Source organism: Nelumbo nucifera, chromosome 1 (assembly GCF_055504915.1).
Source record: "Nelumbo nucifera cultivar China Antique chromosome 1, China Antique-T2T, whole genome shotgun sequence".
Lineage (NCBI taxonomy): Eukaryota > Viridiplantae > Streptophyta > Magnoliopsida > Proteales > Nelumbonaceae > Nelumbo > Nelumbo nucifera.
The window spans coordinates 94,011,463-94,083,551 of record NC_142649.1 but is presented as its reverse complement, the minus strand read 5'-3'; the positions used below and the strand labels follow the sequence as shown (position 1 = coordinate 94,083,551).

The 72,089-nt window shown below is 36.8% G+C and overlaps 2 protein-coding genes, 1 long non-coding RNA gene, 1 other non-coding gene and 1 pseudogene across 6 annotated transcripts; 2 read left to right on the top strand and 3 right to left on the bottom strand.

Moving 5' to 3' along the window:
* The first annotated feature begins 7,132 nt into the window (after window positions 1-7,132).
* LOC104605522 (chromatin remodeling protein SHL-like) lies at window positions 7,133-21,506 on the top strand. The gene is made up of 5 exons (XM_010270322.3): window positions 7,133-7,292; window positions 7,418-7,760; window positions 8,294-8,362; window positions 12,959-13,094; window positions 21,075-21,506. Exons 1-5 carry the CDS (start codon window positions 7,220-7,222, stop codon window positions 21,099-21,101), a joined length of 648 nt encoding a protein of 215 aa, XP_010268624.1. The 5' UTR covers window positions 7,133-7,219; the 3' UTR covers window positions 21,102-21,506.
* Window positions 21,507-32,501: 10,995 nt separating this feature from the next.
* TRNAE-CUC (transfer RNA glutamic acid (anticodon CUC)) lies at window positions 32,502-32,574 on the bottom strand. The gene has a single exon. It is a non-coding gene; the product is annotated as a tRNA-Glu (tRNA).
* Window positions 32,575-43,256: 10,682 nt separating this feature from the next.
* Window positions 43,257-47,881, bottom strand: LOC104605520 (purple acid phosphatase-like; annotated as a pseudogene). Its single transcript, XR_016076778.1, has 3 exons — window positions 47,493-47,881; window positions 46,081-46,326; window positions 43,257-45,167 (listed from the first exon to the last, which is right to left on the bottom strand). The product of XR_016076778.1 is annotated as a purple acid phosphatase-like (transcript).
* A 6,520-nt stretch (window positions 47,882-54,401) lies between these two features.
* LOC104605519 (uncharacterized) lies at window positions 54,402-60,893 on the top strand. Of its 2 annotated transcripts, none has more exons than XR_016076791.1 (5): window positions 54,402-54,862; window positions 55,007-55,193; window positions 56,731-56,841; window positions 59,509-59,619; window positions 60,296-60,893. It is a non-coding gene; the product is annotated as an uncharacterized LOC104605519 (long non-coding RNA). The 2 variants fall into 2 exon arrangements; XR_736625.3 differs by having other exon boundaries at window positions 54,411-54,862; window positions 60,330-60,893.
* A 7,394-nt stretch (window positions 60,894-68,287) lies between these two features.
* Window positions 68,288-70,942, bottom strand: LOC104605518 (protein WALLS ARE THIN 1-like). The gene is made up of 6 exons (XM_010270319.3): window positions 70,593-70,942; window positions 70,418-70,480; window positions 70,179-70,295; window positions 69,617-70,019; window positions 69,221-69,372; window positions 68,288-68,900 (listed from the first exon to the last, which is right to left on the bottom strand). Exons 1-6 carry the CDS (start codon window positions 70,808-70,810, stop codon window positions 68,708-68,710), a joined length of 1,146 nt encoding a protein of 381 aa, XP_010268621.1. The 5' UTR covers window positions 70,811-70,942; the 3' UTR covers window positions 68,288-68,707.
* Between the last annotated feature and the right edge of the window lie 1,147 nt (window positions 70,943-72,089).

Sequence of the window (72,089 nt, the reverse complement as noted above, 5' to 3'; positions counted from 1 at the left end):
TGGGTGAATTAGGATGTGAAATGTGTGGTTGAAGGGTTTTCTGGGTCTTTGAACATGGTGGTGGGGTCTGATTGGTCAAATAAGGCTTGGATAATGAAAATTCATGATATATGAGCTTTTGATCAATAAGATTCGTCAAAACAGAATCAAGGCTTGATGTTGGGTTAAATAAGGGAATTTGGGATAAAATTTGGTGGGTAGGTATGGATTGGACTTATGAGGTTGTTGAAAGTATTTGGGGTTTGATCGTGTTAGGTATGCGCAAATTATGGATTTTAGGTTCAAGGAGCATCATAGTGTTATACGCGTTGAAATGGAATATCTAATGGATGATTGGCTAAATCTAGGAATTTAGGGTTGAAATTTTGTGTGATTGGTTATTTAAGGATTTTGTTTCACATGATGGAGTTTTATCGAGGATCAGGTATGGTGATATGGTCCAATCGGGCATCCAAAATGTAGGAGATGGGTCAAAGAAGGGACCAAGCAAAAATCAAGTGCTAACACTGAGTACCAACTAAATGGGTTTTTAATTTTGTCCCAACTATCCTATGTTTCTTTGTGTGTAATTGATAATGATGAGCAATCTCTAGGAAGACATATTGAAATAAGGTTCTAGATTTGGAATGAGAGTCAAATAATCAATAAATTTAAGATTCTATTTATATGAAGTTATATTAAATGCATTTTGTTGTTTTATAAAAGGGTAAATTTCTTAAACTACCCTTATGGTTTAGTTAATTGACTAAGGCCCTGTTAGATGATTAAGCACAAGTACTTCTTAGAAGTACTTGGTTTAACAACCCTTTAGGCTGTTTGGTAACACACTTTTTCAAATCACTTATTATGTTTTTAAGTACTTATTGGGGTGGGAATGTTTGGTAAGCTACTTTCCCTATAAGTGCTTATATTTATACAAATGACAATTTTAGCCCTCACTTCTCTCATACATATATATGTTATACATTTTAACTAAGAGTCCACGTGGACCCCACTTCATAACAACTGAAAGCTCGCATCGACTCATACGTGCACAAGTGAGAGTCTACATGGACCCCACATGGACTCCACTGAAGGGGATGAGAGATCCATCATATGGATGGCTGAACCCAATAGGAAGGTTGGGCGAAATTTCAAAAATTTCTCTCTCTCCCATGTGGGAATCAAATTCCCTATTTTAGGAAACTGCATTTCCAATTATCACTCTTGAAACAAAACTAGACCAAATCTTAAACCAAAAGGAAGTGAGGGATATACCTGATACAGAGTAGCAGTAACTCCCAACGTAGGTGTTCACGCCCAACGAGAAAACCAAATCCCGCTTCCATTGAAGATAACACAGTGTGTTGTGAAGTAGGATTAGTAGGACGGTTCTTTAGTAAGAACCCCATTTCTTCAGCAAGAATCAATCAAGGGCTGGCGAGCATAGCTTCAGCTTGCTTCTTCTACCAAGAAACAAGATCAAGAGCTCTTGTTGATCAAATCCACAGAGGAGATCGAACTGGGTAGAGGCGGCAAGAACTGGAGAGGAATTTTGTAGTTTGCTAAAATCACAAAGATGGATTTTCAACTGGAGAATTCGCCCCCTATTTATAGTCTTATCTGGATTAGCCTCTTGATCCTATCAGGAGAGAGTTTTGATCCAAATCTTATATCTAGATCTGGACTCTTAGATGGATAAGACTTATCTTATCCTTCTGCTAATCCTAATCAGTCTCAAACTTATCTTATCCCCTTTTTAATTAACTAACTTAAGCCCAATTCAAATTGGACTTGAGGCCCATTAAGCCTATGTGCTCACCTGCTCTTAAACTACTACCCGATTGGCTCTCTTTGTATGGCATGGGATCAGCCACATGGGTTCACCCCAACCTCTGTTACAAAGCTTGGCCAGATTCACTGTATATCACAGTGAACCCCTGAGTCCATCACCATGGGCTCTTAATGGGCCATACATTTACACTAAATGGTTCCTGGGTTCAGCCATATTATAAAACCCAAGAACTATGGGTAGATGCAAGAATAGCTCATCAGGTATTACCCTCAATGGTCTTACACTTAACCTCTTAGCCCATAATGATCAAACATTGCCCGACAAGAGAAGACATCTCCCTTGACTACAAGGTACAGTGTTGCACTCTTTACTCACATTGATCCCGGGAATTAAAACTTTTTCGCAAACATTTGAAACCATAATATATACGTATATCTTTATATAAATATATTTTGCAAAACTAAATTTTAAAAACATTTGAAATCCACTACCAGCAATTAGGTTTCTATTAGAGAGAGTGCATTTCCCTGATCATTCACTTTGTCCGACAAAGGGGCTGATCCTGTCACTATGATCACCCACTCAAGTGAATTCTCAGACTGCCCCAACATACCCAGGTTTTGACCCCCTCTAAGGATCTCACTGATTGACATATCAAAGACAGCCCAATCTGACACCTAGTAAAGTATCATAATCGAGTTTAGGGGTCAGGTGTAACTTTTCAGTTTTGCCCATCTGTCTCCAAGGTCCAGGGCAATACTGGAAACTGGTCTAGTTTAGGGTTTCAAGCAAACCCACATTGCATGTACCTCAGGTCTCACCTTGGCAGTCGAGACAAGCCACCCCACCCCAACCAACTTAGCGGCACATTAGTATTAGCCTTGGCAGGATAGACCTCTCCAGATCTATCCAACGGTTGTGAAGATTCTAAACTAAAGCGAATCTCATAAGTGTCCAGTTTATGGGTAAACACAAAAATATACCACAGTGACATGAATCAACTATGTACTTTATTCATTTACAATAAATGTCTAAAGTTACATCAATCTGATTGGATCTAAGGGCATAACCATCCAACAACCGCTTTATGATCAGGGGCATGAAATTGGATCTAGGGGCATGAAATTGCTTTCACCCAGAAGTTGCAGCAACACCACCTTTGCTTCAACTCAATCCATCTCTTTGCCTTTGCTGATGATTTCCTACCAACTGGTTTGGCTGGGCCAGTTCCATTGGCAACACAGATGGCACCGCTTGTAGGGAGTTTGGGCGCATGATGCCACTAATGATTGCCTGCCAACTGGTTTCATCCAGGCCAGTTCCACCAGCGATATAGGTGCTACTACTTGCAGAGGGTTTGGGCGTGTGATGCCTCTGGTGCAACCGACCTTCTACCATTTCATCCCTATGCCCATGGTTCACAGCGTTAAGCTCTTGTAAGGCCTCTCCTTTGCTTTAGCCGCCATTAAATCCATATAGGTTTTCATCGTTGCCATTTCATCCTTTGCTTTCTCTGCCATCAATTTGATGATGCTCATTGTTGCCAATGTTATGAATGTTAACAAAAGGGTTTTTTAGTGCAAAAATGATAGGGATGTAAGTGTTGAGATTGCCTACAGAGCCACGTTTTTTTCCCTTTTCCCTATTTTATTTTGAAAATTTGAAGAAGAATAAAGGGTAAAATAGTCATTTTCATCTTTTTGTTAACGGATGCTAACGATAAAGGAAGTATTAGTCAATTGTCAAAAACAGTAAGGGTAGTTTAAGAAACTTATCCTTTGTAAAAAAATGCATTTTGGAATTTTGGGCTTAGGGAGTTACAATTGCACCTATCAATACCTTGGTATGTCATGTGGGTAGCAGGTATTTTAAAGGTGCACTAGTAGCCAGCATATCAACCTTAATAAATTATGGTATGCGACAATTCTCTCTCTCTCTATTTTTTTTTTTCATTTTGATTAGATGCTTCAAATTCTGCCAATAAAGTCTCTTTCTTGTGAGATAGTTGAGAAGAGGTCTTTTTTATCTTTGGAGGGATGCCTTTGTGATTATTTTCTCAGGTTTTCCAGTTATAATCAAAGACTGCATGGGTCGTTGGCCTGCCATGGGTCTTTGGTCTTTCGGAGGATGTTTTTACTGATTTTTTTTACTTATATTTTGAGTTTGACTGAACTTCAATTTGTAAAGGTATGAGGATTGGCAATCTAAAAACATGAAAGGATAAAGGAATAGATAACCTATGGCAAAAGAATATTCCAATGAAGTAGAACACTATAAAGATTAAAAGATTCCGGGAAAGAGTTTATAATTCACTTCTTTTTTTGGTGGTATAATTATTATCACTTACTATCAAATATGGAGGAATAGAGCATTTTGAATGACCCTAATTCCTTCTATACTAGCACACAAGAAACATGATCTCTACAAGTTTTCTGCTTGACAAGAAGCCTCAGAAAACAACAAGCATGAATAAGGAAACAAAAGGACAAATATGGAGAATTATACCTGGCATGCACTTTTAACTGGATTTTTTTCATATGTACATTACATGCACAAGGAGAATTTAGGGCAAAAATAATGTATACTCACTTATGAATCATAGAAAGGTAGATCATCACAAAATCGGGTATTCACTACTAATGGGCATTTGATATCAGCTGAAGTTACTAAGGAGCTCACAGTCTACTTACTGGCATTCACTAAAACCCAAAGAAATAAGTCATTCAGTTCATCCACTTCATCCATTATCAAGCAACCCCTAGAAGAAGTAGAACTTTCAACCCACGACCATTTTACCTAATCTCCCAATTATAAACTCCTGAAGCATGAAGAAAGCATACTTCTATAAGGCAACAACTATCACTTTTGTCAATTATTTTTTCCCTTTCCAAATTCAATTTAAAAGGAACTCAAATCTCCCTATTGCAAACGAAAGTAATTAGAGTTTCCAGGTATTTAGATTACCTAGAATTTTATATTTTACTGGAATGGGTTTGGTTTCAGTTATATATTCAATTATAGCAATCAGGTTTTGCATCAAATGTTTTGTTGCCTCTAAAAGTGTCTAAAAAGACTGTTGTAGACAAATATTCCATTTTGTTCTGCTGTTGTTTCACCCTAGAAAGAGCATGCTTGCACTTCCTACTTTAACAATTATGTGGATAATTTATTTAAAAGTACCATTTGGCTTGAATGGATGACCCGTTCCAATGTAAAAAAGATAATGAAAATAAAAATGACCAAAAACCATTGTTTGGGTTAAACGAGTTGACAGTTCAACCGCCTGGGTTAATCGGTTGTTGACCAAGTCAACGGTTTTTTGGCCAAGATACAAATTAAGGGTGAAATAGTACTAGTTGCCTTGTCTAGCCATCCAGGTCAACGATGATTTGAAAACCATGGTTTTAATATGTTTCTATAATTTTTTTATATTTTTTTAAATTTTATATAATTTTTTTATGTTTCATTCAATTTGGACTGAATTAGACCCAATTTGGTCAGTTTGCATTTAATTGGATTGGATTAGATTGTAACAAGTGTTGTAGTTTTTAATATATTTTCTGGACTTCTCATGTTATTTTGGTGTTTAACTCAATTTGGATTAGATTAGACCCAATCTGGTCTATTTGCATTTTAATTGGACTCGATTGAATTGCAACAAGTGTTCCTAGTTTTTCATATATTTTTTTTTTGGATTTCTCATGTTATTCTGGTGTTTGGTTCAATTTGGATTGGATTGGACTCAATTCGATCCATTTGTGTTTTAATTGGACTAGATTAGATTGTAACAGGCGTTGTATTTTTTTTATATATTTTTTGGTATTTCTCATGTTACTTTGGTGTTTGATTCAATTTGGATTGGATTGGACCAAATATGGTCCAATTGCATTTTAATTGGATTGGATTGAATTGCAACATGTGCTGTAGTTTTTTATATATATTTTTTGGATTTTTCATGTTATTCTGGTGTTTGATTCAATTTGGATTAGATTGGACTCAATCTGATCCATTTGGATTTTAATTGGACTGGATTAGATTGCAATAGGTGTTGTAGTTTTTTTATATATATTTTTTGGATTTCTCATGTTATTTTGGAGTTTGATTCAATTTGAATTGGATTGGATCCAATTTGGTCCATTTGCATTTTAGTTGGATTGGATTGGATTGGATTGCAACAGATGTTGTAGTTTTTTATATATTTTTTTGGATTTTTTCATGTTATTTTGGTGTTTGATTCAATTTGGATTGGATTGGACCCAATCTTATCCATTTGCATTTCAATTAGACTAGATTGGATTGTAGTAGGTCTTGTAGTTTTTTTTAATATATTTTTCTGGATTCCTCATGTTATTTTAGTATTTGATTCAATTTATATTGGATTGGACCCAATCTAATCCATTTTGGCCAAGATACGAATTAAGGGTGAAATAGTACCAACCAGTTGCCTTGTCCAACCATTTGAGTCAACGATGTGTTGAAAACCATGGTTTTAATATATTTCTATAATTTTTTTTTTATTTTTTAAAACTTTATATAATTTTTTTAATATTTCATTCAATTTGGACTGAATTAGACCCAATTCGGTCCATCTGCATTTAATTGGCTTGGATTGGATTGCAATAGGTGTTATAGTTTTTTTTTTTATATATATTTTCTAGATTTCTCATGTTATTTTGGTGTTTGATTCAATTTGATTGGATTGGACCCAATTTGGTCCATTTGCATTTTAATTAGACTAGATTAGATTGCAAAATGTGTTGTAGTTTTTTTTAATATATTTTTCTAGATTTTTCATGTTATTTTGGTATTTGATTTAATTTGGATTGGATTGGACCCAATCTGATCCATTTGCATTTCAATTGGACTGGATTGAATTGCCACAAGTGTTGTAGTTTTTTTTATATATTTTTCTAGATTTCTCATGTTATTCTGGTGTTTGATTCAATTTGGATTGGATTGGATCCAATTCGATCAATTTGCATTTTAATTGGACTGGATTGGATTGCAACTGGTGTTGTAATTATATATATATATATATATATATATATATATATATATATATATATATATATATTTAGGATTTCTCATATTACTTTGGCGTTTGATTCAATTTGGATTGAATTGGACCCATCCATTTGCATTTTATTTGGACCAGATTGGGTTTAGTTTATATGGATTTGGACTGGATTTGGTCCAATCCATTTGTAAATGGACAAATATTGGATTGGACCAAATCCAGTTGCATTCACAGCCCCGGGAATGGCCCATTCCGATCCCGATTCCAGGGTCTTTATTCCCGAAAACCAAACGGGCCCTAAGGGTATTGGTAGCTAAATTTGCCTTTTTCTTGTTTCTTTCCTTTCTCATTTTAATGATTCAACCACCGGAAAAACCAGTGTCCTTGCCCTCCGTCCTGTGCATGCCTTCGCTTTCTTCACTCGGTCCATGGCGAAAGCCCGGGCACCAAGAAGAACAATAGACTCGTACACAATTAAAGGCATCAACAAGATCATCAGAGGTAAGCACAAACCAGTGAACCACCAAAGAAGAATCTTTTCTTTTGTTTCCTGCCAAACTTTCTCGAACATGCATCTTCACCCCTCCTATTTGTGAATTCTGCTTAACCTGCACACTCCTCCACAGCTGGGGACTGCGTTTTGATGAGACCTTCGGACTCATCGAAACCCCCTTACGTAGCTAAAGTGGAGAAGATAGAATCGGACAGTAGGGGGAACACGAAAGTACAGGTACGGTGGTATTACCGGCCGGAGGAGTCGATCGGAGGCCGGAGGCAGTTTCACGGAGCCAAGGAGGTTTTTCTCTCCGACCACTACGACATACAGAGCGCCGATACCATCGAGGGCAAGTGTACGGTACACAGCTTCAAGAATTATACTAAACTCGATGCTGTTGGTAACGACGATTACTTCTGTCGCTTCGAGTATAACTCCTCCACCGGAGCGTTCAACCCCGACAGAGTCGCTGTGTATGTTTGAATTTCTTCGCATACGTACAGTAATTAGTCCAGAGGTTGTTTCACTTTCATCCGTTAAATGTTTGCACGAAATTGGAGCCAAATTTGCGGTTTTGCTGGTCAAGTTGGGATTTTTCATTCTAAAATCTAATGTTAACAAAATGGATTGAATTAGGAACTGGGTATGTGTCATTCTTCGTGTACCTTTCCAGTGACTTGGATTTTGTTTTCTTTTTTCCTTTATTCTTTTTCCACTTCTTGTTGTTCTTCTTGATGTTGTGCTGAAGTATTCGAGGGTTACACATCAAAAATATCCTGGCTTTGCAAATATATGTGCCTTTAGAACCAAAGTTTGTGTCCTGAAGTGTCGTTTTCTGACTAACCGGGGTTGTATAATTTCTTGAAGCTTGTAGCATACTGGAGTCCTTTTGGAATTTCTGTTATGGAAATTGGTGGTCTGGATTCTAGATTTTGAAATGTCATTTTTGTGTGACACTTGTCTCCTCCTTGCCTACTTATTTATATTTATCATTTCATATGGGCAGATACTGCAAATGTGAAATGCCATACAACCCTGATAACCTAATGGTGCAATGCGAGCGATGCACTGATTGGTAAGTTTTAAGGCCTCTTTAATCATGTTCTTTCCTTTCTATTGTTTTATTCGTCTCATGGTGGTACTGTCTTAGGTGATTCAGTTTATAGGAACAGTTGAGGATAATTTAGAGTTTTTGCTAGAATGCCATTAGGGAAAATAAAGTATTCATAGTTGTCAAGGCATTAAGGGAAAGCTAGGTGACAGTAAAGAACCTAGACAATCTAGGCAATGGATTTTGGTAAAAAATATCCTAAATATTAGGCTGATTCCCTATGCTTACATTAGCATCTAGCAACCAGCAAACATCTATATTGAAGATAATAACAATATTTTTTATCTAACAATGGATTTCATAAACAAGCATATAAATATCATCATATCCATTAGATAATAGAATCACAAATTTATTAATTGCAATATTCCAAATACAACTTTGCAACACAATGATGTTTAGGGGAACTCTCTGCTTTATATGGATCTGAGAATTATTTCATGGAATGTGAGGGGGTTGGGTTCAAGAAGGAGGAGGATAGTGGTGAGTGATTTTCTGAAGAGGTGGAAATCGGATGTGATTTCTTCCAAGAAAATAAGGGCCTGTTCGTTTCCTCTTAACTCTTATCTCTTAAAGGAATCTTTTAACTTTAAGAGAAAATTGGTTGTTCGTTTTCTCTTATCTCTTATCTCTTAAAGTGCAACCATACAACTTTTTCTTTTCCAATGATACCCCTGAAAAGTTAAACAAAAACTCTCATATATGCGGTCAAAATAAATATTTGATAGTTTTCAGAATTCAAAGTTCAGAATTCAGAACAACATTCTCTGCATTTAGAGTTCAGAGGAAAGAAAAGTTCACCAATACCAATATACCTCTTAATGTAATTATTACACTTTCAGATGTCAGACTTCAGAGCAAACGAACAGGCCCTAAGCTGGAATTTGTGGAGGCAGGGGTGGTTAGAAGCATATGAGGGCAAGGTCAAGTAAGATGGATGGGCAGGCTGGCTAGAGGCTCAGCTGGTGGTTTACTAATTTTTTGGGACAGGAAAAAATGTAAGTTAATTTCATCTTAGGTAGGGGAATTTTCAATCTCTGTAGTTTTGGAGTTTGAAGGAGGTAGCCAAAGACAATTTACCAACGTGTATGGTCCAACAATCAGTTCGGATAGGGAGAGACTTTGGGAGGATTTAGCTAATGCAAGAAAGGGACTCAACATTCCTTGGGTATTGGGAGGAAACTTCAATGTTGTCAGGTTCATGGAGGACAGAAAAGGAGAAACTTGGAGAACTAGGGATATGAGAAGGTTTACGGACTTTATTAACCAGTTTAACTTAATTGATTTACCTTTCTTAGGAGGGCAATACACCTGGACGAACAACCAAGAGAACCCAGCTCTGGTTAAACTAGACAAATTTCTAATCTCACCAGATTGGGAAGATACCTATCAGCAAGTGAAACAGGTGGCCCTTCCAAGACCTGTTTCAGATTATACTACAATTCAGTTGAGCTGTGGAGGTCAAGGGTCTAGAAAATGTCCTTTCAAGATGGAGAATGCTTGGTTTGAAGAAGAGTGCCTTTACTTTCTTCATAGTGGACAGAAAGAAACTTTGAGGGTTCTAGCTCTTATATCTTGGCAAAGAAGTTAAGTTCAATTAAAGATTATCTTAAATCTTGGAAGTAGGAATTTAGAGATCAGACGGAATATGAAAAGAGAAATTGCCTCAATCTGATCAAAGAAATAGATTTGGCGGAGGAGAATGGTCCGTTACTTGAAGAAGATAGGAAGAAAAGTTCTGAAGCAAAACTGGTTCTCAATAATCTAGCATATAGGGATGAACTGAAATGTAGGCAAAGATCAAAAATCAGCTGGCTGAAGGCAGGGGATAGAAACTCTGGCTTCTTTCATAAGATGGTAAATGCAAGGAAAAGAATGAACCATATCGAAAAACTGGAGTTTGATGGCCAAATGGGAGAATCTTGAAATGGACTAAAAAACATTGCAACCTGCTACTTCTTAGACTTGTTCAAGGAGGGCTGGAAAAGGAGACCTCCTCCCCTAGATCTTCCGTTTAATAAAATATCAGCAGCACAACAAAGAGAGTTGGAAGCTCCATTTTCAGAGGAAGAAGTATGGCAAGTGATTAAAAAGCTAGAAGTGGATAAATCTCCAGGGCCGGATGGTCTCACAAACATTTTTTATAAGAAGTGATGGGAAGTAGTTAAAGTGGACTTTCTTAAAGTGTTTCAGGATTTCCATTCCAATACTGCCCTTGAAAGAAGTCTGAATGCTACTTTCATTTCTTTGATTCTGAAGGTGGAAGGAACTACAAATATGAGGGATTTCAGGCCTATAAGCTTGTTGAACAGCTTTTATAAGATTCTAGCTAAAGTTTTGGCTGAAAGAATGAAGAAGGTCCTTAACTCGGTGATAACCAAGAATCAATTTGCTTTTGTGCCAGAGACACAAATGCTGGATAGTGTTCTAGTGGCTAATGAACTGATCGATTCAAGGAAAAGGAAAGGAAAAACGGGGATGCTGTGCAAATTAGTCTTGGAAAAGGACTATGATCACTCAATTATCAAAAAAAAAGGACTATGATCACTTGAATTGGAGATGCTTGGACTTTGTATTGGAAAGAATGAATTTCGAGCACAAATGGAGAAATTGGATTAAAAGTATGCACCACTTCTCCAAAAATTTCAGTCTTGGTTAATGGTCAGTCAACTGACTTTTTCAAGAGTTCTAGAGGTCTTTAGCAAGGAGACCCTCTCTCTCCTCTTCTATTCGTTTGTGTGATGGAGGTTCTCTCTGCTTTTGTGAACAGGGTGGGAGAGGAGGGCCTATGGCAAGGTTTTGAAGCTTCATTGATGCTGATTTGGAGCAATTGGGTGTGCTTCTTGGGGTATTGTGCTGGTTCGAAGTAGTCTCAGGCTTGAAAGTCAACTGGGTCAAGAGCAGGTTAATTACAGTAGGAAAGGTGGAAAACATAGATAACCTGGCAGAGGTGCTTGCCTGCCAAGTTGGATTCCTTCCAACTACTCATCTTGGTCTCCCTCTGGGGGCTAAATGCATATCCTCTTTGATTTGGGAGCCAGTGGTGGAGAGGTTAGAAAGGAAACTGGCAGGTTGGAAAACTAAATCTCTCTCTCTGGGGGGAAGAATTACTCTTCTCAAGAGTGCATTATCAAATCTTCCCTCATATTTTCTGTCTCTCTTCCCAATGCCAAGAAAAGTAGCTCAAAGAGTGGAAAAATTGCAAAGGGATAGTTTATGGAAAGGGTAGGAAGAAGAGAAGAAGATTCATTTGGTGAGCTGGGGTCAAGTTTGTGCTCCAAAAGACAAAGGTGGGCTAGGGATCAGAAAAAATGAAGGTCTTCAATAAGGCTCTTTTGGGGAAATGGATTTGGAGATTTGGCAGAGAAAGAGGGAGCTGGTGGAGGAGTTTAATTGCAGCCAAGTATAGCCCTGACATTGGGGACTGGGTTACTACCAGTTCCATAATCTCTCTTGGGGACTGGGTTACTGAGTAATGGCCTTTCGGTTAAGTTGGGGAATGGCCAGAGGATTCGAGTCTGGAAGGATGTGTGGTGTACTAATAGACCCTTGCCGAGATGTTCCCTCAGCTGTTTCAAACGGGAGAAAACCAAGAAGCCTTGGTTGCTGACTGCTACGAGGTTAGAGACAACAATTGCCTTTGGGGCCCCTCTTTCAGAAGGCATTTCCAGGACTGGGAAATAGATCAAGTATCAGGGCTGTTGGAGATGTTATCTAATCAGTCTCTGGATTTATCAGTAGATGATTCATGGGTTTGGTCATGGAGCACAGATGGTCTGTTTTCTGTTACCTCGTTTCCCAGGATCCTCTCAACAGATCAATTTGCTGATTTCCCGGCTGATAAAGTCTGGAACCAGATTGTCCCTTTAAAGCTAAATGCTTTGATCTGGGCTGTGGCTCTGGATAAGTGCCTTACCAAGAGAAATCTGGAGAGGAGAGGTATACAGCTGCAGGATTCTTATTGTGTGTTCTGTAATTAAGGGGAGGAAGGTAGCAGCCACTTATTTCTGCATTGTCCTATACAAAATCTGGAACCACTTCTCTAGGCAGCTAGCTTGGGTCATGCCTACAACTGTTTTGCATCTCTTGTGGAGCTGGGACCAGAGAGGCCTATCTAAATTAGGAAAAGGTGTCTGGCTCTCAATTCCTGCAGCTGTAATTAGCACCATTTGGGCTGAAAGAAACAGAAAAATTTTCCAGGATAAACACAACACTGTGGATCAGCTATTGTCCTGTACTGTTGGAAAACTAATCTCTTGGAATGCTGTTGCTTTAGGAATTCAACCAAGGGTATTGGGAGCCCAGCTGATCCCTGGCGGCTTCTAATTGTACTGTTTTCCGGCTTCTTGGTCCCCAGAATTATGGTTTTGGGGCCTCTTGTATTCTGTAACTTGGTTCTGTTCTAATATATATATATATACAGACACCCTTCAGGCTTCAGTTGACTCTATTTATTCATCTGTTCCTCTGCTTTGTCCATCATCCACATTCTGTTACTGGTATAAGAACATTATATCCACAGATCTTATAACCATATTCATTCCAATGCTTGTGGTCCAGGTTCCATCCTCATTGTATAGACTTGACTGCAGAAGAAGCCAAAACACTTGAGCACTTCTTCTGTCAAAGTTGTTCTTTTCAAGATCAAAAGAAATTGTTCAACTCTCACAATGTTTCCAGAAACTCAGAAACTAAGGTATTTCCATTGCTTCATCAAAACTTCACAGGTTTGTGGTCCTTAGAGTGACTATATGAATTTACTTGCAAGCTGAGTTGCATATGATTTTTTTTTTTACAAGGGAAAGCACCTTGTATTCTCATTTATTAAATTATTAATAGCATTGGTTAATTAAGCACTGTTAATCTGTCTGCTGTTTTATTGTGATTTTTCAGCAATGTTAGATCAATAAAATTAGCAAGCTTTTAATTGCATTCATTGTTGTTTCTATGACAAATCAATAGCTCCTTTGTCATCAACCATTCCAGCATTTGGAGTTCGTGGTAAAAGAGATGCCTTTTGTATGATTTTCAAAAAAAGGGTTTGAGTCATGGTTTAAAATGTTGCGAAATGTTGGAAATGTCGCCCGACATGTCGGTGTCGAGACCCAGTGACATAAACTTTACATGAATTAAAAAATACAATATATCGGTCGATATTTCGACCATTTCGTTCCCAAAAAACAAAAAAATATATATAATATTTCCAAGTATATGTCGACAACTCAGCATATATTTGAACTACAAACATCTCATATCAAACAAAAAGAGACGTTAAAGAGGAAAAAGAAGAGGGTTTTATGTTTTAGCTTGTGTACCTGGAGCTGGAGTACAACTTCAGGATCTAACCAAGCACAAGAGTGGTCATGCACTGAAATATCTTTTTCTTGGAAGCAGGACATTCAGCTTATGAAACTGAAGAAATTGCTCTCGTCTTGATTCAGATATGCAATAACCCTATTTCTCTCTCATGGTGAATAACCATGAAAAACCTAGGAAAAAGGAAGAGAGAGAGAGAGAGAGAGAGGGGGCAGCGGAAGGTGTGAATTCAAGGTCAAGAAGGAGGAGAATGCTCTTTGTTTTCTTCTATTATTTTCTTGAACGGCTTCATTGAGTGCTGGTTTTCTGCTCATTGGTTGCAGACACTCTGCATCTCTTCGAGATTTGAGGAGGCTGAAGTTCATTCGAATGAAATTGAAACCTTAGCCTTGAGTTTATTTAAACTTTAAAGACTTGCTATAGTCCATGATGGTCTATGGAAGCCTATAGACCATCACAATAGCAAGCCCTAAAATGGAATCTTTAAAACACCTTTATATAAACATGTTATAATGCAAGAGGGTCTATTAAAATATTATAGACCTCATAAATGAAAACTAATAAATAGAATTTTTATTTCACTCTTATTACAGTACATGAAGGTCTACAAAAATAACGTAGACCCTCACTACAAAAGCCGCTAAAATGAATAAATAATAAGAAAATTAATATTTGAGATAAAATTACAATATTCATTAGAAAACAAAAATAAAAATCAGAAAATGTTAACTAGTTAGTATTTTTATAAAATATTTATAAAAAATAATTAACAAAAAATAATTAACAAAAAATAAAAACAAAAGAATAAATTAATTACATTATAATATAAAACATAAAATATTTTTCAAGTAATAAAATATTAACTAGTTAGTATTTTTAAAATATTTATTAAAGTCAGAAAATTTTTATTAAATTTTATAATAAATCATACTCTACATTTAATATAAAAAATCAGAATAAATTTATTAAATTTTATACTAAATCATAATTTATTATAAATTTAGTATTAAAAATCATAATAAATTCATTAAGTTTTATAAGAAATCAGAATTTATCATAATCTTAATACTACAAAAAGGAGAATCAGTTTATTAAATTTATAATAAAACTAGTGTTTTAAAAGCACAAGGCGCAAAAAATGTGCAAAGGCCAATTTGCGCCTGAGGCGCAAGGTGCAAGGCGAGGTGCGTGCCTTTTTAAGAAAGCCACAAAATTACAAAAAAGAAGCTAAAAAATAAAAAAAAAAGTCAGAAAATTCCAAAAAAGATGCCAAAAAATTTTAAAAGAATGCAAAAAAAAATTAAAAATATTAAACATAATGTTAATAAAAATATAAACTTAAATTTTAAAATAAATGATTTAAGAAACCTATTATCTAAAATTAAAATACATAAACATAACATGTAAAGTGCATTCAAATGAAAATTTAAAAATAAAAGCTAACATATGAAGCATTTTCAAGCATGTAAAACCCACAATCTCTTTTTTTCCTTAATTGCATTGCTTCAAGTAGTTAATGTGATGTAAAACATATTGCATTCTTGATTCTATGAGTCGCCTTTGTAGCATGCCTCTCGAGGCAAGCCCGAACAAGTCTATGTTAGGGTCTGAAGTTCTTATTTCTCACATAAAAAATAATGATTTTACAACTTTCATTGCCTTTTAAGAAGATGTTTTATCGCAATGAATGAATGAACAACATAAGCAAATTGGGGGTTCTCGGAGCTTCAATGAACAACATAAGTCTTGTTCGGGCTATGTGAAGTACTACAATTGAGTGAAAAAAGAAATTAGAGGTTTTACATGCTTGAAAATGTTTTATATGTTTGATTTTATTTTTGAATTCTCATTTGAATATGCTTTACATCTTATGTTTATGTATTTTAATTTTAGACAATAGGTATTTTAAAACATTATTTTAAAATTTTAGTTTATATATTTTATTAATATTGTGTTTAATATTTTTTTTTAATTTTTGGCATTTTTTTATTTTTTTGGCATTTTTCTTGAAAATTTTGACATTTTTTATTTTATAGCATTTTTTTTAATTTTTGCGTCTTGCATCAAAAAGGTGTGTGCCTCACCTTGCGCCTTAGGCACAAATTGACCCCTGCACCTTGTGCTTTTAAAACACTGGATCCAAGGAGTGTCAGGAGTATGAGATGCTACATGGAAAGTTGTGGCAGAGTTACTTGATGTAGACACAAATGAAGTTGAGGGAGGAGCATCCATTTGACGAATTGCTCTACCATAGAACTATAAATGGTCATGGAAGGAATTAATAATATCCTCCCTTGGGTCTGATCCAGATGTGTGTGTTTGAGTCACAGTAGTAATGTGGGGCTGATTATCTTGAAAGGCCATGTTTGCCATACTGTGCTTTCTTGTACCTTGCTGTCCTAACTTTTTACTCAGATCTGAACCTTGCTTCTTAATCAAATCTTGAGTCCATTTCGGCTTCCCATGAAGATCCCAGCATGTATCTCGGGTGTGTCGAGGTTTCTCGGGTGTGTCGAGGTTTCTGGCAATGAGTACACCACAGTTTGTCTTCGTCATCTGCCTTTTTTTGAGAATCCCCCCTCTTAAAGGTATTTCCCCCACCCGTAATCACACTCCCTTTTGCTTCCAATCCAATTGCATCACCTCCAAAATTATTCATCAAATTCCTTTTACTTTCTTCTGATTGTACTAGAGCATAAACTTCCTGGACAGAGGGAAGATCCTTGCTACCTAGGATTTGGACTCTGATAAATTCATATGTAGGATTCAAGGCATGTAGGAAAGCAAACACTCTTTGCTAGGAAACAAGTTGTATAATTTTGCATCTTCATCACACTTCCAGTCCACACTCTGATAATGATCTAATTCCTTCTACACAGAGAGACACCTCTCCCTCTATTTACAAGTGGGCGATTCTCCCTGTAATTGGTAAATTTTTGCATAGTGACTCATCTTAGAATATGTTGATTTTGCTTGTTCCCAAATTTCATTTGTTGTTTCAGCCCACATAAAATTCCTTCTTATTTGAGGTTGCATAGACACTATAAGCCAGGACATGATCATGCTGTTTTCTTGGTTCCATCTATCATATTCAGCACTCCCAGAATTGGGTTCTTTGATTCTCCCATTTATATAACCTATATTTCCCCTTGTAGTAAAGTACAATTTGATCCCTCTTGACCATTGTAAATAATTTAAGCTGCCAAGAGGAATAACAGCCATGGGAAAGGATAGGTCCACACCCCCATTCATTCCATTCTGCATTGAGGAAACGCTGGACATAGCAGAATCTTCACCGCTCATGGTTACAGATTCAAAAACACTCTTAAAGTGGGTACAAAACTTTAAAAAAATGGTCTAACACCAAGGGAGAAAAGGAACTCCTTTTTTCTTTAGAAACACATCCCTTTTTGATAAATACAGGTGCCGTTACCCCTTTTTGATAAACACAGGTGCTGTTACAGCATTAACAGGCCCTTTTTTGATAAACACAGGTTCTGTTACAGCACTAACAGGTCATCCCTTGACCTACAGAAACAAACTAATTGCTGTCACGGGGCATACAGGTCATTTCTTGACTTACGCATCAAACATAGATGCTGTTATAGCAAGTACAGGTCACTCTGACCTTCAGTTTCAGCATATAGCAGCACACAAAAGATCTTTACTGACCTACAGATTTTACAGGGTTCAGTTGACCCCACAAAGAAGGAAAGACAGAGGTGCTGGTCAAATCACATCCAACCAGCAGACCTAGTACAGGTTTTGTCCTGGCGCATGACCAGAAAAAAAGAGGGAAGGAGAGATGTTACTTCAGGCATGAGGAGCAAACTTGATCTTCAATCACTCAAACAGTAGATGATGTTGGCAGATCTGGAAGTCTGGTGCGAAGGGAACAGTTCACTCGATCTCTCCTTTTCAGATCTGATAGTCCCACTCTGATACCATGTTATGTAGGAGAGGAGAAGAGAAGAAGAAAGAAGAGAGAGAGAGAGGAAGAGAGAAGAAAGGTTTGAGAGCCGAAAAAGATTACTGGTGGTGCCAGCTTTTAAGTATATATACTAGGGAAACAGCAACTAAAAAATAAGAGGAGAATTACAATAGTACCCCTGTGGTGTACTATACTTAGAGAAATAACAACTTTTAACAAGCTAGTAGAAGAGAAAAAACCTAGAAGAATAGAGAAGCAAATAATTTTTAGCTTATACAGCAATTTTGGTGGCATGATAATTTTTATTTTTTTGATAAATGTGGCATGATAAGATTTTACCACATTGTGAAGGAATCACTCCTTTAACGCGGACATTATGCCTAAGTGGCACCTAGGTGAACTGATTTTGGACCACTTTCTGGCATTTGTTTGACTAACCTAAAAAAGTGATATGTGGATTTATGGCCTGTGGGGGCTTGGTTCCACTAAAATCAACAGGGGCAAGGTTATGGTTTTGAAGTTAACTTCAAGAATTTAAGGTTCAGTAGTTAAAAACATTGAGTTCAGTGAAATATTGCTTTGCCATTGGTTGAATTCAAGAAATGAGGTACACTCGAGGGAAACAGAAACGAAGAGGGCTACTCCCCCACCAGAATCCTCTACCAAAAGTTTTCCTTTTGGCTAGATATTGGGTAATACCTGATATGTTGCGGGAAAATGGGATCAATTACTTTAATGGCTTTCTTAAGGCATTGCGTCATGACGACTCTTGCAGATTTGAGTCCAAACTATTTTGATGAAGGCTGTATTTACTTTTGATTACCAAATGCCCATAGGGAATTGGGTTCTGAGGGAAAACCTCCAAAGCGAAAGGATTTAGCAGACTCTATTTCATTATCCTATTTCAATGCAGCATAAATAGATAAATAAATAAAATATAGTTGAAGGAAATGAAAGTGTAGATCCTGTTGAAGTTTAAAATGATAGAATTATTCTTTTCCTTTTCCATTATCAAAGACAACAATGCAATTTACTGTTTCTTATGCTGTTTTTTATTGTTTGTATGACTTGTAATGTTTTTATTTCTCATTATTAATAAAATTTGGGGTACTGTTGCTTATAAAAAGCAATAAGATGAATTATGGAAAATAGATAAATAGTCTCATAATACGTATTCTAATATTTTAAAGGGTCATTTACAAAGAAAACCCCTTAGTTTGTAACTGCTATACTTGCCACTGTTTTTCTTTTATGGGAATAGGAAATGACATTTTTTATCCTAATGCTTGTTTGAACAAATTAATCAAAAGAAAAATAAAAAGGTGTTGATTTTACCCCCGGGTTTTGTTTCTATGACTGCATTTGTTTGCAATGCAAATCTGAACCAGATACAAATTTTGCAGCTGGTTCAATTTTGCATATATTTGTTTGTGATTATTAGGCTGTGTTTGTTTGCGATACAAATGCTGAACCAGGGTATGTACCCCGGTTTGGATTTGTGAGCGCTTGTTTGACATGCAAAAATGCAATGATTAAGAGGTCAAAAATGTGTTTTCTGACATTTTTTGTATTCTGAGAAGAGAGCATTGCTGTACCCATTTTTTGGATACAAATTTGTTCTCTTCTCATAATTGGTGTGTTTAACCAAAAGTTTAAGACAATTAATGATGGGGCCCACACTTTGCACCGATTTTAACCAAATATGAAGAATACAAAGAACGGGTTACATTGCGAACCCACTTTGCATTCTTGAACCGGAAAGAGGGTATTTATGCAGAGTACATATTTGTCTTTGCATTGACAAAACACAGCCTTATTTGCACTCTTGATGCAAAATTTGCACTTTCTGTCTCATTTGCATCCACTAACAGTGCAAATTTTGCATTTGACAATCTGATGCAAAATTTCTACCACTTCTTCCTACCTTAAATTCTCTTTCATATAAAGTGGGAACCACAACAATTTTTTTTTCTACCTTTCTCCCCCTAAATAAATAACCTTTCACTTCATTTCTCTTTCATATAAATTGGGGACCACATCATTTTACTCTATTTTACTTACAAACAAATGAAACAAGGTCAAATCTTGAAGCAAAAGTAAACCAGGATTTACACTCGGTCCATTTGCACTCCTATGCATTTACACCACTGTAAATGAAATTCATATTGCAACCAAACAGAACCCAAAGGTTGATATAATAGCTTCCAAGGGTATTTTTGGAATAAAAAATCATGGGTCCATGCACTTTCACATTTTCTATTCGTTTTAAGAGGTCACATCACCATTGCTATTGGGGTTGTCTTTGTAAGGTGCAAATTATAGGTTAGGGTTTTAGAAAACATATGAATCTATATGGGGTGTTTATCTAAATGACCCTATTTTAAATGAGCAAGGGCTGAAATGCTATTTGACCATGCCCTGGAAAACTATTGCCCCTACAAATCCCGCCTTTTTGCTTGCGTTCTTTTTTGTAGAGGATTAGATGTAAGTGTGTTGAATGCATATTATCAAGGGGTCAGTGACTCAGTGGGGTTACTAAGATGATCATTCCCTGCCATTAATTAGTGAACTGGATTCTGTTCTGTGTATGCGGTCAGCATTTGTCGTGGATTGGAATATTGTTATCTAGAACATACAGTATTCATATTGCAGTGTGATGTAATGCACAAGTAATTTTAACCAAGGGCTCTTTGGCATCTAGCATTTTCCTAAACAAAGACATTAAATATTTAGTTATACTCTTCATTGTTCTATGCCAACATAGCATCAATAAGGGGAAAAACAGTAGTATGATGCGGGAGTTGCTTGGGGAAACGATGGGGTTTCCTGATTGGTGTAAACAATGTGAAGATTGAAGAACCTAGGTCAATAGCTAGCTGTAGATTCGTCAGCAACACTAGATTTTTCAGGGAGACAAGGGATGCCTTAAAAAAGTCACTAGGATATATGGTCTTTTCCAGTCAAGAGGAGATTTCAGATTCGACCTGGGGAGACGAGAGTTATCAGCTGGGGTTGCTTTTTTGTGTGGACCAGGAGATACGGTAGCCCTGGAAATTATCAAGTAGATGATGAAAGCTTTTGTCTTGTAAAAAGCACTAAGAAAGGAAGGATAGAGGAAAGAAAACGAAAAAGAGGAAGAAACAATTAAAAAAAAAAGAGTAAATTAAAAGTCCAAAATTGTGATTTCCTATAGATGGTTTAATTGGGATTGTCAGTTATAGATTAGAATATATCTCTAGAGCAAAAACATTGGTGGTTAGGTTGTTTTAGCGATTGTACACAACTATGCAGAAGTTGTACCTTGTTTTGTTGAGTTCCTAGGAACCAGTACATACACCATCTTTCTTGTTGATCTTCTGTTTATGAGATAATCACTATTATTACTACATATCATAACAACAGTTGTCATGTTTTGCTGGTTGATTTCAGGTGGATGCTAAGCGCCGGAGGAGGTAATTAGTACATGTAAGTATGTAACAATCATATACACAGCATGAATATATTCAGGGAATTGTGAGCTCGCTTTGTTTTATCCTGGGGGAGGATTTACACACTTGCTATTATTTGTTTTAAGAGTGTGTGGAAGCAGTTCCCTTCCAACGACTGTTTTATCCTTCAAAGATGAAGGTGTCTATTAGTCTGTACATAGGTAATAGGCCTTATCCAAGGTGTTGGGATTTATGCAATGTAATGTGGAGTTGTAGACCATCTATCTTTTTTCTTTTTCTTAGCTCGTATAACTAATTTTTAATATCATGTGTATCATCACAATCAATCTCATGGAAACCATCTTGTATGTTCTTGGTCTTCGACCCACCAATTAATTTACATGCATAGGGAGGAATTCCCTTTTTCTTTCAATCATGCATTATATTCAACTTGCCTTTTCTGCATTTCTGTACTGTAGTGATTTTGAAGCTTGAACTTTTAACCTGCTTCTAAGTGCCGAGTAGTGAATCCCAGCTGAGCTGGTGGTCTACATTTTGAGGTCCAGAGTCCCAGGCAGTTGACAGGCATATCTATGACCTTAGTATGAACTTTTAACCTGCTGCTAGGTGCCGAGTAGTGAATCCTAGCTGAGCTGGTGGTCTACATTTTGAGGTCCAGAGTCCCAGGCAGTTGACAGGCATATCTATGACCTTAGTATGAACTTTTAACCTGCTGCTAAGTGCCGAGTAGTGAATCCAGCATCCCAGCAGAGCTGGTGGTCTACATTTTGAGGTCCAGAGTTCCAGGCAGTTGACAGGCATATCTATGACCTTAGTACGAACTTTTAACCTGCTGCTAAGTGCCGAGTTGTGAATCCCAGCTGAGCTGGTGGTCTACATTTTGAGGTCCAGAGTCCCAGGCAGTTGACAGGCATATCTATGATCTTAGTAGACTTGGATTTTTCTATCAGCAATGGCTGACATTATACCCGTACGATTCTCACAAACTTGTCATTCTTAAGTTCTGATCAGTCCAGTATAGAGGATAAAACAAATTGCGGTCCAAAACCATTTTGATTTGAGCAAATGTGGGAGAAATTATTACTATGGAAATCAGCCATGAGCTGTCCAAAGAAATTTCCTAGACTTCAAATAATCATAGTCCAAACAACAAGAATCCCAAGGTCAAATAAGGAGGAGAAATACTTAGGTGCTCCAATCATAAGGCAAAGGGTTACAAAGAGGACTTTTAATGGAGTAGTGGAAAAAAAGTCCAAAATAGAGGGATGGCAGGCAAAATCCCTATCCTTGGTAGGAACAGTGACACTGTAAAAGCAGTAGTAGGGGTGAAAGGTCACACAAATGATGAAGCAAACCTTTGGGTGCAAGTGGTAAGACAACAATACCTGAAAACAGCTGGATTTATTGGACCATACGCCCCTAAGTCAGCTTCATGGGCATGGAAGAAAAATACTCAACAAAAAGAAACCTGAAAAAAGCATTGTTTGGTCCACTGGAAATGAAAAAAAAAATGCAAAATTTGGACTGACAATTGGTAAAAAACCAAACCCATTAAAGGTGTAGTCCAAGTTGTACACTGGAATGAGGAGAATCTCAATAGGAAAGTTGAGGACTTCATAAATGCAGATAAGAAACTATGGCACCAAGGCAAATTAAGAGAACAAATTCCCCAGGCCCTAATTAATAAGATTAAAGCCATACACATCCCATTGGGATGTGGAGGATAAAAAATTATGGGGGGACTCTACTAAGGGAGAGGTCACTGTTAGAGAAGCTTATAGATCCCTATCGAACCCAATGATTGAGGATCAAGGCACGGTTATGTTCATAAAAAATGTCATAAAATAAACTGCCAAGATAAAAATAAAAATCTTCCTCTGGCTTCTCCTTGGATAAGCTTCCAAGTCCAACTAAGAGAAATCTCAATCAAAGAAGCCTCCAAATATTGTCAGACTGGCCTTTCTGTGGTGAACTAGAGGATAGAGAACGCCTTTTCACTAATTGTCATCTCACCCAACAAGGTTGGGCTTTAGTTGACACATATCTCTAGACACATGTTGGAGCCAAACTGGAACTAAAGAAGTTGGTGGAAAAAGATGATGGAAGGAAAAATCGAGGGCCAAGTTCAATACTTATAGATAAAAATGAGTTACCTGCTGTGGTATATATGTAAAAATAGAAATGAAATAATTTTCAAAAATAAATCCTACTCTCCCTAAGAAATCATACCTAAAGCTGTGGGCAAGATTTAAAGAATATAATGAGTCCTTAGTACAAAGGGTGGATGAAAGGCTCTCTCGAATAAAAATTTACACTTGGATATCATGGACCACCTCCGATGAATGTTCTAAAAGATAAACTTTGATGCTTCTTCAGAAGAGGATGGTAGATATACCTATGATTGCATCATGAGGTTCTTCAGAGGTCAAATTCTAATGGCTAGAACTAGAATGGGCCAAATTGGAGAGACATCGATTACTGTTGCAGAAATGTGGGCGGCCCTTGAAGCCCACAAGTTAGCAGTAAGACTTCCGAATGCTCAAATCATCATCGAAGGAGACTCTAATGGTTAAAGCGCTTTAGAACACATCATAAGGAGCTCTTGTGTTAAAGTCATACAACCACACATTCAGAGAAGGGAATTGCACGGCAGATTGGCTAGCAAACAAGGGTCATCAGCAGGACGAGTTGCTTGTTCAGGATTTCCCATGGGATCTCCGATTCACCTTGTTGGGAGAGCTCTCCCTTGTTTTGTTTAATATCTTCCTTGTATTACCTAAAAAAAGAGAAAGAAAAAGTGGGGCCTAGGTATAAGATTGACATGAAATACGGAGAAGTACGGATACACCCGATGCAGAATTCTGAATTCCAGCCCCCCCCCTAGCCCTCTCCCCCTTATAAACCACATCCTGCCTGTGAATTTGTTATCAATTCACGGTCATGATGCATTTCCCCTGTACTTTGGAGCTATAAAATTCTGATCTGGGCTGATTGGTCATTCTCCCCATGAAATAATCAAGTTGAAAGCATAGGACCTTTGGGTTGGATTATATTTGTAACCCAAGGATCAAAATATCAACATGATATATCTGATACAAGATGTATGGAATTAACATCCAAGTCAAGGGTACATGGTGTCAAACATTCCATCTGTGCCCACATGGTATCATATGTATTATATGGCATTGCATTGTATAAGTTTGTATCGGTTCATATTGACTGGTATGATACTGATACCGAGTATGAGTTGGTGGAATTTCCTTCTTTTAGTTTTTGACATGTTTTATAGTATTTGGTCATGTCTTGTCTTCTATGTTTCATATTATTGTCTCCTAAGCTCATTGGAGAGACTCTTAAGATTCCCAACCTGCAAAAGCCAGAGGAGGATAAGAAGAGGAGGTATTTATGTGTGTATTTTATTGAATCATTCATATTCAATTGATCTATGTATTTTTGTTGTTTTGCAAAAATATGATTAGATTTATGATATCCAGGCCTTATTAGTTTATTTGTGGATTTTTCCAAAAATAAAAATAGAATAATTATAAAAACAATTTATTTTATGTCTTAAATGATTTATATCAGTAATTTATAAGACCCATTGGTCTAAGAACAATTTGTCAAAATGATATTTTTCTTAATTTTTTGGCAATTTATATAAATAAAAATAATAAAAATAAAAGTAATTACATTAGTATTTAATGACTATTAATTGAAAATTCTAAATTGTATATTATATGTATCTTAGAAATTCTAAATGGATCTTTTATATTTTTAAACTAAAATTACATATTTTTAATCCACAATAAATAATTAAAGAAACATATTGATCATTTAAAGAAATAATAATTATTATTATTTATTAAAAATGTTAAATAAGTAAGAATTTTTTATTAATAAATTGTGTGATATTTACATGTACAAAACTCCTGATATTGTTGATGTAATGTATTTTTTGTATAAACTATAGAAACATGCATTTATCATGTATGTATGCCCTACTAAGGTGCTAGCTAGCCTATTGGGTAGGGATGTGGGAACAACTTGTGGGTAACAGATCCAAGCCCATACCTAAGAGCTTTAGGTGTGGTCTATGTATAAAACCTAAAGGTGGAGCCTATTTAAGGGATCTATTTTTCAATGGTATTTTCTCTGTTAGAAATAAATAATGACAAATGAAAAGGTCGTATTTTTTTTCTTATATTCTTTTTAACGGAGAAGGTGATTAATAGCTGCTAAAAGATGTAAAGATGTTAAACTTGAAAATGACTTATATCTAAGGGTATTATTGGCACACAAAATTTTTAGGATTAACATGTCATCCCAATGCTCATAAGGCCATACTTTTTTTTTTTTTACTGAAAACAAGGCCACACTTAATTATTCGGACAATAAATATTGGTCATTGAGGGTATCCTTGACACAAAAAATTTTAGGGTGTTGAGGTGAGGTTTTAATAAACAGATGAAATAAAAACATCGGTACCGGTATAATAAAATTGTTAAATAATTTTTATCCACTTGCAATTACATATAAACCATTTAGTTCAAATAAAGAAATTGTATATGATGGAAAATATTCGTTAGGTTTCCTTTTATATCCTATTTAAATTGACCAAAATACCCACATAACATTATATTCAAAAGTTTCACATAGCATTTGGGCCAGGGACTTGACAGAACAACCCCCCCCCCCCCCTCCCTTTGAGTAGTTTTAATTCATTTATATATTAGGATCATGGTTTAAAGTATCGATATATATCTTTTGAAAAAGATACGCGTCGAAACGCCTGTTTTCAGGTGTTTCGGAACCCCAACTTTCTTTAATAATAAAAAACATGTTTTTAGCTTTCCAAAAAACCAAACTTTGAAAAAATCTGAGAAAAAATAGAGTTTCAGTTGTTTCTAAATACTGATACGATACTGCTGATATGCGTATCGTATCGATACTTTGAACCTTGATTAGGATATATTGAAAAGTTAGAATATCTGCAAAATGAATAAATGGATTATTTTATTAAGCTAAATAAACAAATAAATATGGATACCAATATCAAAATTGCTATAAAATAAATTATTTGTAAACTTAAATGTATAAAATATTATTAATAATCTTCGTATGTATGTATGTATATATTATTTAATTTATATGGAGAAGATTATAAACATAAAACAAAAATATGTTCAGCTCGGCTTGACTAAAATACTAATATGTTCGAGTTTGAGCTCAAGTTCAACTCAAATTATAATTTCTAGCTCAAGCTCAATTTGATTAAATATTCAATGAGCTCAAGTTTGGCTCGAAAGCTCGAAAATAAATATTATATATATATATGATATTACATAGTATATTCTTATATTATATAAAATATAAAAATGTATTTTTATACTCTATAATATATGTACATATGTATGTATGTGTTAATTGAGCCAAACTCGTGAGCTTTTCAACCAAACTTTTTATTGGTCAAGCTTGAGCTTAATTGAATAACTAATCGAGCTTACTCCAAGGTTCAAACTCAATTCAAAATCGATTAGAATTGAACTTGAATAAAGCCTAATTGTATTCGAGCTAGAACTACTCAATTAGAGCTCAATTCGATTGCAACTTTAGGCTAAGTATCATTCCCCGCTTTCCATGTAGTGGTAGTTTTCTACAATTTACCCAACACAATTCATCCTTTCTTTTCCGTCCATCTTACTCTTCCAAAACAGATGCATTGCTGGTGCACAACAACTTTCACACTAGCACTCAATCCATTGCTTATCGTCCATGATGAAAAATGGATGCACTAGCACACTATGTCGAGTGGCATCATTGTTTGCTTCATATTTCAATCACTAAGGTGTCATTTGGCAAGTCATTTTTAAAAGATCTCCCAAAAGATCTGATAGCCAAAAGACAAAGTGAGCTTTAAAATAATGACCTTGGCAGCCCAAAGATCATTTGGTTGGAGGTGCATCCTTCCGCATGAAAATGAGACTTGAGTAGGCGAAAAAAGGCAAGAAGCTCCATTTCTAGCTTCCTAAAATAAGCTCGAATCAAATTTTTTGCATCTTTTCGGGGCATGTCTTTCGGTGGAAAGATCTTCCCCCAACCAAACGGAGAAAGACTGAAAAACGAGTTGCTAGGCTTCTAAAAAACTGATAGCCCATGTTGAAGATGCACCAAACATGACCTAAGTCTTCCCTATCGATCTGTCTATTTGTTGGAGATAACAGAACTCTCTCTCTCTCTCTCTCTCTAGGATTTTCTTTCTTATCTCCTTCCCTCTTCCTCCTAACCTTCAAGTTTTCTATGATTCATAACCTAAATCCCCGAATCTTGTAATTAGTAGCCAGCAAATAGCAAGCCCCCCAAATTCAGGTCTATGCATCCAAAGGATGCACCAAGTTAATTCCCAATTTCAGACTCAATCAAATATATAGATCCCATCTAATGAACAACAGGAAGAAACAAATCTTTTAAGTTACAATGATGGTGTTCGATATGGCTTCCATTTATTTGATAAACGGTGCCATGTAGGTATTTGTCCCATTATGCTATTTCGTACGCCTTGCAGTCTTATATATGGAAGTTTTAATGTTTCCCCCAACATAAAATTATTTATTTACTATTCCACTTATGTGGTGCCTAGTGGTGTCTAGCTGTCAACAAATGCCAGAAAAATATTTGTCAACCACTTTTTCTTGATTTTGAAGGCAAATCAAGTGCAAACATTTATTCAATAAACGAAAGCTATACCAAACATGTACAACATTGGCAGACATAGATGATGACCAAATTTTATGGAAGTAAACAAGCTCTCAGGGTTGTATTTAGTTAAGTCTAGCATATCAATCTCTCATGGCAAAGTACCCAACTTCTTCTAGTGTATGTTTGATTCCATGGGCATTTATTGAAAAAACATCACCACATCAATGCCACATAGGCATTGGTTTTTATTGTATAAGAAACCGCTGTTTAGTTTCACCATTTATCAAATAAATACTAGAAAATTGAAATGATTTAATTTATGTGCATGGGGCATTTGAGAAAACATCAAATTCATGTTTTCCCCAATGCTTGGGCATTTCTTGAAATGAGATGATGATGTGGCACACTTTATTGAAGTGGAAAGCAACTTTATGGGGTGTTGCTTGAAATGCACATAAAACGTCCAAGCTAATAATAAAAGCAAAAAACCATTTAAAGTAGCATTTTTCAGATAAACATTTATATAAAAAAAAACCTCTCAAGAAACGCCTACAGAACCAAACATATGCCTAGTCAACCATAAACTGGCCGTGGGTGAGATCTGAAAAGCAAGATTCCCATACAGGGTTTCTCCTATGATAAGTGAATAATTTATTGGGGTGGAAGTATACTTAACAAAAGGTAAAATAAAATTCATATAAGAAGAAACAAAGTGCATGTTATTCAAGCACAACAAATCATTTATTAGCATTTGTAGTTGTATGCAAGGTTCAAAGCATCGAAACAATATCGTATCATATCTTTTGGTCTAGATACACCTATTTACAAGTGTTTCGGGCCATTTATTTCAATAAAAACACTTAAAAATCATCTCTAAAATTCAAGTTTTGAAAAAAAAAAACTAAAAAAAAAAAGCATTGAGCGGTGAGTTTTTACTTTTTAGTACCGATACGCCCCTGTCGATACATAGGGGCATACCGATGCTTTGAACCATGGTTGTATGTGAATTGGTGTTATGATCAATACACTAATGCAAGTAATATAAAAAGGAGAAAAAAAAAACGTGAGGTATGGCAGGGGACAACGTCCGAGGTATAAAACAATGGAGACTTTAAGATTAGGAGGATGCTTGAACTTTTCATCTTTTATCAAAATTTGGATGGTTGATAAAAAAAATTTGTTGACTTTTGAAGAGTATTTAAGTCTTTTCAAATGTCACTTAATGGTTGATTAAGAGAATGATTAATGATAGGTACTTACTACTTAGTTGGCATGTTTTAAAAATTTGGGGTTTTTATAATTCAATCCACCCCTAGGGTTGAGCTAAGATTTCTAGGGGTGGATTGAATTCTAACCGTGGATTGATGCCAAATTCACAGGCAAGATGCAGTTTATATGGGAATGCAATTTATTCCTAAAAATTTAGGTATTGAATTGTTGCATTTTTAAAGTTTGAGACTTAAATAACATGTAATAATCGAAAATTTTCCCTAATAATAATTTTGCTGTATAAAATATATATAAATTCTTTTTTTTTTTTAACAATTGGTGTATAAATTCAGGTGAAACGTATTTCGGATTTACTTCAACCTGAGTATCTGATTTCTCCTCCATGCATCCACAGAGAAGTCATCGCCATTTGCCACGTGGAAACCTCTAAAACCATATCTAAATAAAAAACCAACAGCCGGGTAGCAACAATAGCAATCCAATTTCTCTCTCACGCACCTGTAATTCTGTAAATAATATCTAATCTAATCGCTACTCAATCCCTCACACTCTATCCACAACTATTATCTGCCATTTTAAAACCACCAGAATTTTAGTGAGAAGGAGAGCTACACACAGAGAGAAGCAAAACAGAACATATGGCGAAGGAGAGTGAAGGAATGTTCCTCTCTGTATACTCTGTTCTTATTCCTTCTTCCTTTGAATTTCTACTTCTCAGTGTTCTCACCCCCTGAAAGGCTGAAACTCGATCCAAGGCAGAAAGACAATAATGGCGCTTCCTCAACTAGTACCTTCCTCACCTTCTGGTCTCTCTTGCAAACCTTCTCTAAACCCTAGTTCCTCCTTAAGCCCCAACCATGGACGCATTTCCAGATCATCTTCACCACAACCCCAAGAACCACCGCGAACCAAAACCCTAGCTTCTCTTCGCCGCCGGAAACCTAATCTCCTCCGCTGCTCTGCTTCCTCGTTCTCTGAGAAACACCACACCGGCTCACCCAAATCCGACGACCTTGTCGAACTCCCCCTCTTCCCTCTCCCACTCGTCCTCTTTCCCGGCGCCATCCTTCCCTTGCAAATCTTCGAATTCCGGTACCGCATGATGATGCACACTCTTCTCCAGACCGATCTCCGCTTCGGCGTCATCTACTCCGACTCCGCCACCGGAACCGCCGAGGTCGGTTGCGTCGGCGAGGTCGTCAAGCACGAGCGCCTGGTCGACGATAGATTCTTCCTCATCTGCAAAGGCCAGGAGCGATTCCGCGTCACCAATCTCGTCCGAACCAAGCCTTATTTGGTTGCCCAGGTTACGTGGTTGGAAGATCGGCCTTCCGGTGATGGGCAGGACGATTTAGAGGCGTTGGCCAATGAGGTGGAGACCCATATGAAGGACGTAATCCGATTGTCGAACCGATTGAATGGGAAGCCCGAGAAAGAAGCCCAGGATTTGAGGAGGAATTTGTTTCCTACTCCTTTCTCGTTCTTTGTAGGAAGTACATTCGAAGGGGCGCCCAGAGAACAGCAGGCGTTGTTGGAATTGGAGGACACGGCAACCAGATTGAAAAGGGAGAAGGAAACCTTGAGAAATACGCTCAATTACTTGACTGCTGCATCGGCGGTGAAGGACGTGTTTCCGTCGTCGTGAATTATGGTGGGCAGGGATGGGAATGGGAAGGGTAGGCCAGGAGATGAAAGAGAAGAGACGGCACACGGAGGAAGAGAGGAGATATGGTACGATGCATAGATTTTATCAGAACTGGTTCTATTATAAGACTGTAAATTTTGATGCGTAGCTCTGATTTGCCTTCAGCGCATCGTCTCTCTGTTTAATTCATCTGGGCTTTCTCTCTTTCAATGATAATAACTGTTTGTATTTATATACTTGCTGATACACGGATTGTATTGTTTCCATGCTCTAAGCTCGGGAGTCTGGTTTGGGTATAAACCTGTGCCATTGTCCCATTGGATTGGATGTTTCTTTTGAATTTTAAGTTGAATATATAACAGAAGGGTAGCTGTTCAGTTTTCAGTTTTGACTTGCAGAGTATAAAAGCCTCTATCTCTCTCAACTACAGATGTATCTATCTACTGATTAAATTCTTATCTATATTGGTAATAAGAAGCACATCTGTTTATACCATGGAACTTAAGTTTCGAGTTTCAACCACTCTGGATTAGATTTTGCCATGTTCCCAACTCGGTTTACATGGAGATGGAGCCTGTAAACATAGATACTGATTCAACCTTTATTGTTTCAATGATTTCACCAACCAAATTGTTTAATGAATTAATGATGGTCACGACTCACGAATAGGCATAGGCCTGTTGAATTTTGCATTCATTCTGGCAAATTTGCTCTGCCAGCTGATCACTCGGCCATAATAGGAGCTTTTTGAGTTCACTGAAGGAAACTTTGTACTTGTTCCATTGTATGGTGGGCTCCAAATTTGAATTAGCTGCTTTTACATCAGTTGCCACTTACTATTACTATCCTGTGGTGGTTAGAATTTGAAATGATGATTGGTTGTTGATTGTTTTGAGTTTTCCTTTTTCATAAATGTAGAAAAAGGTCCAAAAATCCTTTTCGTTGTTTGTTAAGAATTTGATCCTGGGAAAACTGGTTGAACTTTTTGGAATTTTCTAGTTTTGCAAATCCTTCAAGATTTTCGCTTCTAATGAAGGTAGAGGTTGGTCAGCAATGGGTATCACCGGGAAGGCGGATTCTAATGAGGAACAAGCCACAAGGCACTGTCCTCATTAGATGGCCTTAGGGGTTGTTTCTCTCTTCTGTCGGAGGCCCTCTGAACCAGTGGAAGGGGATTCTGCAAATGCCCTTAGGAAGGGAAAAGGTCCCTCACTGGCTGACTCCTTGCCTCCTTGGGGGCATTGGTGCCTTGGTGGATTCTGAAGCTAATAAGCAATACTTGGACGGTGGCCATAAGTTCTATTTAAGCAATTCAGCTCTTTGAGAGCTCTGAAAATGTTGCTTTAATTAGATGAAGTGCAGACATTTGATCTTGCTGAATTTTATTATTATTATTATTTTTGAGTTTTGGTGTAAGCCTGATCTCTCAGGTGGGTTTCATTCCATTCCCATCCAATTATGGGTCCTGATAATTGAACATAGCTTCCGTATAAAGAAATTTCGAGCAGTGGAGTGGCCTGCGATGCCAACATCAAAGGCGATGATTTATGGCTGCGTACTTTAACATGGAAGAAATTACTAGGTTGTGATTGTCTACAAAACGGCAAAATCTAACTAATAAGCATATGTGAATATGACCATCCAAGTAGCTTCAGACGAATAATCTGCCATCCAAACAGGTGGCATGTCACAGATCAAATGATGATCTTAACATCCAAAATAATCAAATCTTGTTGTGCCCAATCTGGAATACCATTCTCAGTAATGATCTTGATAGGCAAAAAGGAATATCAAATTTGGCTTTTATAAGAACCCTGCATTTTCAAAATATTATCGTTCCGTTGCCGGGACTCGAACCCGGGTCTCTCGGGTGAGAGCCGAGTATCCTAACCAACTAGACTACAACGGAAGTCATGGTTCAGTTTCTAACCATTTATATAAATATTGTTTATTTGAAACATTTAATGGCAACGTGGTGCTTCTATGTACGGCTAAGTAATTCTCACCCAAACTTGTTCAAAATAGAAATTCAAGCTAATCTCCGATGCCCAATTTTCCTCAAAGTCATATAACCCCATTTATTTCCTTGAGTTACATCACTAAGGGGGCATTGAATTGTTTTTCTTGTTACTAGTTCCAAATCCATTTGGTTTGGAAATGCATTAGTTCTCACTCCTCAAGACAAAACATAAATTATGTTTTTTTTTATTGAAAATGCCTTGTACTTTGGTCATAATGTGGTTCCTAATTTTAAAATGTGATAATTCAGTATCCAAACTTTCAAAATGTGAATTGATGAATGTTTTGGAAATCAAACCTTAGGTCGATTTGACCAAGTTTTGGTCTAATCTTGTTAGATTAAAGCAAAATTGATTTTAGGCCAGAGGTTTGATGGCCCATTGCATGGACCAATTCGGCCCATACTTGAAAAACCCTTTTATGTTAGATTAAAGCAAGACTAATCCATTTCAGCATGAACTGTTATATGAGCCGAACTGTTTTTTGTAGTTTAGCCCATATGGCAAGAAAAAATTATGGATAATTTCGTCCATTGAGGGCTGATCATGTGTTAATCTAAATGGATATGGGTTTTACTAGTTTTGAAATGATATTGATCAATTATGTATGTGTATGAGATATGTTGAATGGATGTGATTCGTTCATGGGCCATAAGTGATTGTCCCATGTATTCACTTATATAGCTCTCCATAAATATCATGGCTGAATACACATCATTGCCATGATGCCCATGGATCATTGCATGATCTCCCTTTCTAATGGGCCCCTTAATAGCTTCCTCCCCAAGAGGAACCCTAACCCATTAAGAACCCATTTGAATATGACTTTATGAAAGTCAGTGAGAGCCACTATGGTATGACCTAAATCTGACCTAGGGATTGATATACACGTTTTCTCATGATTAATATAAGTGCAATGAGATAGGAAATATCATAAATTGATATCTCTTAAAGCATTTCATCATTAATATGAAAACGAGCTTAATAGATGGGTGGAGATGCATCATAAAATTGGGATATCCATTTCACTGAGACAGTCGGTAGAATTGTTTCATGAGATAATATGGGTGCCATAATCTAGTGGGAGTGGTCTATCCTAAAATGAAGACTCTTCCATGGTACCTTGGGGCTCCCGATATGACGGGTCTACACTTACCAATTAAAAAGGTTTAACATAAAATGACAATGAATCTTGTCTAGTGAAGGCCAAAGGGAAAGCTCATTGATGGGTGGATATGTGATCAATCACAGAAAGTGGTGAGGTTATGTAGTTGAAACAATTGGCATCATGAATCTATGTAATTTCCCACATTTCTAGGGACATGAACTATATTCTTGTCATTGAGATAGGAGGGAAATCTCAAAGATGAACAAATGGAGATGAAACATAAATAAAAATCAATTCTATGAAAAATAGTATGAAACAATATTAAGGTCATGGACTAATTAATTGTGCCTTTTATCAGAAATGGCATATGAACGATTTTCTAAATTGTTAAACAGCAATAAATTGAAAGGACACAATTATGCAAACTGATTTCGTAACCTAAACATGGTGCTCGCATCCGAGAAATTGGATAATGTTGCCAAAATCCCAGCACTGGAACATCCGGGTGGAAAGGGCTTCTAAGGCAAGAAGGAGGAAATATCAGAAATGAGAAGAGAAAAATTTTCTTGCTCGGTTTTATGTCATAGCCTCCTTGGATAATTCTATTCAAAGATAGTTTGACAAAATTGATATCTATAAAGATATCCTGAATAGTCTTAAAACTATGTATAAGGAACAAAATCGTTCTACAAGACAAAATGTCCTCAAACTATTGATGACCACAAGGATGACCAAGAGCCAACTAGTTCATGACCATGTCATACATATGATAGGTTATATAAATGAATTGAAGACTCTTGGCTCCCAACTTGATGATGACATTAAGATCGATGCCATCCTGAACTCTCTACCCTCGTTCTTTAATCAATTTGTCATGAACTACAATAAAAGTTAGCTCGTAGGAGCTCAACAATATGTTGCAAAAAGATGAAGAATTGATTAAGAAGGATAATCCGGTAGCCATGCTTGTTGTAGGTGGAAAATCTTACAAAAAGAAAAATAAGGGTAAAAAGAAGCCTCAAAAAAAGAGAGGCAAACCGAAAAAGTAGAAGAGACACAAGTCATCTAATGAATGTCACTTTTGCAAGTAGACTGGGCACTGGAAAAACAATTGTCCTTAGTATATGAAATTCTACAAGAACAAATAAGGTAATTTTGAATCTCTTGTCATAGAAACCAATATGTTAGTCACTTCTGCATCCTAGTGTATTGACTATGGGGCTTTCACTCATGCATATAATACATTGTAGGGGTTCAAGGAAAGTAGAAGGTTGAATGATGATGAGGTTGTGCTTTACTTGGGGACGACTGCAAGTGTTGCATCTACTGTTATAGGAGCAGTAGATTTAATTTTTAGAGAATGAATTGTTATATTAAAATATTGCCTTTATATGTACCTTTACTTAGAAGAAATCTGATTTCAATTTCTAAGTTGTGTAAGGATGGATATTCTATTTTATTTAGTAATAAGATTATAATTAATTTGAATAACAAATTCCTTACTTAGAGAACTTGAAAATGGTCTTTATGTTCTCCATCTTTCTTTAGAAACAAATGTGACCGAAATTGTACCGGAACACCTCCCCAAGAAAAGAACACATTATACAATTAATCCTACATGCCTGTGGCATTGCCTCCAAGGCAAGATGGCAGAAGGGCCATTTACAAGTAAGCCTGGAAGAACTACAGGCACACTCAACCTTACACATACTGATGTATGTGGTCCTATGAATGTCAAGACACAGAACCAACATTATTATTTCATAACTTTTATCGATGATTATTCTTGATATAGTTACATGTACCTAATAAAACATCAGTTTGAATCATTTGAAAAATTCAAGGAGTTTAGACAAAAGGTCGAGAAATACTTTAGGAGACAAATCAAAGCCCTCCGATCAGATTAAGGAAGTAAATATCTCTTCAACGAATTCAAGGACTACTTAAAGGACAATGAGATTATACCACAGTTGTCTCCTCCTGTTACACCATAATTAAATAGTGTGTCAAAGAGAAGAAATTTGACTTTATTAGATATGGTCCGATTATTTCTCATCCATTTAAAGTTACCCATATCCTTTTAGGGGCATGCATTGGAGACTACAATTTATGTGTTGAACCGAGTTCCAACCAAGTCAGTTCCTAAGACTCTTTTCGAGCTATGGATCAATAAGAAACCAAGTATAGGACACTTGAAAATATAGGATTGTCCAACACACATTATAAAGACAAGTGCAAACAAATTAGAATCCAAAACTAGTTGTTGCCTATTTGTAGGCTACCCCAAAGGATCCGTGATAGTTATAAATATATAACCCTAACAAGTGTACTAGTTATCAAGTAGTATAATAATCTCGTTCCCACGGGGATTTAACAAAATAAGTATTAGAATCACAGTTTTCCCTAATTATTTGGACAATCAAAATTTGGAATTGACCAAGAACTACTGATAATAAAACTGGAGCAAAGAAAGTAAAAGCAAGGGTGATCACTAATCGAATATGCAAATGATGAAATCGCTAGGACCTTTGGTCCACCTAACCAATGTAATGAATATTGATGGGTTCGATTAACCAAGATTAACTGTTATTCCCATAAGCTGAAGTTTTTCCCAATTTTATTTAATATTCTTTCCCAAGATATATTAAATCTATTTCTATCAAGTAATTCATCGATCCCTCGACTAGAGTTCTCAATAATAGAAATGCATTAAGTGCAAGAAAAACTCAAATATTCAGATGAATCATGTGTATATATCCCTATATACCATTCAATTCAAACCATGAATTATGTGGTCGAGTATATAAATTCCTCTCCCGATTCATTCATATACACCGAATCAATTAAGAGATGGCCACTCCTAATCGCATTAAGCAAATAATTCATAGACTATATGGAAATCACAATCTTGGAAAAATCATAGAGATAAAAATATATTCATTATCATGGTTAGGCTTTCCACAGTCCTAATAAGAAACAAATCAGTTCATGATGGAAGAATTAAAGCAAACAAAGGGAAAGAAAGAACTCTTGAATTCGCCCATGGTGCTGAGATCTCCTCTTCTTGCCACCACCTTGTTCTTAGGGATTCTTGAATTCTTGATCTCCTCCACGTTTCTTGAATTCTTCGAAATTCTTGGCTGATTGCTTCTTTTCTTCTTGATTCAAATCAGGAAGTGAGTGATTGAGTGATTCAGTGATGCCTAAAGCTGGTCCGCCCCCTCCTTTGTATAGATTAAAGGGGAGGGGGTGGTCTCCTACTTTCTCTTGAAGTTGATCTTTACAAGAAATATAAAGTCTTATCCTAATTCTAATCTTATCTCTTTATCTCTTGAACTCAATCCCTTTATCACTCTAAGATTACATCAAGAATTTAGATCTAGAAGGATTCTTCTTAGTTTATTGTTCTTGGATTCATAATAGACCTCCTATGCGAATTGGGCTTCAGCCGCGGATTGGGCCTTCCTATGAATTTGCCCCGACTTCGGGCCCAGATTTGACTTCGATGCAGGCCGAATCTGTGAAATCCCAAAACATGAAAGTTGTGTATTTTTCTCTTATCTTTCCAATGGGTCTTGAATCAGCCCATTCAGAGTTCGGAGACGCGAGTTAGGCCCAGATCACTGAATGATGTTGAAACTGTAAAAAATCATCTGATTTGTCTTTCTTTGCTCTTGATGCCTTCTTTCATGCCCTGAACAGAAATATGAGTCCAATTAGGTGCTAATTCAGTATAAAAGACAAAGTAATTGGGGATAAAAATATGATAAATTCTACTCTCATCAATCCGTAGGGTATCTCTTCGATGACCCATGAGAATAGAAAGTGTTTGTTAGTCGAAATGCCTACTTCTTAGAGGAGGACTACATCTTGAACAATCATCATCAAGAAATTGTTCTTGATGAAGAGAGTTCGAGTAGTGGGAGATAACCCACAGATTCCAAATAATATCCAGCTTAGAATATCTACCCGGGTTTCTAGACCCCCAATATGTTACAACTATGATCAAGAAAGTTACTTTATAGAAAATACGAACAACGATGAAGATCACGTGACTTATATGGAAGGTATGTTAGATATAGACTCTCTAAAGTGGGTAGATGCCATGAAAGTCGAAATGGACTTGATGAAAACCAACGGAGTCTGGACTCTCATAGACTCACCCCCTGGGGTGAAAGCAATCGGTTGTAAGTGGATCTACAAGAGGAAGAAGGGCCCTGATGGAAATGGTTGAGACCTATAAATATCGGTTTGTAGTGAAATGTTACACTTAGAAAGAAGGAGTTGATTATGAGGAGACGTTCTTACCTGTGGCTATGCTTCCAAAAGTTGAAATATCCAATTTGACTCAATAATCAAACAATTTGATTTTGAGCAGAATCCGGATCAATCCTGTGTTTATAGAAAGATAGTGGGAGATAAGGTTATATTTATAATTCTGTATGTAGACGATATTCTTCTCATTGGTAATGGTGTAGGAATGTTGACTACGGTGAAGGTATAGGTTTCGTAGAAATTCTCTATGAAAGATCTTGGAGAAGACTCTTATATCTTAGGACTTTGACTCTATAGAGATAGATCATGGAGAATAAATTTTCTTTAGGTAACCTCGGTGAATTTTCTCCTCGATCTTGTCCTTGAGGTTACGGTAGTTCTCAATATCGTGCCCAATATCCCAGTGGAAGTAACTGTACTTGTTGGGATTCCAATTGGCGGGATCTCCCCACATCTGAGGTGGCCGTCTAACATACTCAACTGACTTAATCTTCATGAGCATCTCCCCTCTCTTTTTATTCAATGCAATATAGTTCCAGTTCTGAACGGGAGGGGTGCGAGAATGCCGACTTGATGATCTACTACTTCGTTACGGGGACCTGCTTCTTCTGTGAGGCGACTTGCTTCGTCGGTTGCGGGGGTACCTGTTGTGCCATGGCTACCTGCTCTTCTTCCTCTATTTGCTGCTTCCCTATTCGTCTTCTAACCTCTTTCATTTTCCACTTAGCTCTAACCGAGATCCGAGCACTTCCTCAACCTTTGTGAACTTGGTTGCTTGATTTAGGAACTCCTCCATGGTGGCTGAAGGGTTCAACTCGACCTCTCAATGCAAGTCAAGGTGTCAAATGTTGTTAACTACCATGGTGAGTTGGATGGTTGGGTCGAGGCTTAGGATCTATAACTACTCTAGGTTGAACCACTTGATGTAATCCTGGAGCTTCTCATCAGGTCGCTAGACCACATTCAGGAGGCAGGTCGTTGACTTTAGACACCACTTGCTCGTCGCAAAGTGGGTGGTAAAGAGATCGACAAACTGGCTCCAACTCTTAATTGAGCCAATAGTTAGTCCCGAGTACCACATCCGAGTTGTGCCTTAGAAGATAGTCGGGAATGCCACGTACAGGCTCGCATCATTGGCCCTGTGGAACTGCATCAAGGCCTGGAAGTTGTCGAGGTGGTCGATCGAGTCAGTTGTTCCGTCATAGGACTCCAGGCTTGGGGCCTTGAAATCCTTAGGCCATGGGGCCGTGAGGATCTCAGCAGCCAATGGTGAGGTGAGGGTCACCGGTTGTGCTGACGAGGTGGTGATCTGGCTTGCCTCCTTTTCATCTTCCTTCTTTGCCTTCTCCTTGTCCTTTGGGGTGAAGCAACTCTTTCCAGTGACGTAGAGAGATAGTCTGCAATGCCTCCTTCTGGACCCCTCGGTGGAAGTGGTCATTTTATTTCCATCCGAAGAAATCACTCAACTGGTTTCCTCCTACTAGACGTAGGTCGGGTCTCGGGCTTCTGAGGTATGGGTCCTCACTTGATTGCAGTCGTCGTGGTGGCAAGGATGACCCAACACTTTTTCTTGGTTTTGGTGAAGGTTGCCTTTCTACAAATTCACATTTAGGTTAGTGGTGACCTAGTTCTATTGTTGTTGTTGTATCTACACTCTATGTGCAAGTTGTGGCTGCACCCTAGCCATTTCGCAAAGTGACCTAGACCTGTTCATGGGTTGGGCCAGGCTTTGCCTCTTTATCAACAAAAAATGCACAAGCCGGAGCCGGAGCCCGACCCGTATATAAAGCTCGAAGCCCGAGTTGTACACAAAATGTCTTATTAATTAAATTCTATTAATAATTTAAGAAACATATATTTATTATATAACATAAATTCTTTTTTATTATATGTAATAGTATGGGCGGGTTTGGGCCCGGGCTGGGCTTATTTGAGAAAGCTCGAGCCCAAGTTTGCGGGCCCGAAGTTTTGTCCAAGCCCGAAAGGTAACGGGCTAGGCCGGGCCGGGCCGGGCCGGGTCGTCGGGCTACCCGACCCATGAATAGGTCTAAAGCGACCTTTCCATTGATGCATTCGCAAGTCCATCCCGCGGATGTATTGCTCCCGCTTGTTGAACTGGCGGCTGCCAATCCTAGTGGAAATGACATAAGGCTCAAGCAACAGGAGAAGTGCGTTCATGGTGAGCAGTGGGAGGTTCAGGCCTTGGTTGGCCAAGATGCCAAGCATAGTCAAGGGCACGGTGAACAGCTCAATGGTAATAGAGGGGACCTCAACATGCATCGTGGGTTGGTCTTACCCCCTGTGGTCCACGCATGCTCAATGGTCGACGCATGCATTGTTGTTGGTGTTATTAACGGGGTTGTTACTTGAAGATGCCATTGAGTTTAGGATTTTAGCAGACAGGTGAGAACTCGACTTTTGTGTAATGTGTTCCCACAGACGGCATAAATTGATGGTGTGCAATCTGGTGCTCCCTACTGACAAACAGCTCAGACGCCGAACTAGGTAGGTCACTTGGTTATTTGTAAGAAAAAAGTGATCAGAGTGTTCGGGTTACTTTACTCGGAGTGGGCGCTCCGAGCTAAGTTAGTGAACTGGAGTTTGATAGCAAGAAAGCTAGAGAGATAGAGTGTGTGAGAGCTAAATCGCATGTACCTTTCCTAGTTGTTGGGATACCTTTATATAGGCAAGTTGTCATGATCCTCACGAAGTGTTTGCGAGATCACTGGCCTGTCTGATTTGGAGGTGGTTTCATGCTCAAAGGGGGACTCCGCATAAGTTGGTAATGCTTATTTGGTCACGTCTAAAGCAAGCAGAGCGGGAATTGCTTTATCATCATGGCGTCGTGATCCTGGGGGAGTCGGAGACGATAACCTGCTTAAGGAGGATGTCGCCTTGCACGTTGAACAAATCTCTAGCTGAATTTGAGTCAGGTTGGTGGAAGCAGATCACCTCTTATGCTGACTTGGTATCTTGTCGTGTCGTTCATAGCTCGACTTGCTGAGGTGGGGCCGAGGTCATCAAGGTGGATGTGAGGTGTCCGAAACGCTCCCAAGGTCTGCTTATGTGGTGTTGAGAAGTCACTTGGCTGTTATAAGATGCCACATGTCATCACGTCACTAGAGGGCCCCTCATTAGTTCTCATTCCATTTCTCTTTTTCACAAATTGCATGGCTCTAGATCCAAAAGTTTCTATGCTCTAATCTTGACTAATAACTTCATTTAAATTGGGATCAAGGCAACCAAGTCAATTCAAACCTAAAAGGTCTTGGACCCTTAACCATGGGGGTATCAATTTGAAGAACAAGTGGAGTGTGGTCCGAAGCTAAGGTTTTGTAATAGAGTTAGGGAATATTTCCCTCCAAGCTTCATTGACAAGGGCCCAATTAATTCTTTACCAAGTGGTCTTTTAACCAATTCTACACTTAGTTTTGCTCATTTTTGTTAGGAGGGGCATAAACGAAAGTGCTATACCACGATTTTTTCGTAGAAATTTCAATCATATAGATATGTAGAAACAAGGTTTTTAAAATCGACTCGGAGAACGAATTGGTCAGGGGTCCGATTTCCGAGTTAAACGGTCGACCCACTCTGACAAAAAAAATTAAAAAATTAATAAACGATCAAAACAATTAAATGGTTCGAACGATTCAACTGCTTGGATCAACAGTTTGTTGACCAAATCAATGTTTTTGACAAAAATCCAGTTTTAGGGAAAATCGGAACCAGTTCCCAATTTTTTCGGTCCGACCTTCCGGTCAAAGACCTTCCTAAAACCCAATAAATCAACAAGCAAAATATCATCAAAAAACAAAAATCTGGCTATCTTTTTTGCACGCTCAGGATTGACTTAGTTTCCATTAAAACTAAAGTCATGGTTGGGATTGACATGATATGGTTGGTCCAATTCGGACTAACTTAAGAATGATTTTTTATTTTAAAGGAATATTGATTGGCGAAAAGAATCTCTTGAGAAAAGTCATAGAATTTGGGTTATCCATTTTTTTGATGAGAAAGAATTAGGATTTTCCTCGTGAATTTTTTATATATTGAAATTCACCAACTTTTTTGTTGCATTTAGTTATTTTTTATTATTCTAGTCTCCTTTTTTTTTTGTTGCTCCATAAATCTATATTACCCCTATACTTGGTTAGCACTAGCAGCTAAAATTTGATCATTCGGCTCAGTTTGGAAGGAGTGCTGGAGTGCAAAATCTTGTATTTTGTATTATTTTATATGTATTTACACTTGTACATATTTGTATTTACACTGTACATATTTGTATTCGTACTCCTTCCAAACTGAAGCTTCTCGTTGGCACTGATCTCATAACCCAGATTAATAGGGAAATCTCAGAGGGAAGATTGTTCCTGTAATAGTATTACCAAAATTAGTACTGTTGAGCAAGAATTTGTTCAGTGCACCAGGAGCGGTTGCTCAGAATTTAAGCAGCAGCGTTCTACTGAGAGTCTAGTCACCAAAGACTGGCAATACAGAATTTGGTAATCAGCTAATTTGTTCTAAGGCCAAGAAGCCACTGATTCAAGCGAGGCTACAAATGACATTATGTGCCGAGTAAAAGAAAATATGTTGTTACAGAGAATAATTAGATGAAAATAGTGAAATACAAAGAGGTGTGACAACCAAAACCAATATATTGTAGTTGGGGTATTTATTCAAGGGATTGTAATAACAAAGAAAGGAATTGCCTTCTCCGGAGTTTTAAGTATCCGTTACTATAATATCTTTATAGTGACGGAAAATCTCTGTCACTAAATAATATATTTTAGTGACGGAATGTTAAATTCGTCACTATAGAAGTATTTATAGTGACGGACATCACTATACATCAGTCACTAAAACCCATTTTTCTTGTAGTGGACGCAGCTTTGATTTCATCCACAGGGTACCAGTACCTGTTGAAAAACCATAGAGAATTACGGTGCCAGATATAATAAGCATGTGTCCGGTTTTTTATATCGAAGATGGCATGACCAAAACTGGCCTCACGGTATGCTGAATACTCTGGTTGTGGTTCCGACATGCTGGAAAATCAACAAAAAGCAGAAATAAGCATGCAGTGGTGCACACACACACACAGAGTACACTTGCCATTTGTAATGTTGTATGCAATGTTTGATATACGTTCCTGCAACATAAATGCATGTTATGTGTTAATCTACAGTATGATTCATCAAACCATTCTCCTCTATTCCTGATAAAAGGAAAACTTGTAGCAAGAGATAGCCAATGTATGTACAACCGAAGAACCAGTGGTGCTAAGTTTCAGTAGCTATTGCAATTACCCAATCTATAGAACATTGAAAGGTATTGGCTCCAAGTCACCTAAATAAAGTTTACAAATTTGAACTTGTTCAGTATGTTCATACAGAAGAAGCCATGGTTAGTGACAAATTTTAATCATGTCTGCTAATCGGCATGGGTTAAAAAAGTCGTTCATACACAAAAATACTTTTGTTTTATCCACTAGAAAGGAAGACTTTCAATGTTTGATATACGTTCCTGCAACATAAATGCATGTTATGTGTTAATCTACAGTATGATTCATCAAACCATTCTCCTCTATTCCTGATAAAAGGAAAACTTGTAGCAAGAGATAGCCAATGTATGTACAACCGAAGAACCAGTGGTGCTAAGTTTCAGTAGCTATTGCAATTACCCAATCTATAGAACATTGAAAGGTATTGGCTCCAAGTCACCTAAATAAAGTTTACAAATTTGAACTTGTTCAGTATGTTCATACAGAAGAAGCCATGGTTAGTGACAAATTTTAATCATGTCTGCTAATCGGCATGGGTTAAAAAAGTCGTTCATACACAAAAATACTTTTGTTTTATCCACTAGAAAGGAAGACTTTCAATGTTTGATATACGTTCCTGCAACATAAATGCATGTTATGTGTTAATCTACAGTATGATTCATCAAACCATTCTCCTCTATTCCTGATAAAAGGAAAACTTGTAGCAAGAGATAGCCAATGTATGTACAACCGAAGAACCAGTGGTGCTAAGTTTCAGTAGCTATTGCAATTACCCAATCTATAGAACATTGAAAGGTATTGGCTCCAAGTCACCTAAATAAAGTTTACAAATTTGAACTTGTTCAGTATGTTCATACAGAAGAAGCCATGGTTAGTGACAAATTTTAATCATGTCTGCTAATCGGCATGGGTTAAAAAAGTCGTTCATACACAAAAATACTTTTGTTTTATCCACTAGAAAGGAAGACTTTCAATTGTATTTAGGATCTAGATAATGGCTATGCGGGATTTAGAAGAAACCAAATATAGAGAGAAGTACATAGGCATAAGAATCCAAGATAGCTCAAAACTAATAGCACATCAGACCAGAAAGCTCATATTATGATTTCAATTTCCAAGATCGCCCAGGAAAATTGACTACTATCATGAAAAAGACATGGATAAGGCAGATACTAGTTAACAATAAGGAGCTGACAAGTTGAAATATATACAGATCAGTGTGAGAGAGAGTGTGAACTTAAAGATCATTCATAGGCATGGACATGACCAGAAGATACAACATCAACTTTGTATTGTACAAACCATGGCTCAAACACTACTCTCATGGTTTCCCCTTCCATATAGTGAAAGGTCATAGCTGTTATACCATGGTGAATACATAAGAACAATTAAGCAGGGCGTCTCACTCCTATTTACTTTGGGAAGCTCCTATGTAAGCCATTGATATTGAGGAGTAAATTTTCCTGAAAGTGGAGGGCTAGGCCTCATTAGGAAATATCTCCATACAAAGCACATCCAACCAAAGCTAATCACTACTTTTTTTCAGGACTTCTTATCCAGGATATTGCTTGGACAGTGCCAAAGCAACATAAAGAAACTTGTGCTCTGTTGCAAATATTTCTTTAGCATGCTATTCATATTAATCAAATTCTAGTAGTGAACATATTTTATCCTTACCATATGCCGAATATGAAGATAGGACAATAATGTATGCTGAAGCATGCTTAATTGAGTACCAAAGTGGAGCAGTACTTTGTGATGCTCTCTCTATATGGCACATGAAAGCGGTGTGTAAAGGGCTTAAAAGGTACTGCTTCACCCTGCAACCAAGCCACCACCATTTTCTTAGTTTAAACTGTTCAAGTCCCATGAAATTAAAGTTACACTACATCCAAAATTAGCCCAAATTGCAAATTAGCTCATACGTACATAAAGAACGGGCAGAATGATGCAAGGATTATAGAGTTTTGTGGTCAGTAATATAGATTCCGAAGTTCTCACTCTCCCCAGGGAAAAATGCTCGTGCATAAGCATGATTCTATATTATTGCTTAGTTCTATTAGAGAAATGATCACGTGTGCTAATAAGATGTAAGGTAAATAAGCCTTTCAACTAGAGATGAGGTGAAAAGATGGTTTCAAAGAAAAGAAACGTTCCCTCATCTCATAATTAATTGGTTTACAGAAGTTTCAATACACCCCCTATGTAATATTGGTTGACCACTTTGCAAATAAATAAAAATCCAATTGGTTTTGTAATTGTGAAACTTTAATTGATTTAACCTAGTCAATCTCAGAATTGAGATCCTAATAGAATGTATTGATCAAATCACCTTGAATGGTACAGCAGCCTTGATAACCTAATTTAATAAAACTCAGAGCAGAAAAGTTTCATTTCCTTTTTTGACTGATCCAGAGCAGATAAATATTAAGGTAATATCATAGAAATTGAGTTCCTTAAGCATCCTTATTTACTGAAAGAAATAAAAGAAATTATTTAGACAAATGAATTTGACCTCTTATTTTATGGCCATCTAGGTCTCAGCTGTGATTCAGGACTTTGCCACATATGTATTTCTCATTTAATTTCTTTACATGATTATCAAATCTACTACTACATTACATTAACATTAGAACAGAAGAAGTGCTCTAATCTAAATCTAGATCTTAGGAGATAATATTTGTTAACCATACTCATTTTTTGCAATGATTTAGATATACTTAAAGTACTTACAATTTCAGTATCAAAATCAATGTCATGATTCCTTGTAGTCCTTATCCAAGGTTGATAAGCAGCACTTCTCTCAACAAACCTGCCCCATGTATCCCATCTGACATTGTCATGAAATGGACACATATCAGCATAAGAGAGATCACCAACAAACAATACTGTTTGCCCTTTCATTTGGGTTAGATTCATAATGAGTCAATGTCCTATTTGAACCAAAAGTCTGACCAAGATCCCCCACACAAAAGATACCTGAAGTTAAGAAGATATGAAAAATGCTAAAGATGCAAAATCAGAGAGCAGGATGGGGTGAGAGTGTATGTTTGGGGAATGTTCTTACAAATATAACCAAACAAGATGCTATGCAAGTATAAGCAAATAAATCACCAAAAATAATCATGTTTTTTTGATAATCAACAGAAAATAATTTCATACCAACAACCCTACATCCCAAAAAACTGAACAGTAGGGAAAGAAGAGATAATACAATTATAAAGAAATATCAGTAACAGATATTACAACGAAAATCTCATGCCTGGTGTTCCCCAAACTAAGTATTCCCTAATGACCCCTGACTTACCTAATGCATCTACCAAAGCATTTGTAAACTGCGGAATGAACCGTTTGATTTGCCTTCTAAAGTCTGCACTTGTCTGATCGAAGTTCTACATCTGCAGGATATTTCCTCCTATATCTCAACCAGCTTAATATGACTTGGCAATCTCCTTCAACTATGATTTTTGTCCACCCAAGTGAAATCACAAGCTAGTTTCAACCCTTGTAATAGTGCCAATATTTCAGCCTTCAAGGAGATACCAAAACTAATTGGACCTGAATAGCTAAGAAGGCTTTTACAACCATGATCTCAACTATCCCTCCAATGGCCATTGCTCCTGGCAATTGAAGTTTAGCTTTAATTCCCTTCTCCATGAGCTCCCCCCTCCTCTTGTCTGCTTGGAGCCCTAGGTCGAAATGCTGCCACTATTTTCCAACCTCTCTTAATATTGGTATCGGTAGTGATTCCTTTGAACTCCTCACATGCCAATGCCCAATGAACAATTTTCTCCATTACAAATCAATAGAGCTAATGTCAAATTCATCTTTTAAGATCCTTGTATTCCTTTCCCCCCAATGCCCCATAAGATGACAGCTCTAGTGCAGTGCCATGATATTTTCTGTCTCTGTGTGTGATATCAAATCAACAAAAATAATCATAGATAACCAATCCTACATTACAGATCAATTCCTGCAGTTCAATTTTCTATTTTAATTTGTTGGGGTGTTATTTTCTGTTGGACTGGTTGTTGTTTCTTGTTTGATTGATTTAATGAATTTTCTTTACCCAAAAAACAAATGTTTTCTCAAACTAAACCAACATGGTTAAAAGAGAGGCGGAAAAAAGTGAAGCAAAGTGCTACCTATAAGACCAAAAGTATATGGAACATCTGGGCCAACTTTTGGAGGAGATCTGAACCAGAACTGCCGCATGGTACCTGTGCTTCCTACGAATTGAGGAACATCGGACCAGTGATTCATACGAGACAAGAAGATAGAAATGGTTAATGAAACACCCACCTTCAAGTAGTTAATTGTGCAATGATGGATATATCCTGAAGTGTAATTGTAGAATTTGTAGGTCAAAACCTCGCCCTTTGCAAGGTACTTGTGCTTGCCATTTTCACTCCAGTAAAGCACGGTGCTTGAGCCAGGTTCATCTTGACTGACCCAAGAGATAATCACTCGGGGTACAAGTCGGGCGGGTTGGTCCGGGTTTATAATCAACCCAGGCCCGACTCTAAAATTTGGGCTTAACTTCGAGCTCGATGTCAAGTCTGATTTTCTCAATCCGAGTCCAGCATGCCCTGTAATTTGATGCATTTGGGTTGGGCTCAGGTTAGTAATCTACTCTAAAATCATATATATATATATAAATATATTTATACAAATATATGTACATATGTTGATGTATGCATGTAAATATATATGCAAAATATCTAATATAAATGATATATATACAAATATGTATATATATATATATATATGTGTGTACAAATGTATAGAAATAGGCCGGATTTGGGTTACCTAAGGACTAAGCCCGAGCCTGACCTGAAAAATTAAAAAAACTTTCTTGGGCTCGAGCCCAGCCCATGTAAAATTTCGAATTGGGCCAATTCGAGCTCGGGCTGGGCCCATCCAAGTTACACCCCTATCACTCCCTTCCCCTCATGATCTCCTTGAGTTATGTGAACCTTTGAAACGCATAACACTATATATATGAAATGATGCACGTAAAGAACCTTTAAATGTAAAACCAACAAGTAAAAGCCAATGTTAAATAAAAATCAATATGTAAAACTCAATGGAAGATGGATGTGTAGAAACAAAATGTAAAACCTAAAATCAACATATAAATTCTAATGGGAGATGCATGTGTAAAAACTCAATCTCACCTTATTGAACCACTATTTTTCTTTAATTCTCAAGTAAAAACCAATGTGCGATATTCATTAGTATTTACTAATTACAAAAGTGTCACTATTTATTTCCTTAAATTTTTTATTAATTACAAAAGTGTTATTTATTTATCTCCTTGAATTTTCTATTAAGCATAAAAGTGCCATCAAAAGCAATCATTGTCTCTTTTTTAGTTATGCATATGGCATTAAATTTTCATATAAATAAAAGAGTGCTATCAACGTGTAATTACAGTATTGCCACAAAATTGTTATTATTCTCTTTATACTTTTCATTTATTACCCCTCTCTCTAGGGCTATCAATGGTTCGGGTTGGACCTGGTGCGCCTAAACCAATTGGGTCAATTCGGATTTGGTTCTTGATATATTGTTCTAATTCTTATCGGGTCATAGCCTATTCCACCCATTCATGAATTATAGATATATTATTTATATTGCATTTTTATAAATTTGTTATATTATTTATTTTTTTTATAAAAAGCATGTATATATGATGAAAATAGTTGAAAAGATACTTGTAGTTTTGTTTTTCTTTACTTAAATTGTTATATTTTAATTTTATTAATCAAATCGGATTGGATCAAATTTGAAAGTCTGACTTCCTCATCGGATTCAAATTCCGACCCATGTTTTGTCATATCTAATCATATCTTCGGATTGAATCTACAATTAATAGTATTGGATCGTATTCGGATATACCCCTTATTCGAATCCGATCTGATCCATCTACATCCCTGGTCAATGGGTCGGGTTGAACTTGATGGGCCCAAACCGATTGGGTCAGATCGGTTTCGGTTCATGATATTGTTCCAATTCTTATCGGGTCGGAGCCGGTTGCACCCAGTCACGAATTAATTTGGAGTCATGTCTAAAATTATATATATTGAATTGGAAATTTACGAGTCTAATGTGAGCTCGGGCTGGGCTACAGTATTGGGCCAAAGCTTGAGCTAAAAATTTGTAGGGTCAAGCGCAGACCAAATGTAAAGACAAAACTTAGGACCGAGGCTAGAATTTTTGGTTCAAGCTAGACCTTTTCATCTACACCTCTTACATCTCAAGTGAAACCCATGGAATGAAAGCAAACTAATATTTTAAAACATTTCCTCTTCTCTCAATCTCTCTCTCCAAGAATTTCACAACTTTCTCCCATCTCTCCCCCAATTCCCCCAACTCCTCTAATAATATACACTTGTTAAAATGTCTTAGTTAAATGTATTTTTTAAGATTTTATTAAATATTGTAAAGCTATTATTTGTAATTGTAAAATTGTTTGTTTTAAAATTTGAGTAATTAATGTAATTTAAGTATTTAATTATATTAACTAAATCAATAATTAATTGATTTATCATAATTAATTAATTAAGTTAAATTAACTAATTAAAGAACATTAAATTAATTTGATTCATTTATTCAATTAATTAACATTAAATCTGCCTAAGAATAAAATTATTAAATGTGTTGTTGTATTGTTATCAGCCCCTGCGTTGCGTGGGCACTCCGCTAGTAATCACAATAAATAAAACAAAGACAACGATTTTAAGTGGGAATCATCAAAGAAGCCAAAAATGCATATTTATACCTATATTTTCTTGACGCCACCTATTTATACCTATCTGACTATCTATCTTTTATACTATATATATTTCTTTCCATATTAAAAGGGGATCCCTGCCTGGATTGCGGTGCATTACATTTTGATCATATAATATTAATTTATATATAGTTGTGCCAAATTTAAATTCATGTGTTTTTTTTAGTTTTTAGGGTTGGTTTAAATGTTGTTTAACCCATAGTTCGGATGTATGGAATATTTCATACTCATAAATTTTTAACTCATGGGCAGATGTTCGAGATGCAAGGCTGAAATGCACTATAAGGTCAGAGTGAGGCGCGCTGTGTCAGGAGCAGGTCTCATCTCAGCATTATGTGAATTTTGAATTTACATACTGTATATCACATATGGAGTAATATTTGCTTGCACACACACACATATACTACAGTGTTTGAATTGTTAGTTACAAAAATAAATAGAAATCATATTGTTTGAAAACAGATTATTTTTTAAAACAACAACATGAGAAACATGTTCTTGATTGTGTATGTGTTTTTTACTTTTATGGTTTTCAACACTGAAACTAAAAATATGTTCTTGAATTTTGTTAGAAACATTTTTTCATTTGAATATTTAATATGATGATCCATAAATCATATCATTTTTGTTTAGGTTATGGTTGAGTTGGCTTCGAACGCCACGTAGTCACCCTATCTCTTTGGCTACGTCAGCGCTGCATCACTTCCGCGGCCCAGCCTATCTTTTCAACCACATCGACACCATGTCATGTGGATAAGCACGACCAAGACAGGAGAGCGGATGGAGACGACTCTGCTGGGATTAGGTCTTATCTCGAAAACCTCGGCGGTTAATCTCATTCCGACAATCTCGGAAGCCTCATCCGACCAAGACATGAATCATTAACTATAAAAAGGTACCTCCTACTCAAGGTAAGGGATCCGAGTTTTGACTCTCATACTGTTACTCTGCCCGGACAAGCACCGTTCTCTAACTGTTCAGCCTGACTGTCCACTACTTTCTACTGACTTGAGCGTCAGAGTATCTACACAGGGATAACTCCTCAGGCCTTTGACTTTTTCTTGGTTTCAGATCTCATTGCGCGACTTCATCCTTCCACCTTGGCTCCGCCTAATTGGTAAGGATTATTTAACAATGAACTCAGTTTTTACACTACCTAGGATCGAATAAGATTAGTTTCTATACTAGAAGATTTGTTTTTGCTTTAAAAAATAATATTCTGTTATTGATTCAAAAAATTGAAACAAGATCAACTTGTTTTTCCGTTGAAAACAAACACAAACTTCAAAACATGTTTTGTTTTTTTGACTGATGTGGCAATTCCAAAAACAAATGAAAATAAAAAGATTCATATATTGTACAACGCTCCATAAATAAGTCAATGAATTTAAAAGATCATTGATAGATGGTTTCTTTCCTACAATGAAAAACATTATAATTTTTCTATAACATTGTCAAAAAAAATGGAAGAATCATCTCTTCCAACTTAAGCCAACTATTTTGGAGCCATGGTGGTGGTCACATCGTTCCTACTTGCTCTACGTGCCCATAGGTTTAGACATGGATATAATATGCTCCATATTAGGCATATCCCACGTGTCAATATTTGAAGCCTTGAAATAAATCATTAGCTTAAAAGAAAAAATATTAAACAAACCACAAAGGGTTACTTGGATCAAACAGGATTATTGTTGCATGCCAACAAAAGTGTGTTCATGTGGAATCCATGGTTCCACACCCACACGTGTGTAGAATATTGTCCCGTTCTCTTGTGATTGATCATGTAGTTAGGGTTGCACATTTATATTCGTGCAACTTGTATATATATATATATATATGGGCCCATATATACGAAACACTAGTTAACATGCCAAGAATTCGAAGCAATCAATTCACCTTTGGATCACCACAAAGGATTTCTCATATACGGCAAGCTCCCGAGACCCCTCACAAAAGAGCAATCATTTGCAATAGATTCGAGGCATTACATCAATCGATTTTTAATTTGTATTTGCATTTTACTGAATCATGCGCGACACACGGTTACAGAAAATGTTTTCTTATCACAAAGAAGGGTCAAACCACAAACCAAACCAATGAGATAAACAAGTTTCAATAGATGTTATAGGATAAAAAGAAAAAGAAAAAACACCTGTTGAGGTGAATTATAACCAGGAAGAACACGAAAGACATCACTCACTAGTGAGTGGCAGCATAGGTTCCTCCATTGCACAACAGAGCTGCGTTCAAGATCAAACCCACAAGAAGCACAACCTCTGCCCCTCCCAGCTGCAGACCCATCTTGGCACCTTAAAGCATGAGTGCCCCACTAAGTAATACAGTCTATTTATAAATCGTCTAACCAGATTTTTCTACGAATTTTCATCCTCGATACGCATATTTACTGATTAAAACAATATTAAAAATCATCATACACAGATGTATATACATCTATATATAAATATGTTAAATTACAAATCGTACTAGGACCGTGAGACAAAAAAACCCCTTCCTTAGCCTTCCTCTTACTACCCTTCTACCCTTGTAATAACTATTATTGGGACCAGAAAAATACTACTCATCTTCCCTCCCATCACACACATAATTATTGGCTCGAAAAACCAATCTATCATCCAAATCATTATATATACTGTGTAGCCATTGCCATTGAAGAGCAGGGACTTACGCCAGATGGTGAGACGAGCCGGGCAAGCCTCTGCACATGCCGACGCAACAATTCCTGGTTTCAACTCCTGATCATGCACCGACTTGATGAAACGTTTGTCTTGGGCTAGAATTGATATCTCCATTGCTGTTCGGATATCAGCAGATACAGTAGAGAAAGACGACGATGTAGCCATTGCCATTGAAGAGTAGGGACTTACGCCAGATGGTGAGGCGAGCTGGGCAAGCACCAGCTGGGGCGTGGGTCGAGGCCTCTGCGCATGCCGACGCAACAATTCCTGGTTTCAACTCCTGATCATGCACGCTTTTCATCATAGAATTTGACGACTACCACGTCAAAAACAAATACCATCATATCAAACCCCCTGATCATCTTCACTATTCACCAATTCGTTTATGACGGCTTCGCTGCCGAAGCTACTCTCCACCTTCCCTCCTCGTCTCCTCCCCTTTTAAACCCTCCCATCTGAGTCCAGAGTTCAGACCACCTCTCCTCGTCCTCGGTCCTCGCTTATCAAAAACTCCTACCCTCTCCTTCTCTCTGTCTTTTGGCTTTCACAGGATTTTTCCCAAACACTTACTGTCTATCCGTCTCGAAGATGGGCTCCTGCTTTTCCTCCGAATCCAGCAATTCCTCTGCTTCCCCAACAGTCAAAGTCATCTCCGCCGAGGCAAGCTCCGCGAGTACACATCCCCGTTACGGTATCCCACTATCCCAGGCCCTCGAAATGGAGACGTCGCCGTGCTTCATCTGCAACTCCGACAAGCTTTTCTACGACTCCCTTATTCCACCCTTACACCCTGCCCAGCAACTCCAGCCTGGACAGCTCTACTTCGTCCTCCCCCTCACCCGGATGCAGTACCGCCTGACGGCTTCCGACATGGCAGCATAGGCCGTTAAAGCCAGTACTGCCCTCACCCATGAATCAAAGAAAATTGGTAGGAGGGGTAAGAGGATTCGAGTTTCGCCTGTAGTTTTTGAAGTGGACGTGAGAGTAGAAGAAGGTGAAGTTGATGATTGCAAGAGATCCCAGAGTAGGGAGGTCGGGGTTTCGAGATATGGGTTTGTTGCTAAGTTACAGAGAAGCGCCTCTAGACGGGCTAGACTAGCGGTGCGATCGTTTAAATCGTTTTATGCATGAGGGTATGCATATATAACTGAGATCAGTATGCTCTGTATTTTGTCTACCTGCGATCGGTCGTATGCTTATCGTCCTACGCAGGTGAGCTGAACACAGTTCGATCCCTGTTTCTCCTTTTTATTTTTCTTTCTCTAGATCTCTGGTTCAAATTTCTGTTTACTGGGTCAAAGTTCCAGCTATTTCACAAGCCTCACGATCCCATTCCCATATAGGGGTTACCGTCGCTGCTGAGGTCGGGAAAGATGAATAGTATTTTTCTCATCCGAATTATATATATATATATATATTAAAGCGTCTTCCCTTTCCCGAAATGGAATCTTACTGTATTTCGTTTTACATCAATAACTTATACATGTTAATTATAATCTCAGAAAAAAAAATATTTTTTTTTATTACATGACAAACAAGTGTCAATATTTAAGACCAGTGAGAGAGTTGATATTTTTGATTCATCTCTCTCCCATGAGCTGCGAAACAAACCCAGAACCCAAAACCGCTTCCCCCTCCTCTGCTCTGTTTTTTGGTTTGGGTTTATCAGACGACGGAGGAGGAGGGTCTTCTTATTATCACTGTTCTGGTCGCTGTTGTTATATAGTTTTAGGTTGGGTTCTATTTTTTGGTTTGGGTTTATCAGACGACGGAGGAGGGGTTCTATTTAGTTTTACGTTACACAATTGTATGAGTCGGGAGGCGGCGAAATCGTCAAAATCAATCAGTTTGGCGAAATTAATACTTGGCTTGGCAAAGAAAGAGAAGGGAAAAGATCTGAAGGTGGCTTTTTTTGTTTGCTACGAGTATGTGTGTTTTTTAGGTACTACGTTTACCCGCTTCGTATATCTATCTATTGCTGGGTTTATTTTTGGTGATTTTGAAAGGTCGGAGTGGTCGGTAGGTACGTACTAGTGGTTCTTTCTTTGCATTTTTTTCCTGTCTGTGATTGTTTATTTTTGATGTCGTGAGTTGTAGAGATATAGTTCTCTTCAATCTGCTGTTCTCTTCAATGCCGTGAGTTTAGATTTTTTTTTTTTTTGGACAGGGTTAGATCTCTCTCCCATACGCCTGAAACGTCACAAACTTACAGAGACTTTATAGCTTCAGATTTGGCTCATTTACGGAGAATGTCGCAAATCGATCTAAGACTGTAAGGATGCTAAATCGGAGAGGCTGAGGAAGGGATGGCGGCTTCGGAATGGAGAATACGCTAAGCTCTGCGATTGATGCGCGTAAGCAATTTTACTTCATCTCTATTTTTTTGTATTCGTTTCGATTTCGGCTGTTAATTTGTTGCAATGTTAATTTGGAGTTTGGTGGATCGGATTGCCTAGGATTTTTATGTGTTTTTGAAGCTTTGATGAATTTCTATGTGCTGAATCAGTGGATTCTTGCGCTGTTTTGGGATTATGTTTAAGCTGACTACAATTTTTTGAAGTGAAAATTCGAATTCCTTTTGAGCTCTGTTCGTGAAGGGACGACTTTACTTTTTTAATCCCTTTTGGGTTAATTAGTGGCCGTAGTTGGTTTTAGTCCCTTCCGAGTGAATTACTTGGATAAATGGGGTCACTCTAACTTTGGAGGAGAAGATCTAAGGCATGTCTGAAGATGAAAATGTAGGTGAAATTGTGCCTCTTGAATGACACCCGATCGAATCAAACCCCTATACTCTCCTCTACTATTTCTAAGGAGTATAAATCAGCTCATATTAAAATACTGAAAACAAAGCTTATAATTTTCCAATGTGGGACAAGTTCAAAACTAGGTTTTATAAGAGAAAAAACTAATTTTTCAATCAAGTGTGCAGGTGCAATTTCTCATGTAATTGACCAATCAAACCCATTGGATTTAATCTCTTATGAGATTAAAATCCAACACTTTTTGCTAGAAAATTTGCTTTTTTGGGGTTTATGTTTGTAGAATGGAGCCTTTTTCCCTTCATCTTCAAGTTCTGACCTCCTTAGTAAATTGCTTTTGTACTCTGTCACATTCTATAGGTGTATTTTAGAAGGTACCTGTTATTGGTCCGAAAGTGTTGTGCTTAGTTCTATTGTGATTTGTGAATTATGTTTTGTTCTCCATTGCCACCATTGTTTTCTTATGTTTCAATTGTTGGCTCCCATGCATTATTTGTTCTGGCACTCAAGTTTAACTGATATTTATATAACTTCTACTATTATCTGGAATGGTCATGGACATTACATAAATCTGCCTCTTCTAATTTTTTTCCCATTGACCTGGCTTTTGCATTTCACTTCATCATTTGCAGGGTTTGCCTTGAGGCTCAGAATTTTGGTGTTCGATTTGTTTGTAGGGTTAAAATGACTCTGTCTTTCATAATGGAGAAAACGCAAACATTACTTGACCATTCCTTCTTTTAAACTTTCTGACCTGCAATAAGCAGTAGGCTTACCCTTTAAGCCTATTAATTTACTACTTCCTCACCCCAACTATCAAAGTTTATTCTTTATGTAATCTTTCCGCACAAAAGAGGCAAATAGTCCTGCCTAATGTAATTCATAATTAAACTCAGGATCAGTTTATGCCCTACATCCTTTGATTCAGTGTTTCGGTTGCATAAGGATTTGTGTTGGGAGAGGGTTTGTATGAACTGGAGCCGATTGATTTCAGTTTGGATTAGGATCTTAATTATTGCTGGTGTTGTTGTTAGTAATTTTAATGATGAAGGTAGATATTAGGGTGCGATGAAAGTCAAAATTCCCTATCCAGATCCAGTAATTGATTGTATTCTGCCTTTGTTGGTTGCAGAACCCGTTCCAGTTCCAGGTGCTTTCTAGTTATTATTGTAAGGGTTTCTTCTCCACCGATTCATCATGACGATCAGGAGAGGGGTGGCACTAAGTCCAAGGAAAAATACCAGTTGAGTTGGTCAACTATTCTCTCTCAACTTCTTACTTTTTTTATTCTCACTTATTTAGGTTTTTTGTTTCAGATTTGGTTCGTCTTCATTTTTCTAAGGTTTATTTTCCATTGATAACGGCAAGAGAATGTGATTTGTATCAGGTTTTATAGTTTAGAATTTATAGAATAGCTAAGTGTTTCTTTTTTTGAGTAAATAATACTCTTAGAGTTTGGTTGGTGGCCATGGACACCTCTTGATTTTACCTTCTTCCTTGACTTAAGTTGTTTTATATAGATTTCTTGTGATTTGGGTTCTTCATTCTTCTTTTTATTTATTTTGTTTAACAACTATCTTGATTTTTAGTTTTCTTAGATAGAGGTACACATTTTGTCCCTTTTCTTTTTTCTACTTAATTTTGTTTTGACAACTCTTTTGTACAATTAATTAGTTCCTTGTGAGATTGTTCTAGGGTTTATTGAAATTGAAATCCTGTTGTAGACTGTATAGATGGTTGACTATAATCATACTATGAATATATGTTATTCTAAAGATTAAATAAATCACAAAATTATTTTTATTCACCTCCGGTATATAAGTAATTATACAATAAACGTAAGATCATACAATCAGGTTTGACTTTAAGTTAATTAACCCACAAAGGTCTTTAATGTGAAAATTTAAAAAAAAATGTCATATTGGCATCCTCCCAAGGTGTGAAGGATGTGTCCAAATTAGTTAATTAACCCACAACCTTTCTCTACTGCACAAGGTTTTAAAAACCGATCCGGAAATGGAACCGTTCTAGCTACCGATTTCTGGGTTAGCGGTTCAACCGTTCGAGTCGAACAGTTCGGACGGTTTATATATTAGAGGAAATGTTTATATGAGATTTGCCCTAATATGCAAACCTCATGTAAGAAAGAAGAGATGTCAGCTAAGAAAAGCCAGGTTCGGCTGAGAAAGAAAAAAATAAAGAAGGAAAGAGAGGAGGGAAGAAGGAAGAGGAGGAAGAGGATTCGACGCTCACCGGCAACGATAGTGGCGACGGCGATAGCAAGGCGGCAGCAACAGATGCAGATCTGATATCTGAGTTCTTGGATCTCAGATCTGAGATCTGAGTTCTCGGATCTTAGATCTCATATCTGAGTTATCGAATCTCAGATCGCAGATCGCAGATCTGAGTTCGTATCTCAGACTGGATCTCGGATCTAGGAATGGAAACAGGGCGGGGTGGGGATGGGAAGCCTCTCCCCATCCCTGTCCCCGTCCCCATCCCCACTAACGGGGACAAGGTTATCCCCATCCCCATCCCCGCGGGGATCCCCATTCCCCATGATTTTTTTATAATATTAACCATTTTGTTTTTATTTTTTATTTTATTTAAAATAATAAAAATAAAATAATTAAAATTTGCAATCCTATTAGAAAAGATTCAAATATATTCAACCATATTTTTAAAGATATTAATATATAGATGTATGTGTACATATATACATATATAACGTATGCATACATATATAACATATATATTAGTGGGGATCCCACGGGGCGGGGATCGGGGTCCCCGTGGGGCAGGGAGTGCTCTCCCTGTCCCCGCTAACGGGGATGAAAATTTCCCCATCCCCATCCCCGCCCCATTTGGGGCGGATCCCCACGGGGATAGGGGAAATGGGGAAAATTGTCATCTCTGAGTTCTCTCTGCATCTTTATATTGCAAACTGCTGGCCAGGTCAAACAAGTAGACGGTTTGACCGCTGAGTTAGCGATTTTCTGACGAAGTCAATGGTTTTTGACCCAAGAACGAGTTGGGTGTGAAATGGAGTGGTTGCTTGGACGGTTTCCGGGCCGAACGGTCCGACCCGGACAGTCAACGATGATTCAAAAACATTGCTACTGCAAGTTCCATCTGTCCCAACAAAATATTTTCAAACCAAACTACACGCAAAAAGATTGAGACCCACCACAACCACCTCAACTTATCCTACCAGACTACTATTCAACTAATTGCTTCATTGAAATGTGGTAGGTCTGATAAGGCTACTGAACTATGGACATCTGAAGGAGCTCCGTAGAACTATTAAGCTATATGAGCGAGCTATAGTTTCAGCTGACCCTACTGTTACCTCTTTAGGAAGCTATCAATAGGTCAGCGATCTTCATGTTTTGGGAATATGTCTCTGCCTCAGCTGTCATTTGACATCTTGGTTCTTGGTTATGTTTTACCCAAAAAAGTGCATTAATGAAATTATCCAAAAATTTTTGCAGCAGTTCTATCATCATATAGTCTTTTTCTTTCTTTTTTCTTGTTGGTAAGCATAACCTCATCTGTAATTACAAAACGCAAAATCATTATGATTTGTTCCTTTCTTGCCTTTCACACACACTTGAACTTATAATTGGATCAGTACATGAAAGCGTGTGTACAATATATTAGTATTGTGGCCAGTCTATTTATCTGGTAATTTAATCGAATTGATCCTTCAGAAAATAAGCTAAGAAATTTCCATTTTGTTCCTTAAATAAGAAGGTTTGGATTAACCATCTTTATATTATGTATGCTTATGGGTGCCTGGTAAAAATTTTGTTAGAGGAGGCAATAAAAGTTTTGTATTGATTTTATTAAAAGAATACCTCTTTATATATAACATATTTCTTCTTTATTCTATATTATTTCTATTACGAAGAATCAAGAAATGGGACTGTCAATGTGATTGCTATCAACTCACTGGAGGAGACACAACATTGAGAGAATTGTGGAAGATCTTAGCTTCAGCATGTGCAAAAAACTTGTGGAGGTAAAACCTGAATCTTTTGTCTATATTATGAGTTACTTTTATCACTATGATTAAAAGGATTGTCTTAGATAATCTGCAAATATGTAGAGGAAGTTGTAGCATTACCCCAGATAAAAGAAATTAGTACTAAACTGTCCTTAAAACATGTAGAAAACATAGAACTAATGTTCTTCTCTCACAATGATAATTCATCTCTATATTGGGATTCTAGATTGTTCATATTCGGAGGCTTCAAGGCATTGCAATTAAACATTTTATTTTCATTGATAAAAAAATGAACATTTTATTTTCAAAATTATTAAGAAGACAACTATATATTCTAACAAATTTTCTCAGAAAGTCATTAGAGGTGTTTACGACCTTGAACAGGATATGCCAAGCCATAAAATCTTTTTATCTTAATATTCAAACGAATAGCCATGTCTACTGATGGCAATTAGCCAACAAGGTTTGCCAAATTATTATTATTTTTTATATGTATTGCCAAATTATCTTCATTCTTATGGGTTGTATTTGCTTGCATTGATAACTCTAATGTGGCTCATATTTGGTTATGTGCTTGGGCTTGGTTCATGCTTCTATTGATAACTCTAATGAAGTATATATAACTGATGGATATATACATCATTGAACAACTTGTATGCCTTGGTGATTAATTTTGCATCTTATATTTCAGAATTTACTATCTTGATTTTGAAACCAATATACAGATGATGAAAGGGAACATTTGGGTAGTTCCAAACAATAAGGATTTTGCACTAAGCATGAGACTTATCCTCAAGTTTCAACTCCAACCATCTATAGGAGGCGGCATCTTTGAACCAGGTGGATCATCAGAGCACCTACCTTCAGAATTCAGAGGCCTTCAAGTTATATTAGCTGATTATGATGACTTCAATATGGCTGTGACACGAAAGCTCCTTGAGAAGCTCGGTTGCCAATTTACTATTGTTTCCTCTGGGTTTGAATGCCTTGGTGTTTTTAAGTTTGCAACTAGAGTCCCAAAGTTCCAAAGCCAGAGTTGGCTATTGATTATATAGGTCACATATGAAAAAACTCTAATATACAGGTTACAGATAACAATCTTCCATATGCTCCTCAACAGAAATCATGTTGACTTGTCGCATTTTATTTTAGAGGTTATTTTAAATAATTTTTATTTTTCCATTAAGATTTTGTTCAAATTGGTTGTACTTGGATATCTTACTCAAGTATGACCCGGAACATGATACGATTTCTTCTATAATGATGTTTATGGGAAAATTCCATTTTTATTTTTTAAGTGTTTCTTTTATTTACAAAAACAATAATTTTATATTAGGTTTTGGTTTTAGTTTACTTTTGTTCTACTTTTACAGTTTAAACTTTTAATAGTTTTACTAGCATTAATCAATAATAATTATTTAAAAGCTTACATTCAATTAAATAAATTAATTAATTAATTACTTCCATTTCATTACATTAGGTGATATTTATTAACTCTATAAAATAATCTTTCTCAATACCGTAATCTTGGTAATATTATAAGGATAATATGAGAATTAAAAAATATATTGTAACGGTCTTTTTGGACGGAAGATCAACGGAGAGGGTCTTTGTCACAAACCCCATACTAAGGAAAGTCTTTGTAATTTACCCTATATAGTTCGAGTTTATCAATACCACAAGTCCAAACCAAAAAACCAAACAACGACAGAAAGAAAACACAAACAAAAACAGATAAGAACAAGGAAAAAAAGAGTTGAATGAGATTTATGAACCTAAGATGAGCAATGGGAGGCTGAGAGCCTTACAATAAAAAAACGCAGATAGCTTAGACAACAAACTCCCCTCCCCCTCTCCACGTTAATCACGTGCGTGATTTCTATTGGATTGTTGTCCTCATAAAGTGGGGCCCACATAAGAAAAGAGGCGAACTTTTGGATAAATTACTTAAAAACTCCCCGCATCTTTACCTCCCCCAAAACCTAGCTTGACGTTCCCCTTTAAATGTGATGTTAACGTAACAGAAATTGATGGTGTCATGCTATTAAATCCTCAATTTGTCAATGGATAGTGTTGCATTAAAACATAATAGAAATGAAAATAAAATAGATAATAGGATTAAATTATAAGAGAAAACGGAAAATTATTAAAAATAGGGTAAATTACAAATATTCCCCTTGTGCTATGGGGTCAGTGATAAATATCCCCAACTTTCATTTGGACTAAGAACGCACTTAAACTAAATACCCCCTTGGGCATCAAGTCAAATGTGAAATGATGGAATGCATTAGATTATCAAAATGCCTATCTGAACTTTTCCTTATTTTTTTTTCTTCACCCTTTTCTCTTAAACATTAATTGACCAAAAATACGTCCATTTTCTCCATATGAAACCATCTAATAAAAACAAGAATCATTTCACTGGCATAGGAAAAAGTTTTTTTTTTTTTGATTCATTTCACTAACACGAATACCTCTCTTCATCTTAAAATATAAAATTATCTGCTCTTTTTTCTAATAAATCAAGAAAAAAAATGAACGAAACCATAAATTTTTACCCATTAGAAAGAAACCTCTACAATTTCATTTGAATATTAAATCTAGCTAAAAATCTACAAGGATCTATTGGAGCAACTGAGAGGACTTCAATGTTATATTTAGAAACTAATTGAATCATAAATCGTTCAAATAAATAAAAAAAAAATGGTAGCTTGAGGATTTAAATAGTTGAATAATAATCTTTTTCCAAGTTAACTGAAAGAATTCTAAAAAAAGGAGGTATTTGTAGCAAAGTGAAAGTTCAAGGGGTCTTTGTCACAAATGAAAGTCAAGGGGTATTTGTCAATGACCCCATAGTACAAAGGGGTCTTTGGAATTTATCCTTAAAAATAACTAAAAATAAAGTGAAATAAAAAAGAAGACAAATAATAATATAAAATAACCATAAGAATAATAGAAAATTGCAAGGACAAGAGGAAAATACTAATAAGCAAAAAAATGTTAAAGAAATTATACTAATAACAATCAACATATAATAATGAAAAATAAAAAAGTGAAGAAATGAGAAGGAATAAGAAAAATAATGAGTATCTTTTTCACTTTCTTCTATTTTCTAATTTAACTTTAGTTGTTTTCAATTATTTTTTAATTTATTTCTACCATTATCTTCTTTTTTTATTTCTATATATAATTTTTGGATGCAAAATCATTTAGGGGTCAATAAAGTATACCTTACTCCAAACGTCAAGGAAAAGGAAGGTTTAAGTATTTGTTAGAAATGTTAAGAGTGGTTTAAACAATTTATCCTTTATTTTTTTTGCATTTGCTTGAAAGAGAAGCAAATATGTTCTTTTGCAACCAAACGAACCCGTCCAGTCCAAAATCAATTTGGACGGATACAGACCATAAAGACATAGTGGATTGGACTAATCCAGTCCAAAATATTTATTAGATTGGACTAGATCTGGTCCACCCATAATAAATTTATATTTGATTTGATTGGGTTAAGCCAATATCTGGTCCATTGATATAAGATAAGAATACCGGTGTCAATGGACCGGGTTTGGGTTGAAACCAATCTAAATTAAAATGAATTTGAACAAATTGGATGGTCCGAACATTGAACTGGACCAATCCAAAATGATCCAAATTATTCATTAGATTGGATTGGACCTAGTCCATTTGTAATGAACTTACATTGGACTGAATCAGGTTGGTCCAAATCCAGTCCAATTGACACCCCTATTCTCAACCCTCTCTTGCATTCTAATTAGGTTTTAGAAAATGGAAAAAGAATGAGTTTCATGATAAAGGTTTTGGGAAGATGAAGAAGACATTCAAGAGTGTGGAAGAGCAAAGTTAGATTCTTCTACAACTTCTCTTCCTTTTCTCTCGTGTCTCCACTTTCAAGGGAAAAATTTTCATTTGCTATCCATTTACATGATGGTATTCATTGTTAACCAAGGGTTTTCTATTGATGTTTATCATATAGATGAAATTAAGCAGTTTTTCATGTAAACATTGATACCCCTATTATTGTTTGTTTTGTGTTTGATTTTATGTCTCCGTCACTCAATCCTTGTTATTCATTTTGGCTTTCACTAGGAGTGTCAATTCAAGTATTGGGCTACTCGATTTTGGCTTAACTCAATCTGATTATAAATAAATTAATATTATAAATAAAAATTTATTAAAATTAATATTTTATTATAATCTTGATTAGGATTGTGAGCCACTTGAGCCATGTATTGCAAATTAAGCTTGAACTTGACTCAACTAACTATTTGACTCAGGTCAACTTCAAATATTTAGTGAAACATATTCAAGTAGCCCAACTCGCTTACACCCCTAGTTTGCATAAGGAAGACAAAGTGATCATTCATTTCCCCAGCAATTTGCTAAGGCTCAGTTTGGAAGGAGTATAAATAAGGGTGTCAATGGACTGGTTTTGGACTGGACCCTGTTCAGTTCACATTCAATTTGGACGGATTGAACGGACCAAAAAGACAGTGAATTGGATCAATCCAGTCCAAAATATTTATTAGATTGGACTGGACCTGGTTCGTCCATAATAAATTTATATTGGATTTGGTTGGATTAAGCCAATATCCGGTCCATAGATATAAGATAAGAATATATGTGTCAATGGACCAGGTTTGGGTTGAAACCATACTAAATTAAAATGAATTTGAACAAATTGAATGGTCCTAACATTGAATTGGACCGGTCCAAAATAGTTCAAATTATTCATTGGATTGGATTGGACCTAGTCCATTTGTAATGGACTCACTTTGTATTTTGTATTATTTTACATGTATTTATACTATACGCATTTGTATTTGTACTCTTTTCAAACCGAACCTAAGCATTGGCAGCCTGATCCCCCGATTAGGCAAATCTCATGCAATTTTTGCAAATAAAACTTCTCCAAAACCTCTGAAAAATGTGGATCAAAAGAGACAGGTTATGATCAACATCACTAAAAACCTTATTGCTTCTAGAAAGACAAATAGGTTAGAAGAGCTAGACAATATGCTTCCCATGAAAGAAGTTCCCCCCCCCCTTCAACCCTATCCTTAAACCAAGAAATGAAATTAATATTTCTGGAGGAATCAAATCTAAAACCAAACCATGCACTTTTAGCATGGTCACAATAGATTAATGCATGGTGGATGCATGGTTTCTTCTTCTTTTCCAAAAATTGGGGATGGAGGGTCCTGAAATCACCTTTCTCTTGTACAAGTTGGCCTCAATACAACAACGCGAAGAAAAGAAGTGACTTTTGGTTCAACATTTAGAGCCCAAATTAATTGCACTCATCCAATGGTTTGGTTACAACAAAAAGGGTTATAGTGACGGATCAACTAGAAATCTGTCACTATAAACTAGAAATCCATCACTATAAGATCTGTAGTGACGAACAAATGATGAAATATCACCCATCACTACAAGTAATGTCACTATGGCCCGGATTTCAAATTCCGCCACTAACATTAGGCCTATACTGATTGTTACATTTGTCACTATAAAGTCTAAGTGTAGCAACAAACAACATATAACTGTCACTACAAATGTTTACATATATTGACGGATTTCAAAATTCGTTACTAATTTTAGGCCTATAGTAACGATACATTTGTCACTATAAAATATTGTTATAGTAACAAACAATATATGACCATCACTATAGATACTTATAGTGATAAAGAGATCCATCACTATATTAGCTTGTGAGTATCTATAGTGTCTATTTTATCTATCACTATATTCAGTTATGAGTATTTATAGTGATAATTTTGTTTGTCACTATATTTAGTTTTGGTTATGTATAATGGCGGCTTTTCTACCATTACAAATTTTTTAATTCTCTACCTTGTAACATATATAAGAGATCGATTGTTTTATTTTCACCTCACATCAAGTTTACAAATAAATTTCTACAAAAATTTAATATATTAATTAAAAACTAAAAATACATAAAAATGTAATCTTCATACATCAAAGTGTAAAAAATGTATCACAAATGACAATCTATCTTGTTACATATAATAAACCAAAATAAAAATGAAAAATATTGCTCTCAAGTCTCTTCATTCATGTATGTTGTTATTCCTTACATATGCATTTAACCTGGAAAACAAAATAAAATAAAAATTAGATTTTTGAATCAATACATACAAAAAAAGCAAAATAAAGGCACTTACAAAAGAAGAAAAAGATCAAATCAGGTCAAGAAGGGAAAAGTATATTTAAATAAAATAGACAAGAAACATTGAACACAGAAACAACATGGCATTACCTTCTAGGAGACCTAAGATAAATGGAAATCAAAAGAAATAACTGAATTGTTGCAATGGAATAGATATCACCATACTTGGAAAATTAGAAAAGCTTGAGAGTTGTGTATATTTATAGCTAAAGATAGTTGTGTATATTTGGGCAAAACCCAACATATAAGATTAGGTAGCTACTAGAAGTCACTAAGGCTTTATGATGTTTTTAAACAAACAATCAATGTCCAAATTTTCTCCCCCTCTCCCTCTAATCCCTTAATTTCTATATAAATTCCACCAATACTCATTGGATTGGAGGAGAGTTTCAAGAAGGGAGCTCTTGCTATCAGAACCAACCCTAGAGGAAAATGGTCCCTAGTTTTGAGAGCTTCTAGCTTAAATGCCACGGAAAAACCTCTACATTCAATTACGATATAAAAATCAATGTAAGGTTCCAGGACAAAATTATTAGATAGACAAAGAGAGAGAGAGAGAAATTAAACCAATTGTTTACCAAAAAATAAACAAATATATTCAGAGAGAAATGTTGGCTTGACCCTAGCTTGGGCAGCCTTGTCCCCTATGAGTTTATGTGGGCTTGATCCCCTACCTTTCGGTATTCAATTGCCCTACAAAACATAAAAATTTTAGCTATCCCAAATGATTCAAGGTAGACATAGTGGATCCCACCTTTAGCAAATGCCAATTGAATAGATTGAGTTATTCGGTACAAGTATTTCATATGTTTTATTCAATAAAATCAACACTGAATGAAATAATATCTCCTTTTTCAATTCAAAAATATTGAAATATTAAAGTAAAATTAAAACAATGATATCATTTGACAATGGAGAGAGATTAAAGTAAACCCATTGGAAACAAATTGCATGAAGTGAAGAGGTTTTGAAGTGGGATATCTTGGAGAGGTGCCAATCAAACTGAACATATCACAATTTTTTAGATTTTGACTATCAATGTATGGAACACTGAAATCCTTATTGTCATCTCTATCACCAAGTATTTCATATGTTTTATTCAATAAAATCAACACTGAATGAAATAATATCTCCTTTTTCAATTCAAAAATATTGAAATATTAAAGTAAAATTAAAACAATGATATCATTTGACAATGGAGAGAGATTAAAGTAAACCCATTGGAAACAAATTGCATGAAGTGAAGAGGTTTTGAAGTGGGATATGTTAGAGAGGTGCCAATCAAACTGAACATATCACAATTTTTTAGATTTTGACTATCAATGTATGGAACACTGAAATCCTTATTGTCATCTCTATCACCAACTTAGAACATTGATCATGAGAAGAAATAATATTCCAACTTACATATTAACATAGAAGAGAATCAACCCTAATCCAAACTTGAATCAACCCAACCCAAACTAATTCATGTTGTTTCACTCACCCAAGTTGCACTGCAATCAAGGTTCAAAATATTGATACAGTCTAATATGCTTGATGAGGCAAATCAGCCTATATCAAAGCTCTCTTTTTTTTTTTTCAGTTTTTTTTCTTTGAAACTAGTTCAGGGGGATTAGTTTAAGGCCTATCTACCGCCTGAAATAGGTGGAACCCCAAAACATAAGTGTAGGGGCATACTGGAGGGGCCTCGATACAATACATATCAGCCAATATGCCCTAATACATTGTGATATTTCGATCCTTGACTACAATTAATCATTTGTGTTGCTTGTGCCAAGGCAGATCTTAATAATTTAAATGCCGGATTCACAAAAATAATCCTTAGGCCCCATTCGCTTTTCAGTAAATTATTTATCTAGGTAAGTGCATTTATCCATGTTATTTTGTTCCCCACATAAATAAGACAATTATTGTTTTAACCATAAAAGTCTATTATTAAAAGGGGTATTTTTGTCTCATTCAAGTGTTATTTATCCACCTGGGAGATAGGTAAGGGTAAGTAATACCTAGAGAAATAAATTTCTTGATTAATAAGAATCAAAATCCTATTTACGGACTTTCCCCATCTCATAATCCATAAAGTGAACAAACATTATTGGTTTTAAAACTTTGTTTAGTTGTAAAGCCAGCGCAAGCACCAAATTGGAACACTTAATGAATTCCGCTTTTGTTTTACAGCCATTTGGTCGTGAAAGCCTACTGAAAGTTGAGGTAAAAATGTAAACTTGTCAAAGGGTTATCTTGATTTTGGGCGTTAATTTTGATAAAATCGAAGTAAAAGCTTCCTCTCTTATTCGATCGAAGAAAATAGGGGACCCCTTTGCTCTCATCCTCAACATCTTATGCGTTATTCCACCAAAGATGAACAATAACCGCTAGTTCACAACTAATGGAACCTGTAATTTGTCAATGTATTTGAGCACAAAGGTGCAAACCAGAACGGCACAAATCGATGCATAAGGATAGCCAGCATTGAAATGTTACTGAAATCATTGAAAACGTGTAATTAAGGTGATAAATGACAAACAAAACCCTAATTACGTACAGGAAAGATGACATGCGTCCCATTGTTGATAATATAAAATAGAAAAAGTGGGGTCCGCTTATTTTCTCAACATCCCTGATGTCTCATCATGATCTCCAAACCAAACGTTACCTTGGATGTGATCAAGCCATTGATAACCCTAATAAGTGGCCCTGCCCAATAACTAATCCTCTTTTCACTTTTAAGATGTGATAATTGATAGGTAGTTTGATCTTCCTTCAAAACATTGACCGTCATCTTAGCTTAAGTACAAAGGACTAAAAAATACATAGATCATACACACAGGCTTATAGAGATCAAGATCAACACTGTAGTCCGTAGCTGAAGAAGTTTGCTGGGTTCCCCCGTCAAACATTCTCGGTAGACGGAGACAGTAAGGGCTGGACGAGGGAGGACTTGGGGTGGCTCGACATCCTGTTGCTTCCTTGCTCGGAGGCTGAGGTGATGATCGCAGCTGTTTCCTTTGCAAACTTTCTCTCCTCGCTTTTCCCCCACAGTACCAGGTACAATCCGATTATAATCAGCACTGCACCGATGATCCTGCACATCACCATCAATTTACAGAAATGTCAAGCCAATTTTAGACTCAGATCACTTGGGTTGTTTCGTGATCTAATGGGCAATGAGGATCCACATTGCCCGGCCAGTAACTCAGGCATTTCTTTATCATGCATTCAAGCAATGGAGAGAGCTAACCCAGTAACCCTCTTTCTTAACCATCCATGGAGTAGATTTCTGGCGACCACCGGCCGGCCGGTGACGCTTGAATGTCAGCCACCTGGGTGGCCTGAGAAGTTGTTTCACAAAAACAAGAAAGCAAGAAAGTGGAACTGTGGAAGTTGCTGCTGAGGAATACCCACCCTCCCAAGTAGAACTGTTCACCCAAAGCGATGGAGGCCATAATGGCGACAACCAAGGTCTGGACAGGTTGATACACTGCCACAAACACAGGGCCACCCCTGTCAATGCACCAGATCTGAACAGCAAAGGCGATCCCTGAAGCTACCACTCCCTGCAACCCGGACGGTCATCGTGTCATTATCAGTAATCCAAAGTACACTCAGCTATAATAATACTTTATGCAAACAGTGAAAAGCACCGAGAGAAAACGATTAAAGTATACCCTCTCAGCCTCTCTGCTTTCATTTTTTATTTTTTTATACGACAGCTTGTGAAGCTGTTGCTGCTTCACAAGCAATCCTCCGTAAAAAATTAACAAAATTTTTATCGTTTGGTTCAACGTCTGTTATACGAACCGCGTAGAAAACACTGAAGAGCTCGGCGCCGGAGTGAACTATCCAAGCTTGAGAGTTTCTCTCGATGAAGGCGGCAATTACTAGGAACTGTATGACGCCGAAGAAGCAAGTATAAGAGGTGACAGACAGTCGAGCTGGGTATTTCTTGAGGACGGGTGCTTGTAAGACGAGCCAGGCTGACCAGGAGAGGCAGTGCCCAATGAGGTAAATGCACCCCAAGGTCCAGTTCTTGCCTTTAGCGTCCCCTAACGAAAGCAGGAGTGGTGTTTGGTGTAGATGTGGGGAGGGCCTAAAGATGGTTGGGCCTTTGTATAGGGTGATGACCGAAGCTCCGGCGACACAGGAGAGAGTTCCGACCACTTTGGCAATGCCGTCTTTTCTATTTAAGCGTACTTGTTCTATCCTGTCAACCCAGTAAACAATGAATGAAAACCGCGAAATTAATTAGTTGTAAATAGACTTATATTTGTAGAAGCAAAGCAGAACTAAATTAAAATGCAGGAATACATAATGGGTCTCCACGTACCGAACAAAATATGAATGAACAAACGTGCTTAGTTACCTGAGTATGGCAGCCATAAGAAAGGTTATGGCTGGAACCGAGTTCTGAATGGCAGATGCGAAAGTGGGCGATGTGTTGTCCAAACCCAACAAGTAGAATCCTTGGTTGGCTGTTATTCTGTTGGGAATTGAAATGCAACTCAGTTCATCAGGCAACATATATAGTTAATTATTTTCTCAAAACTTCGTTAGTCTATGATTTAATCAATTCTTTATCTTTGTACTCTGAGATAATCGTACCCGACTAGCGCAAGGAGGAAAAACTGAACCATAAAATTAAGAGTCATGGCTGGCCTCTCTTTCCTACAAGCAATTAAGGTATGCACAGGTTAAAAATCATATCTTTCTAGTCTGAAGAACGGAAGACAAGAGGATAGGTCGTCCATAGAGGTTAATTTTGAAATAGCTAACATACTTCTCTAGAAAATAAGCAAAAGGAACGAGCAGAAGCAAAGCGATGATGTTCCTGTAGACGGGGAACACAATCTTGCTTATGCCCATATTGAGAGCCGCTCGTGAGACGACATGAAACCCAGCATAACCAAACTGCAGGGCCAACATGGCCATGTGCAGCTTGGCCCTTTCAGGCACCGAGCACATTCTCTTAGCCCAGCCTGAACCAGTATCCGCCATTGAAGCAGCAGGCACCAAATTAAAAGGTTTCGGAGGAAGAAAGAGTGGCAGAAAGCTAGCTAAGAGACGGGATGATTAACACATAGAAAGTTGGAAACGAAGGTCGAAAAAATGGTGGAGACTTGGAGTCCTAGGGGAAGGGTGAGGGCTGTAAATATAGTCCTAGGCATGGAGAGGGAAAGCGAGTTTGTGTGGAGAAGGGTGTCCCACAGCCAGTCCTAAAAAGACGTTATGTCAACCAGTAGTACCCTTCCATTGTTTTTGGTTGTCTCCCACATTCTTCTCTCCTCACCCCCTCTCAGCTGACAAGACAACTCCCATCGCACTACCAAACAAAAGAGTGGGAGAGAGAGAGACGGTCCACAGTGCAGACTACAGTAACCTAACACTAACAGTTTCTGTTTTGGCTCACAGCCATTAATGATGATAATTGAGGAGGGGCTGAGCCGCCATTGATAGATAGCGCGCACGAGGGGAATGGTTACCCCTTGCGCCCTGGTCCCCATCAACATACACAGGACCCCACCACCCCCCACCTTGTACAATTTCCATTTCTTCTATCTCACAGACACCACTCTATCATCAGTCTTTTAATTTGCCTGTGAAAGCCACTATACTTCATTACCAGTGATACAGTTTATTAATTAATCAGTAAGGTCTCCGCTTTTGAATGTTTTAATATTAGTTTCTTAAAATAATATTCTCAGTATCCATAGTGCATATTCTCATAACCGGTCAATTGCATTAATTTGGACAACTAACAGTGATAAAGCAGCAGTGGTTGAGCAAAGGAAAGCCCATTATCAAATGGTGAAGGTGGCAGTGGCAGCTCTTGTCTTCTTGACCAGCAGAGCATCTTTCTCCGGTTCCATCATAACCAAACAAATTAATAAGCATGCGGTAAACGAATCCGGGTCAGATGGCAGATGGGTGTGCTTCCCACTGATGCAGTGAATGAAGCTGGCTTGAGTTTGCTGTATTTGTCCATAGCTCCACCCAACAGACTTTACTGAAGAACCCAATTAACACAGATTCCTGATCTTCTAATTCCTCATCAACCGCTAATACCATTATAGAATCTGATATAAAGATTTGAATCCCTCATCAATTTGCATTTATGACAAGAAAAAAATAATTAATCCATCTTTTAAACGAGTAGATGGCCTGATCAGACGACTGTGGGTCCATAGACTAATTAGAAAAGGAATGCATTATTTGGGTATGGACCTCTAGTGGAATGTGTACAAAGTACAGGTCCCAACAAAACAAGGAATCCATC

What these genes read in the sequence shown, in the direction of transcription:
- LOC104605522 (XM_010270322.3), top strand. Translation starts at nt 7,220, where the DNA reads ATGGCGAAAGCCCGGGCACCAAGAAGAACAATAGACTCGTACACAATT. An exon ending in CATCAACAAGATCATCAGAG is followed by an intron (nt 7,293 to 7,417) that starts GTAAGCACAAAC and finishes ACTCCTCCACAG; the next exon opens with CTGGGGACTGCGTTTTGATG. An exon ending in CCAGAAACTCAGAAACTAAG is followed by an intron (nt 13,095 to 21,074) that starts GTATTTCCATTG and finishes GGTTGATTTCAG; the next exon opens with GTGGATGCTAAGCGCCGGAG.
- LOC104605518 (XM_010270319.3), bottom strand. Translation starts at nt 70,810, where the DNA reads ATGGCGGATACTGGTTCAGGCTGGGCTAAGAGAATGTGCTCGGTGCCT. An exon ending in CTTATGGCTGCCATACTCAG is followed by an intron (nt 70,020 to 70,178) that starts GTAACTAAGCAC and finishes CTGGGTTGACAG; the next exon opens with GATAGAACAAGTACGCTTAA. An exon ending in TCTTCAGTGTTTTCTACGCG is followed by an intron (nt 69,373 to 69,616) that starts GTTCGTATAACA and finishes TCCGGGTTGCAG; the next exon opens with GGAGTGGTAGCTTCAGGGAT.